General features: G+C 45.1%; 1 protein-coding gene across 4 annotated transcripts; it reads left to right on the forward strand.

Moving 5' to 3' along the window:
- The first annotated feature begins 8,050 nt into the window (after nt 1–8,050).
- MOCOS (molybdenum cofactor sulfurase) lies at nt 8,051–54,657 on the forward strand. 4 transcript variants are annotated; one of them, XR_006722035.2, is made up of 15 exons: nt 8,051–8,249; nt 14,695–14,784; nt 18,457–18,523; nt 19,309–19,953; nt 23,642–23,718; nt 25,726–25,925; nt 31,019–31,135; nt 31,497–31,958; nt 34,818–34,980; nt 41,944–42,022; nt 42,739–42,863; nt 46,768–46,873; nt 49,633–49,774; nt 51,049–51,296; nt 52,681–52,785. XR_006722035.2 is itself a non-coding variant. In XM_045510836.2 (15 exons), the coding sequence occupies exons 1-15, from the start codon at nt 8,108–8,110 to the stop codon at nt 54,611–54,613; spliced, it is 2,673 nt and encodes an 890-aa protein (XP_045366792.2). In that variant the 5' UTR covers nt 8,054–8,107; the 3' UTR covers nt 54,614–54,657. The 4 variants fall into 4 exon arrangements, 3 of the variants coding, with proteins under 3 accessions (XP_045366793.2, XP_045366792.2, XP_010945508.2); XM_045510836.2 differs by lacking the exon at nt 51,049–51,296 and adding an exon at nt 54,461–54,657 and having other exon boundaries at nt 8,054–8,249; XM_010947206.3 differs by lacking the exon at nt 51,049–51,296 and adding an exon at nt 54,461–54,657 and having other exon boundaries at nt 8,054–8,249; nt 49,636–49,774.
- The last annotated feature ends 2,166 nt before the right edge of the window (nt 54,658–56,823 follow it).

Consider the following 56,823-nt stretch of genomic DNA (forward strand, 5'->3'; position numbering starts at 1 on the left):
GGCACGCAGCCATTCAGCTCCCTGTGGGATTCCAGGGCAGATTCAGTGCACTGATGGTCCTTCAGAGCCTTTGTCAGGACAGAACTCAACCCTCTAAGGGCTCCTGAAAGCAGGCCCAGCCTTGGAAAGATCAAGTTCGTGGTTGGTTATTGTTTTGCCCGTTGTAAATAGTTTTCCCACGTTGTCCTGAAGCATCTCCCTCAGTAATCACCTGTGTAATTCCATTCAGTAAGCGTTCCCATGACCTGCTGTACCTTTGGGCAGTATATTGTACTTCACACACATACATTGTGATTTTACCAGGATGGTCTTAATCTGCTAAAGGAGAGCACTCTGAACCGTACTGCAGTCATTCATAACATCTAAAACAAACAGGCAGTCTTGGAACTTTGCCCCAGAGGAGCTGAAGAGTCTATCAGAATCCCCATCCTGCCCTTCCCTGCTTTCCTTGATAATTTCATTTCTCTGCCCGATTCACAGCATTAACGTTCAGACTGATGCCAAGAGCCAGCGTAAGCAGTTGCTGTCTTCTGACCTGTAGGACTTTCCTAGGTGGAGGAGGGGGGATGGGGTTGTGTTCCCAGGACATGTTTACCTTGGACATCAAGGAGCCTAATCACTGTCTTCCCAGCAGCCTCAGAGGAAGCAGAGGTGGTTACCGATTCCAGAGAGAGACTGTGGGAATTGGAGGGAGGCTGTGCCTATTAAGGAATAAAATGAAGGGACAGAATTGTTCTCTGTCTTAGAGATTGTGGCCACCATAGAAGATCCTGGGTTGTCTGTAAGAAGAATGCAAGGTCTTCTACCCACTTTTGTGCAAATTTTATGCTTCTCAAGGCAGTCTGGGTGAGGGTTGGAACCTGGATGTAAGGAATAAGAAGTGTGTTTGGACCCTGGCTCACAGTAGCTGTAACTGTGGGTAAGTTTTCCCCCTCATCTCTGTAAGTAGAGATAATATTAATGGGACCAGTCCGACCTCGATTCTGCTCTGAAAGAAAACAAAATTTTTTTCTGGCTTATTGCAAGATAGAAGTTCTCTGTCTCAAAAGGAGTCAAGGTAGGCAGACCAGGTTGAGCTGGGGGACTTCTCCGTGTGACCAGGGGACCTGGGCTCTCTGCCCCCACCCTCAGTGTGTGGTGTCCTCACTATCCTGGCTGGCTGCTTGGCCTCCTGCTGTAATCTTTGCATTCCAGCCAGCGGGAAGGAGGAAAGCATAAGAAAAGGCTTGCCTCTAACTTTAAGAAAGCTTGGAAGTTCATAGGGTTCTACTTAATCTCTGTGGCCAGTTTGATCTTGTAGCCATACCTCAAAAGAGGCTGGGAAATGAAATCTTTTCTTGCAGGTCGTCATGTGCTTAGCTGAGAACTGAGATTGCTTTATTCTGGAAGAAAGAACAAATGTCAGTTTCATGTCATAAAAAGTGTCATTTCATAAAACCTCAAGGGTTGTTTGGAGGATTGAGTGAGCCAATGCATGAAAAACACTCACCCAAGGCCTGGATGTGGTAAGACACTAGTGATTGGTAACTGTTACTATTGGGGTGAAGTGAAGCTCAGCTCATCTCAGCTGCATAGGGCCTTTATTAATCCCCCTCATTTCAAGTATTCTTTCTCTGAATTCATAGTATTTTATTCTCATTTTCTTTTGTTACTTCCTGTCTTTTATTAGTGTATGTCTTAAGCTGTATCAGTTAGATGCTTTCTTCAGTAAGAAAGTTTGTCTCAAGAAGATACAGGGAATTATTAGCTCACATAACTGAAAAATGTTCAGTGGTAGGACAAAGCCCAAAGCCCAGGTGTAGTGTGTCTGGGGCAGTTTCCTTTTCTCGAATTCTCTCAGCTCTGCCCTCTCCACGGGTCAGTCTTCCTCTAAGACTGCCCCCTTGTGGCTACGAGATGGAGGAAAGGAGCCCTCGAGGCTACAGATCCTCTTGCTCATTCATATCAAAAAGAATAACCCTTTAAACATGAGGTCCCTAGCTTTCCTCTGACTGGGCCATCCTGAACTAACCACAGTGGGCAGAGGAAACCAGCATTGAGTGGCTGGGGCCTGCCCATCTGATGTAGCAAGAGCGTGAGGTTACCTCGCCTGGAGGTGGAGGGAGGTGGGTCCCATTAGGACCGCATGGTTGCTGTACATGGGGGAGATTTTCCGAAGCAAAATCAGAGGGGCAGTGGGTCCTGGGTAGGTAACCAGTGAAAGCCAGGTATACAGGCCTACCAACGCCCGAGCATCAGGGCATCAGATTTGTTTTCTTCAGCACGTGACACAGTGTGTCCAGCACAATGTGCTGTCAGGTATTCGCTGCATTCAGGAATAAGTTTGATAACTCTGGCTGGAGGAGGAAACATCCTGTAGTGTAATCTGCTGGTCAGTGAATAGAATGATTGGTATCAGATCCTTCCCCTGTCTTTGGTGGCATAAAGAGGGAGGGGACAAAGAGCAGGAAGGAGATGTTAACACAGAAGCAACAAGAAAAGGGGATCTTGGCTCAGCCTGCCCTTGAATGAACAGAGAGAAGCTGGGCCCCCAGGAAGATCCCTGCTCTGGGCCCACCCACCCTCTCACTGCCTAGTGCTGGCGGGATTGTGTTGTTGTGAATATAATGGAGACTTGTTCCCAAATCTACCATGATTTGGATCTGCCCTTTAGCTTATATTTGCAGAAAATGTCTCCTGTCTCTACAGGGGAGGGAGCTTCCTGGGGTTTTCTGATCTTTCTTTCCACTGCTCTCAAGTTGTTTCCACCAGAGCTTCCACCCTGCCAGGCTTTGGGGAGGTACCTGCTCCCCTGCTGACTGTCTTCCTGCTTCCTGCTGTGCTAGCCCTCTTCTGATTCCCCAGTTCCGGACAGTAGGCTCTGGGTCAGTAGGCTCTCATGGTTAGGGAGGTATGCATTTCACAGCAGGAAACACTGATTTCACTGTCCAAACCAGGTTCAGCCTCCTCTGAAATACCCACCTCCATTCCAACTACTTGGCAGGAAATGTGTTTTTCACTGGAGGTACTGGGGGTTGAACTCAGGACCTTTGTGCATGCTAAGATAACCAAGATGCTCGCTTAGGTCGCTGCCTGCCATCTAACCAGCAAGTTCAATAACCTGATTATTCCTTGTTCTAACTGACTGTTCAGCCTTAGTTACCTCCTCTGCCTCTCCTCCCATCTCTGACGGTACCTTCTCATTAGTCAGTGGCATGGAGGCAGATGATGCTTAAATGTCACTGTCCCCAGGGCTCTGACTTCTTTCCCTGAACACTCCAGAGCTCCTGGGGTGACCTCTCCACGAGGCCCTCCCGTGAGTTTTGTCTCCAACCAACTGTCCCTTCCAGAGCACTGGGCCCAAATTTCCACTTAGACATCCTGAACTGAGCTCCGTTTTGGCTCCCTGTGCCCCGTCCTCCCTGCATCCACCCAATCTCCCGAGCCAGTCCTCCCTCAGGCCCCATTTGTCCCCGAATTCCATCACTTCTGCACCATCTCGGCCTCAGATCAGGACCTCATGGCTCCTCATCAGGACGCCTGCCCTCCCTCTGGCTGCATTGCTGCCTGTACCCTCCCCACACCTGAGCTTTTCCTCAGTGCTGCCTGGGTCTCAGACACACTTCTTCCTGTCCCTTCGGGACCCCATCCAGGCTCCTTTCCGTTGCGGGGTCTGACCCACTCTCTTGCCTCACTCCCCATCTCCACTCCTCATCCCCACACCATAGCCTGTGCTCCAGCCTCATTGAAGGTCCTGCCTTTGGAGTTTTTTGAGCCTTTCTGCACCTCCAGGCCATTGCATTGGGAATGCTGCCCTCCCTCCCCCACCTTCTCCTCCAGGATCCTCTGAAGTCCTAGGCAGGGGAGGCTCAACAGCTTGAAGGAAGGGCCTTCTCCAGCACTGCAGCATGGAGGGGCGATCTGACTGCAGGCCCATCTTTTGCATTGTCCTGGGGGCCTCTTAGCCCAGAGGCTGCCTCATGGACTGTTGTCTTCCCAGCACCTACCACGTTCCTAGCAGGGAGCAGCACCCCAGTGAACACTGAATGAGTGTCCCTGCTGAAGCCCGTTTTCATCTTCAGTAATTCAGCCTGGACGGTTGCAAAAGGTTGTAGCTGGTTTCCCTGCCCCCAGTTCCACCACCCCAATCAGACTAGTCATGGCCATTGGACAGTTTGGCCATTTAAATCCCCTCCTGGGGCACTTTCTTGCTCAAAAATCTTCAGAATGAAATTCCAGTCCCCTAGTCTGACTTAAAGCCTTTCAAAACCTGCCCCCAAACCTGCCCCACCTCCTTCCTCAACCACCACAGACTCTTAGAGGCACTCACCGAACTGTTACCAAGTGAGTGAATGAACGAATAATACATGAATGAATGTCTTATGTGCAGTGGAGATCTTGAGAATGGAGCCCATTGCCAGGAAACACATCATCCCGAGGACAGAACCAGGCTCCGCGAGCTGGACCAGGGGCAAAGCCTCACCAAGGGGATGGGTTTTAAGTACAAAATCAGGGCTCTATCCTGGTTACCTAGGCTGCTCTAGGCACATATTGTTCATGGTTCTTGGTGAGAAAGGGGTCGGGAGGGGCCAGTGAAGAGTTGTTTCACTACAAAGCTGTAAACTTTGGGTACGAAGGCTGGCTGCCTGGGGCCTCAGCATAGGCCACCAGCCCAGGCTCTTCCGAGGCTCTAGGGCCAGCAGCTGGACCAGGAAGGAGTGGCAGGCCTGTAGCACCGGACCGGGAGTTCCTTGAGTGATGAACACGTGTAAGACATTCGCTGATGGGGGCTGGAGGGTCTGTTTCAGGCAGGGGAAGAGCAAGCACTCTTGATTTCTGGCAGGAGAGGCCCAGGGAATCTTGGTGAAATGCCCCTGGAAGTGCCAGTTAGAGACAGACGCTCCCTCCCTCATCCTCCCTTCTTCCCTGTGGCCCAGGTCACAGCTGTTGTCCTTTGGACTCCTGGTTGGAAGCAGCTCCTGTCTCTCTTCTCTGGGGCACTCAGCCCCATTGTCTGTGTCATTTCCCTACGTGGCTGTAGGCTCAGGATCTTCACAACCTCCTGAGCGTAACAAAGCCCTGGGCAGAGCCAGGGGCTTAAAGATACTTCTTGATTAAATGGTAGTTCAGTGGTTTTTTAATGACCTTAATAGTTCTACACTGTACATCAAAGGACACAGTCAACAGAGTGGAAAGTCATCCTACAGAATGGGAGAAAATACTGCAAATCGTATATATCTGATGACGGGTTAACATCCAGACTGTATAAAGAACTCCTCCGACTCAGCAACAGCAGCAGCAACAATTTTTGTTACAAAAAAAAAAAAGGGGCAAATGACTTGAATAGGCAGTTCTCCATAGAGGATGTACAGATGGCCAACAAGCACATGAAAACATGCTCAATCCTTAGGGAAACTCAAATCACCACCACAGTGAGAGGCCACTTCACATCCAGGAGGATGGCTAGCATAAGAACAAAAGCCAAATCAAACCAAACAAAACCAGAAGATAAGTACTGGTGAGAATATGGAGAAATTGGAGCCCTTGTGCGCTGTTGGTGAGAATGTAAAATGGTGCAGCCACTGTGGAAAACAATATGGCAATTCCTCAGAAATTAAGCATAGAAGTGCCATATGATCCAGCAATCCCACTTCTGGCTACATGTCCAAAAGAACTGGAAGCAGAGTCTCAAAGAGATACTCATACACCCATGTTCATAGCATTATGTACGATAGCCAAGAGGTAGAATATTCCAAGTGTCCATCGACAGGTGAATGGGTCAACAAAATGTGGTGTATACATATGATGGAGCAGCCTTTCTTAAAAAGGAAGGAAAGTCTGAACACATGCTGCCACGTGGACATTATGCTAAGTGAAATAAGCTAGTCACAAAAAGACATACTGTATGATTCCTCTTACATGAGGTTCCTGAAGTAGCCAAATTCCTAGATGCAGAAAATAAAACAGTGGTTGCCAGGGCCTGGGGGCAGGGGGAGGGAGTTGTTATTTAATGGGTATAGAGTTTCAGTTTTGCAAGAAAAAAGAGTTCTGGAGATTGTTTGCACAACAAGGTGAATATACTTGACACTACTGAACTGTGCACTTAAAGATCTCTACGACGGTAAATTTTATGTATATTTTAACAATTAAAAAAATTTTTTTTAATTTCTGACTTGGCCCATTCAGATTGCTCCCTAGGCAAGTTTGTCCTAATGTAGCAGCAACCCCCACCACTCTCCCAAATTAGAGATGGGGAAACAGAGGTGCTGAGGACCACAGTGGTTTGCACCAGAGAGATGACTGAACAGCTTTAACTGGAGACTGACTTCCCAGGTGCTGGCTTGTCCATCTTCTAGCTGTGTGCCCTTGAGCAAGCCACTCTGCTGCTCTCTGCCTCAGCTTCCCCACCTATAAAGGCCACCTCATAGATCTGTTTATTTGTTGAATAATTAGTACAGGTAAGAGGATAACACCTGCCCAGTGCAGTGCCTGCTCCTGTTAGTATTGTTACCAGAAGTCACATTTAGAGGAGGGAGTGTAGTGGAGCAGGGCCAAGATGCCCAAGGTTCCTGCTCCAAGTATGGACATGCAGCAGGGAGGTGGGATGGATGGTGATGCTGAGGATGAAATCCATTCATCAATACATTCATTTCTTCCAGAACAAGTATGCATCCTTGTAAGTGCCTGGGGATTCTGCAGGGAGTTAGATGAGACAGGGCAGTCTTCGGGCAGAGGCCACCCGAACAAGGGGGAGCTGGGGTAGCGGCTCTATCCGCTGTATCGCTGCAGCCCCAGTACCGTGCAGCTCCAGGACCGACGCCTCTGGGCAGGGCCACACCAAGCTCCCCAGGAGCGTCTTTGTTGGATCTGGTGTTGGGGGCTGGGCCAGGAGGGGCAGGGCTGTGCGCGGCCCTCCCGTGGCTCTCACGGTGGGCCACCAGGGATGCGGAAACCCCGGGGTGCTTTTTATACAGGCAAAGGCTGGGCAAGGGGAGGGAGGGCAGTGCTGCACCCATCCTCATGCATCCTAAGGAGCCTGCAGCCCACACACTGGGCGACTGTGGGCCTGGTGAGCTTGTGGCTTGGGTGCCCTTCCCAGCTTCTTCCACCGCGGCATGCTTGGAGAGCCAGTGGTTCATTCCTGGGCCCCCACATTTGGGTACCCAACCTGACACGCATCTGGGTCCTCACCTAAGCCCCCAGCTCAGAGGGTTCCACACAACTTCCCCCTCCCCTCAACTGGGTTCCACCCCTGCACTTTTCCTGAGCTTCCAGTGCCTGGTCCCTTTTCACTCCATCCGTGAAGCGGGCCCGCACCTGCCCGCCCGCTTCCGAGCTCGCACTCACTCCGCACTTCCCGCACATGAGTTGGGCCCAGTGCCTGAGACAATGGTGCCCCGGGACAGAACCGCTCTACCCCCAGCACCCTAGAGGCAAGCCGGAGGGGAGCAAAGAAGATGCTTTTGCCGGGGTCCCACGCTAGATACCCGAGCCCGACGGTGCGTACCTGCCGAGAACTTATTAACCAACCTCATAGATCCCGTCTTTTCCCTCTTCCACCTTTTGCTTAGCAGCATTCCCAGAAGCGCCGGGCACACGCCCTACTAAGGACTGGCAACACGGGGAGTGTCCTTGCAAACTCTTCATCCCCCACACTAGGGTCCCTCCACGGAAAATGAGGGTCTCGGGCGCTGCACTGGGCTCGGGCTAGGGAGAGTCCAGCGTGGGGGGGAACGCCAGGTTCCAGGATGCCCAGCAGGAAAAAGGGATTCGTTACTTCTTCCACAAGCTTCTCCCTGAGACTGAAGATAACTGAGAACTTGGTATTCCGAGTGTCTGGGGGCATCTCAGTGGACTGCGTGGGAAAGCAATTAAGAGACAACCACCACGGGCACCCCTCCCCACACCCCTAGGTGGGAGAAGGGTAGGAAGAAGTGGAATTCCGCCAGTCAGCGCTCCCGGGGCAAGCCGAGCCCGCCGGGAAAGGCGCCCCCCCCGGCAGGGACCCGGAGACACTGGCCGGCTGGGAGGCGCGGCCGGGGCGTGGTGGGGGCGGAGCCGCGGCGGGCTGGCCTCGGCGTTTCCCCCGCGCGACCGGCCTGGACGGCGCCGCGGGCGGGCCTGGGTCATGGCCGGCGGGGCCGCGCAGCCAGGGGCCGAGCTGCTCGCCTTCGCGGGGTTCCTGGACTCGAGCCCGCAGCCTCTCGCGTATGGGTACGGCCGACGGAGCCTGAGGGAGCTGCGGGCGCGCGAATTCAGCCGCCTGGCAGGTGAGACCGGCGGGGGCATCTGCGCGGACCTGGCCGGGCGGCTGTCGGGGCACACGGTTTCTAGAACCGACGTGAAAGGAGCTTTTGCTCCAGGTGGGAGCGGCGTAACCTCACTGGGGATGTATTTTGAATCGAAAGACCTGCAGGGAATGCGTCCACGCGCCGCCTTGGTGGACGCGGCCCCCCGAGGTCCCACCTGGAGCCCCTGCGGCCCCAAGATTTCTTGCTCCTTAGACTTCCCAGTGGTGGTCCTTCTCCACCAGTCTCCGCCCTCCGCGAATAGAGCTTGAGATTCTTCTTGCCTTCGTTTGCCACGAGACTCCCGACTCTAAAGGTCCAACTGTAGCCGGGGTTGCAAAATGCAGGAATGCCCGGCGGCCTTGACTGCTCGGGTGCTCGCTCGGGGACAGGAGCTTTGCAAGGCGGCCAGCGCGCGGGGTTGGGACCGCGACTTGCGGGCGCGCGGGGTGGAGAGCGAGGGACTGCGGCCACTGGGCCGGGACCTCCCAAGGCTGAGCTCCAGACTGCTCTGGGATCGCTCCCAGTGGCTTTTATTTTCGAAGTCTGCTTTTCCTCACTCGTGCGGTCGGACTTCCAAGACTATGTTGAATAGGAGTGGTGATAGTGGGCAGCCTTGTCTTGTCCCAGATTTTAGTCGGAAGCTTTCGAGTTTTTCACCGTTGAGTACTATGCTGGCTGTAGGTTTGTCATATATAGCTTTTATTATGTTGAGATATGTTCCCTCTATCACTCGTGCAGTCGGAACACCACCTCAGAACTCCTGCTCGCTGGGGGACCTGAAGAATTAGCAAACCGTACAGTTTGAACTCTAAGTACAGGGCGAACCTGTAAATTGGAATTGGTGAGGACCGGGATCACATTGTGCCTTCGAGTTCCGCAAGGCGGAACAGGCAGGTTCAACTGGAAATCAAGTTCCAGGTGGCCTGTGGTCCTCCCAGCCCGTGGCAAACTCGTGGCCCCGCATGGGATCGGGCTGAGACTCACCCTTCTGCCAGGCATTACTGTGAGGGGCTTCGTCAAGCCTTAGAGAGGCGTGCTGGTTGAAACGGGCGGGGCCCGGGGTAAGTGGGCAGCTCGTGCGCCCCCAGGCACTGAGATTTGAGGTGTATTTATTCTGTCTTGGTGAACAGCTGGTGCTGATTCCCTGCTTGTGGCAGAACAGCAACCATGATTTGCCTTTGAGGAATCAGGTAGCTGATTTCATCTCTTTGGGTCATTTCCTCATGTTTTGGAATGTTACTGTTTTTTCTCTTTGGGGGCTTAAAGAGCTCTGGCCTCCTCCTTCAGTGCCCCTCCCCTTCAGTGTCCCCTGTCTGTACTTAAGTAAGGAAGCTCAGGGAGGAGGCAGGAGCCCTTCTGGCGGCCTCTTTTTACTCCCTCCTTGTTTTTCAGAGCCACCCATTCACCTGCTGGAGACAGCGACTCCTTCTTCTGCTCCCACATCCTTTCTCTTTCTGTCTCTGTCTCTCCCCATCTCTCCTTCTCTCTCTAAAACTTTTTAGTTATGGAAATTTCCTACCCACAGAAATAGAGACAATGATAGAATGAGCACCTACAGGTGCAGCGGCATGAGAAAGCTGCCCCATTCTTTTGAAGCAAATCCCAGGGGCTTTTATTGTTCAGTAGGTAATTATTTCAGCATCACGCCTCCTTAATCCACTAGTCCCTTCCAGCTCTGATCCGTCACACCCTTCATCCTTCACACCCTTCATCCCTCAACCCTGGGAAAGTTCTAGATCCTTCTTTGTTTCATTCTTGTCTCTCAGAGAACAGCGCCCTTTCTATCAAATGTAGAGTTTAGATGTGATAGCCAGGATCCCAGGCTGGCTTTCAGTGCCTGTTTAACATCTGCTGAATTTGTGGTAATGTTTTTGTGCATTGACTGTCTGTCTGTCTGTCTGTCTGTCTGTGTGTGTGTGTATGTATGTATGTATGTATGTATGTATCTATCTATCTATCTATCTATCTATCTATCTATCAACTATCTGGTACAATTTCCCAGCATTTTGTCTACATTATGGTTGAAGTAGACTTTTGTGGACTAAACTTACCCTTCCCACCACAGGAAGTCTTAGAACACATCCCCCTTTTTTTTTTCACATAGAAACAAATGAACCAGAGAGAGGGCAGGGAAAAACAACTAAACCAAACCAAAATAACAGAAGCTTCACCTCTATTTCCTTCTCCTGACCCCACCCCCCTCCACCCCATAGTTTTCCTGCAGATTTGAGAATTTGGTTAATTAAATGCTTAACCTGTAAGTGCTGAAATATCTTGCCTAACCAACTGGGTGGGAATGTCCTTGTTTTGGTGGAGGGAGCCTATTGATTACACAGATGTGGTTCAAGTGGGTCTTGAAGCCTCACGGTGCTGATTGATGGCCACTCGCTCACGTGGAACCAAGAACTGAAGATGTGTGAATCAGAAGAGACCCTGGAATTTCCTTTCTTGAAGACCTAATGCCAGTTGGTTTGGGGTTGTTTGCCTGCTTCTTCTAATAATAACTAAGCCTTGTGGAGTGTTTACTGTGCACCAGGCACTGGACCAGGCACTGTCATATACCAACTCATTTAGCCCTTACCCTGCTTGCAGAGCAGTGGAGCAGGATTCAGCCCAGGTTGGTTGACTTGGGTTCTGCACTGTTAACCACTATGCTGGCTGACCTTCTAATAAGATCAGGTCTCTAGCTGACCTAACATGGCTGCCTTGTTTTACAAAGTTAACTACTGGATCAAAGGTCGAAGCAGCCTTCTCCGAAATGGCTTCCTGCAGAGGACTGGTGCTCCCCAGCAGCAGGTTTCACATGGACACTGTGGCTCCCCAGGAGCACATCCCTGATGCATGGGTGTACAAAAGCCTTTCTTTTGCCGTGGTTCCTTTGTATTTTGGAATCTTCAGTAAATGAGAATATTATTTTAAAACTAATTTTTTGGACTAGGTGATATATTTACCTGGTACCAAATTCAAAAGGTGCCAAAGGAGGACAAAAAATGGCCGAGGAGCCCCTCTCTCACTCCAAGCTGCAGCCATGGTGGCCACCCCAGTGTCAGCTGCTGCCTTTCGTGTCTTGTGTGCCTTCCTAGTGGATGTCTATATTTATGTGTGTGTATATGGGTTTTTTTTTAAAACAAAATTAAGCCACAACATTTCTTTTATTTAACTTTTTGAGGGGTAGGTAAATTTATTTATTTATTTATTTAAGTGGTGGTACTGAGGATTGAACCCAGGACCTCATGCATGCTAAGTGTGCACTCTGCCACTGAGCTATACCCTCCCCTGCCTTTAATTTTATTTTGTTATTGAAATGTAGTTGATTTACAGTGTTACTTTCAGGTGTACAGCAAAGTGATTCAGTTATACATGTACATACAAATAGATATGTATTTTTCAGATTCTTTTCCATTATATCTTATTATAAGAAATTGCATATAATTCCCTGTGCTGTACAGTAGGTCCTTGTTGGAGCCATGACATTTCTCATCACCTGGAGTAGTTTATATTTATTTTATTTTTGTCACTATCATACCAGCTTCTATTTTGTCTGCTATTACGTCCCAAACACTTAGAACAGTGCCTGGAACGTAGTAAGTGCTCAATAAATATTTCTTGAATATAAAAACACTCAAAAAGTAGGAATAAAGAGAAATTTAATTAACCTGATAAAGGCCATCTACAAAAGGCTACAGCTAACATCCTACTTAATGGGGAAAGAATGAAAACTTTACTGTTAAGATCAGGACCAAACCAAGGATGTCTGTCCTCACCACTTCTATTCAATATTGTGCTAGAGGTTCTAGCCAGTATAACTGTGCAAGAAAATGAAACAAAAGGCATCCAGATTAGAAAAGAAGAAGTAAAACATCTCTACTTGCTGAGAGCATGATCTTATATATAGAAAATCCTAAAAAAAAATCTATACACAAAACTATTAGAATTAAAAAATGAGTTTGGTGGGAGGGAAATAGCTCAGTGGTAGAGCTGCATGCTTAGCATGCATGAGGTCCTGGGTTCAATCCCCAGTACCTCCATTAAAAAAGAAAAAAGAAAAAAACAAGTTCAGCAAAATTGTAGGATACAAGATCAGTATACAAACATCAATTCAATTTCTATACAGTATCAACAAACACTATGAAAGTGAAATAGAGGAAATAAATCCCAAAGCATCAAGAATAAGATACACAGGAATAAATTTATCAAAAGAAGTGCAAGACTTACGTGCTGAAAACTACAAAACATCACTGAAAGAAATAAAAGAAGACCTAAATAAATGGAAAGACATCCTGTATTCATGGATTGAAAGACTTAATATACGTTAAGAAGGCAATACTTCCCAAACTGACCTACAGATTCAATGCAATTCCTGTCAAAATCCCAGGTACTTTTTTGACAAGTTAATTCTAAAATTCATATAGAAATGCAAGGAACCCAGAATACCCAAAGCAACCTTGAAAAAGAATGAAGTTGAAGGACTCAACACTTTCCATAAAAGTAAGATTTACATAAAGTTGCAGTAATCAAGACCATTTGTTATTGGCAGAAGGATAGAAACCTAGATCAGTGGAGTAGAATTGTAAGTCCAGAAATAGACCCATACATCTATAGTCAATTTACTTTCAACAGGATGCCAAGACTACTCAATAAGAAATAGTCTCTTAAATGGTGTATCCACACACAAAAGACTGACATTCGACCCCTACCTCAACAATGTATTCAAAAATTAACTCAAAATGAGTCAAAGACATAAACATAAGAGCTAAAAGTATAAAAGTCTTAGAAGAAAGCATACATATAAATTGCCAGGACATTGGATTAGGCAGTGGTTTCTTATGACACCAAAAATACAAACAACAATAAAACAAAAATAGACAAATGGGACTTTATCAAAATTTCAAAAAATTATTTTTTAATGGATAACCAACCAAACGGGAGAAAACATATGTCCACACAAAAACTAGTACACAAATATTCATAGCAGTATTACTTATAATAGGCAAAAATGGAAACAACCCAAATATTCATCAGCAGATGACTAGATAAACGAAATGTGGCACATCCATATAATGGAATATTATTCAGTCATAAAAAAGAATGAAGTTCTGATACATGCTACAAAATGGATGCACCTTGGAATTATTATGGTAAGTGAAAGAAAGCAGACACAAAAGACCACATATTATATGATTCCCTTTATATGCAATATCCAGAATAGGCAGATCTATAGAGACAGAAAGTAGATTAGTGATTGCCAGGGTCTAGGGCTGGGTGGATTGGGGAATTGAGTGGCAATGGGAATGGAGTCTCTTTTGGGGATGAATGAAATGTTCTAAAATTAGATACTGGTAATGGTTGCACAACTTTGTGAATATACTAAAACCACAAAATTGTACATTTTAAAAGGGTGAAGTTTATGATAATGTGAATTAATCTCAATAAAGATGTTATAAAACAAATGAAAAAGCCATCCTGCACAAAACAAAACAAAAATATTTGTTAAGTGCATGCATGAAAGAACAAATGAATCTATTCACATTGTATGTCTGTGAGATGTATCTGAGTTTGTTCCATGTTAGTACTTACAAAGTGCTAGATGGGTGTACATAAATTCTTTGTTCTAAATACATATTGATGGATATTTAAGACATTTCCAAACTTTTGCTGTTGCAGACAGTGCTGCACTGAATAGCTTGGTTGACAGGCCATTTCACAATATATAGGATAGATTCCTAGAAGATGAATTTCTAGGTCAAAGAATTTGCATTTTAAAGCATGAGCTATTGCTAAACTGTTGTCCATAAAGAAGTTGTACCAATTTACCCTCCTACCAGCGGGCCTGTGTCTCCATGCCCTCACCTGCACGGTGAGTTACCCAACCTTTTGATCTGGGGCGATCGGATTAATAAGGCTTGGTAGCACACTGTCATCTCAATTTGTCTTTCTCTGTTTATGAGACTGGAAAGATTGTTTTCATTCCTAGTAATCTCCGAAGCTGTCAAAGCTGTGCTAGGATCGAAGACTGTGGAACTCACTATGGGAAAGTAGAATCAGGGCTGGACAGTCAGGGAGTCTTCACAGAAACTCCAAAATAGGGTGTGAGTCATAACATGAAATAGCTTTGCTGTCATTAATCATGAGCATCTGTTGGGCCCCTCCTCTGTGAGGGCTGCTTTTCCTGGTTCCGAAGATTAATCAGGAAGGCTCTCAGGGATTGAAAGGTCATTAACAGTTGGAAGTGCAGTCCTTCATGGTTTATGCCTACACTTGGATGAAGAGGTGCATAGCAAGAGGCTGCAAGAAATCAGTGGCCTGGTATTATGCCTAAACGCAACAAATGGACTCTGGTCAGGCTCACACAAACCAGATGTAGGTAAAATGAGTGGAATAGCGCTGAAAAATAACCACAGCTTTCTTTTGTGTTTTCTTTTAGGAACTGTCTACCTTGACCATGCAGGAGCCACGTTATTCCCCCAGAGCCAGCTTACAAACTTCACTAAAGATCTCATGGAAAATGTTTATGGTAACGAAAAACACTAACTGATTTTTGCATTGGACATTAGGCAGCTACCTTCAGCTGATACTTCTATGCTTAATAAATGTCAGGTTAAGACAGGGATTGTGCTGAACACACAAAGTTAAGTGAGCCCCAGGAGAGAGGGGGTCAGGCAAGGACCCGGAGTGACTCCCTGTAGCACATATGCTGCTGGGATGGGAGGAACTGTTCAGGGACACACAGGTTACTTCCAGAAGAAGGGGTCAGTGTCAGGAAGGGCACAGGGGTACAAAGGTGCTGTGTTTGGTGGTGCGGTGACCCTCTGGGGCTGGCATCGTGCAGAGGGTGGGGCGGCAGGAGGAACATTCACTCACTCATTCATTCACTCTCTCTCTATTTGTTTGTTTATTTATTTATTTATTTATTTATTTATAAATTGAAGTATAGTCAGTTACAATGTGTTGACTTCTGGTGTATAGCATAATGTTTCAATCATACATATATATACATATATTTGTTTTCATATTCTTTTTCATTGTAGGTTACTACAAGATATTGAATATAGTTCCCTGTGCTGTACAGAAGAAATTTGTTTCTTTTATCTATTTTATATATAGTAGTTAATCTCTGCAAATCTTGAACTCCCTGTTTATCCCTTCTGGCCCTCTTTCCCCCTGTAACCATAAGTTTGTTTACTATGTTTGTGAGTCTGTTTCTGTGTTGTAGCTGCATTCATTAGTGTCTTCTTTTTTCTTTTCTTTTCTATTTTAGATTCCACATATATGGTATTTTTCTTTCTCTTTCTGGTTTACTTCACTTAGAATGATGATCTCCAGATCCATCTATGTTGCTGCAAATGGCATTACTTTATTCTTTTTTATGGCTGAGTAGTATTCCATTGTATAAATATACCACAACTTTATCCAGTCCTTTGTTGATGGACATTTAGGTTGCTTCCATGTCTTGGCTATTGAATATAGTGCTGCAGTGAACATTGGGGTGCAGGTATCTATTTATTTATTTTTATTTATTTATTTTATTTTGTCTTTTTTTGGACAGGGGAGGTAATTAGGTTTAAATGGAGGTACTGGGTATTGAACCCAGGACCTTGTGCATGCTAAGCACACAGTCTACCACTGAGCTATATTCTCCCTGCCCTGCTGAGTCCATATATTTTTATTAAGTCACTCTGGTGTCAGGAGCATGGCACTGCAATGGGAACAAAGTAAAACATAGTCCCTGCCTTCATGGATTATGGTCTAGTCAAGACAAGACCTTAATCAAGTGATCTCCAAACAAATGTGTAAAAATGTAAAGTAGGGTAAGATGTAAAAGTAAAATGTAAAAAAAGTAAATTATCATCTGAGCAAAAGTCTGTGACCAAAAGGCCCTGGGCACCGTGGGGATCTGTATCAAAAGAGGATTGGTGATTGGCAGTGTGAGTGTCAGGGAAACTTCTTCAGCAAGGGGTTGGATGCTGGAGGATGAGCAGGAATTCACTTGGGAAAAAGGAGGAGACGGCATTTCGGGCAGATGGAACAGCATGAGCCAACACCCTGCAGTGGTTCCAGGAAGCAGCCCTGGAACACAGGGAGGGGAGGAGAGCGGTGGAGGTATGGATGGAGAGCCAGGTAGGGGCATTGGAGATGCTCCAGAGAGTTTGATCTTTATTCTAGCAACAATGGGCAGTCACCGAGGGCATCAGTCAGCATAGTGTGATCAGGAGATAACCTTGGAAAGGGAGTTTGGAATAATAGTAGCAGCAGCTGTAGCCGTGCTAATGAGACTAGCGATACCTAACGCGTCCTGGGCCCTCCCGCACTTTAGGTGCTGCTCCAGGTGCTTTACCTGTATCCTCTCCATCCTGGTGACAAGCTAAGATACAGCTTCTGTCATCTCATAAGCTATGGTACAGGTTCTGTTATCACTTGTGCTTTATGGGTCCCAGAAAGGGTATGTGACTAACCAGACGTCACACAGTCAGGAAGCGCTGAAGTTGGGGAGCCAGGGGTGGGGGGCAGTCTCCAGGCAGTGTGGCTCCAGAGCACAATCCCTTAGCCCCCACCAGACTGCTTTGCTTCACAATGGTCCTGCAATGCCACACTAAGTTTCCTGTAGCCAGCAGAGATTTAAATCTGGGGCACAGTCTCCAGGGAGAGACTTTATCTTGATTTTAATCCGTGATTTGCAAAGAGACCTGCCATTCTTCTTTAACCTGTAAGAGTCCTAACCGTGGGGAAGGTGCTGGCCTGAGAGGTGACGGAATCGAGACTGCAGGTGGTCCTAACGATGCGGGACTAAAAGCCAAGGTGATGAAAGGCAGTGGGGATAAGTATCCAATCCCACAGGTTACTAGCTGCGACGGGAAAGAAAGGTTGGTAGCTTCAATGGCCAGATCTCCAGTGTGACCCTATGGTGTGGTGCGAGAAGAAAAAACAAACAAACAAAAAACCCTAAAATAGAAAAGCCCAAGACTGCCTTAAATGTGCACGTGTGGTCCTGCACCTGATCGGACCCTGCAGGCCAGGCCCTTGGAAAACTCCATATACACGCCTGGGTGTGTATTTTGAGGGAGATAATGATGCTCTGGGACACATACAGGGGGGACACCAGGAGGGGAGAAACACTCAAAATTGACAAAGGGTGAAATTGGGTGAGTCTTTGGCCTTGAGAATGGGGGCCTAGGGGGAGACATGATGGCCCCCTGCACGTGTTTTGAGAAGGAGGCAGGAGTGGTGCCAGTAGCAGGGGTGGGAACGCAGGCAACAGATAGGGACTTAAACTAAGTGACATTCATGGCTGGGTCTCATGGGTAGGGGAAAGGGCAGCCTCCTGAGGTTGTGTGCTTGGCCCCCGGGAATCAGTGAACAGGGCTGGGCAGGCCACCTAGTGGGAAACTTGTAGGAAAGGTTCTTGCAATGGCCTGGCTGCCTCCGAGCTGATTTCCATCTCCAAAATGCACCTCCCAGATTCCCTCTTGTGAGGCAACGCTTTTACTTTAACAGCTTTATAAAGTTATATTGTACATATAAAACTCACCTATTTCAAGTGTACAATTAAGTGATTCTGAGTAACATTACCAAGTGGTACCATCACCACTATAAATCATTCAGAACACGCTCATTCTCCAAGTCAGTTTTCTGATGCCCACCTCCCTACTCCCACAACCCCTCCCCACCGGGCACTGAACCCCCGAACCCCCGGCAACCACTAATCCACTACTTTCTGTATCCCTGCACAATTGCTTTTGCTGGACATTTCATATAAATGGACTCATACAATAGATGACCTCTTGTGTCTGGTGTCTTTTACTTAATTTTTGGGGGGTTCAATTGTGACATGGCCAGTAGTTTGCCCCTTTTTATAGCCACATAATTTTCGGTTGTTTTGTCTATCTGTTTGTTTCCCTGTTTTGTGTTTCCGTATTTTTATATCTGTTCACCAGCTGATGGACATTTATGCCGTTCCCAGAATTTGGCTTTACAAATAAAGCTAATGTGAACATGCATGTACATGAATCTTTGTGTGGGCATATGTTTTCATTTCTCAAGAGTATATAGGAGTGAAACTGCTGGGTCGTATGATTTTTTTTTTTTTTTTGGCTTACATTTTGAGAAACTGAAGGAGAGGGATTTGGAGGAATACAAAAGGAGAGACCGCAAGTAGTGACTCAACGGCTCTGTCTTTGTAACCTGCCAGGTAATCCTCACAGCCAGAACATCAGCAGCAAGCTCACCCACGACACGGTGGAGCAGGTGCGCTACAGGTGAGCAGCAGGGGCGCCAGCCTGGGAGGGCGCCTGTGGGTGGATGGACTTCCTGCCTCCTGCCTGCATCCCACAGAAGTTTTGAATTATTTTCAGGAAGACCCAGAACCATGACAGTGAGGGACAGCTGTTGTGTGTGGCTCTGGGCTGGTGCCAGAGTTCCTGGGGCCAGAATGACGAGGAGTGACCCAGGTTCCTAAATCTTGTTTTCAGGGAGAAGAAAAACAATTTCTCTGTTTTTTTTTCCCCCTTTCATGTTTCATGTTTAGACATCTTGTTTTTTCAGTTTCCCCCCCTTTAACTAATATTTGCATATAACAAATTTGTTAGTTTTTGGCCAATAATTTCTAGGCGGTACCTAAAGGTGCTTGAATCAATACAATTTCAAATTATTTCCAATCTGAAAGTGATACTCTCTTGCTATAGGGTTGCCGATGTTAAAGGCAACATGGAACAAGTCGATGACTTAAAACTTACTATGATAGAGCCAGACAGTGGACCAAGAAGGGAGTATTTTCAACTGAGTTTAAGGTAGCTGTGGATTTTAGTCTTATCCACTTGAGATGGAGATTTGGGAGGCTGGGTGATTTTGCCAGTGTGAACCTGTTTGCCTCCTCTTCCCACAACTTCCGCTGCCCCTGCCGGAACCTCACAATTGTGGCAAAGCCTATCCGGTTTTTCCCTAGGTATTAAGGTAGAGCGACGTCGTAGTGGAAAACCAGCTACCTCCAAGCATTGACACTGGAGGGAGACCAAGGAGTTGCCTAATGCTGTGCTTCTTCCAGGATCCTGGCGCACTTCCACACCTCCCCGGAGGACTACACTGTGATTTTCACAGCCGGGAGCACGGCTGCTCTTAAACTGGTGGCAGAAGCTTTCCCGTGGGTGTCCCCAGGCCCAGAGAGCAGCGGGAGTTGGTTCTGTTACCTCACCGACAGTCACACCTCCGTGGTGGGCATGAGGAAGATCACTGCGGCCATGAATGTCACTTCCATCCCAATCAGGCCTGAGGACATGTGGTCGGTGGAGAAACAGGATGCTGCTGCCGCTGGCAACCAGGACTGCCAGCCTCCGCATCTTTTCTGCTACCCGGCTCAGAGTAACTTTTCCGGAACTAGATACCCCCTGTCCTGGATAGAAGAGGTCAAGTCCGGGCACACACGCCCCATGAGCGTGCCTGGGAAGTGGTTCGTGCTGCTGGATGCGGCTGCCTACGTGGGCACCTCGCCTCTAGACCTGTCGGTTCACCAGGCCGACTTTGTCCCCATCTCCTTCTACAAGATCTTTGGGTTCCCCACTGGCCTGGGAGCTCTGCTGGTGAATAATCGTTCGGCTCCTCTGCTGAGGAAAACCTACTTTGGAGGAGGCACGGCCGCTGCGTACCTTGCAGGAGACGATTTCTATATCCCAAGAGAGTCGGTGGCTGAAAGGTAACCTGGGGATGTGAGTGGCGGCCAGAAGTCAGCAAGGCTGGGGTCTGGCTTGTGCCACCTGTAAGACTGTGTAAGGGGCCAGAACCGCGCTGGCTGGCAGGGCTCGGATCTGGGAGGCAGAGGTGGTCTGGAGCTGCCATAGGTGACTGTGGTCTCTGCCCTACATGTGGGCGTCACAGCTGTGGGAGGACAGGGGCCTGCAGATAAGGGCTGCGGGCAAAATAGGGGAAGGCCTTCCAGGGAGTCAGGAGGGTGGGCACCACCCTTTGCTCAGAGCACTGGCAAGAGGGGGGCATCAATTAAAGCAGTGATTTTAAAAAGACAGCACCCTTAGTAGAAAGAAACAAATAGCAATAAATAACAACAACAAAAACCACAATATTAACAGGGGTGCCTTGAAAACAACAACCAGCAGCCTGTGTCCTCTCGGTAGCAGCAGCGTTTCCAGAAGGAAGCCACTCAAAATTCCGAGTAACGAGACAGCAAGATAGGGTTTACCAGAAAATTCATTAAACAGGCACATGTCACTTCCCACAAATTGCAGCTAAGCAGTGCTATATCTTGAGACTATAGAGAGCCGCCTCGGACTTGTGGGCAAGTACAGTTCCTTAAAAAAAAAACACAACTTTGCAAACTTGTTCAAGGGAAAAATCATAGCAACTAAACTAACTGGAAATGTAAGGCCATTTCCAAAAAGAGACCAGAATCCTCAGTGTGCAGCTGGGGCAGACGTGCCCGGTGTGCCTGGTTTTTTGCTAAATCACAGGCTTATTCAATGATCAGGTTTCAAGCGTCAGTGCAGCAATCGACTCCAAGAATTATTTCACCTACAAAAGCGGAAAGAGTGGAAGGAACTTGATCGAGGTACTGAGAATTGCAATGAAAGAGAGGCATGAAACTTGATCTGTTTCTCCTTTTAATCTGTTTGAATAATATATAAACAAGAAAACTTGAAGTAAAGTTTCATATTCATGGGGAAAAAAAAGACGGCACCATTTGGGACAAGTGTGCACGCGCGTTGACAGCATAGCTGGTTTTCAGCAGCTGGAATCAGCTCAGCTTGGTGTTTAGTCAGCGAGAATAATCGTTTAAACCAGAGGCTACCAGGCTTGCAGGGCACTGCTAACAGCGGCTGCTGTGAGCCCCCCTGGGAGTTAACAGAGAAAGTTTGTGGGCAGGCAGCTCCTTGCCTGGGTTTCTTGGTACCTTTGTCTTCCTCAGGGTGCAGGGGCGGGCGGTGTGGCTCAAGCCCGGAATCTCCCGGATGGCGGTGGCTGGGACCCGTGTGCTTGAATGTATGAGGGTGAGAGTGGCAGCTGACCAGGGTTCCGCTGGGTCCACCAGCAGGGGCACTGCGGTGTTGGGACGGAGCTAGTCACCCAGCTGGTGCCTGAGAAGGCCCCGGAGCCTGGATGAGGAGGTGGGTCAGATCCCCTAGAGACCAGGGGCCTGCAGTGGGGGGGCATGGCCTCGGAAGTAGAGGCCTAGGTCCAGAGTGTAGAGCCCAGAGCCAGACCCCTGGGGAGCGAATCCTGGCCCCGGGGCACACTGGCTGTGGGAACAGGGCCGTGTGACTTGACCTCTGCTCCTCATGTTTTTCCTCTCAAGTGAGCCTCTAAAAGGCTACAGCTCTTCAGAGCTAATATAGGTGAAGCACCAAGACCGAGCTGGCATCAGCACACGATGTGGCTACCTGATATCTCTTTTATTTAGGGCTTCTCCGTAGCTGGGGGATTCTAAAACAGGAATGCCATGTAAAACCTTTGGAATCAAAGTGTGATAAAGCAGCACGTAGTATAACCAAGTGAGAAAAGAATGACAGGTGCATCGTACACATTAAAGGCAGCGCCAAACGACAACCCAAACTTTTTTTAGCCAATAGGGACTCCTGAACACCCAGAGCAGTGCAGCTCACTGCAGGCGGGGCGTGGGTGGGCTGGGCTGGACCAGACCTCTTTCCTTCAATTTGGGTGAATTGCCTTATAGCAGATACTGCACCAAGATTCCCAGAAAGCTGAATGTATTTATTTACCATTAGAAGCCTCGTTTTTTTTTTTTTTTCTTATGAACCGAGACCTAGAACTCAGACTAGAGATTTAATACCCAACCAAATGTTTCTCGAACATGTACCTGGACCACATTCTTAATGTTTTCTATTTTATAACCCAATGAGAGACAACACTTGATGGAAACAAAAACACCTCCCTTTTCTCCTAAGAGTTTATTAATTATTGATCAATAAATATTTATTATTGATCAATTAATAACCTAAGCTGTTAATGGCTAATAATGTTTAACTTATTAAAGAGTAATTATTTACTTGTTTACTAGCAATCAATTAATGATGAATTGATTCATTATCGATTCATGATTAATTCTGTATGTCTATTAATTACCATTAGTTTTATAAGGAAATTAACATTGCAGTAGTGATTTTTTGAGCAACTCTTATCCCTAGAGTATTAAGATGCAAAACGTGATATTTCCACTGAAAGCTTCAGCTGTCCTCAGGCTGCTGTGTGTCACCATCCTTTATCCAGATGCTTGCTGGAATCTTCTCACTGTCACCCAGCCTTCCTCCTCGCTAGTGCAGCAGCCAGAGGTGTCTTATCAAAACCTAGGCCCCATCCTGTCCCTCCTCTCTGCACAGAGCCCTCTGGCCACTTGTCCCACCCAGGGGGCATTCTCTGACTTGCTCTCCTACACTCTCCGCCCTGCTCACTTGCTCTCGGCCCCTCTGACCTCTCTGCTGTTCCCCCTCCACCTGTACCCTCTCCCTGGAATGCAGTTTCCCCCGGAAACTGTGAGCTTAGCTGTTTCAAAACTGAGCGGTTTCCCTCGCCCCCTTACGTCCACTCCATCTCTGCTCGAATGATCTCCCTCGGAGAGGACGTCCCCCGACCTCTCCTCTAAAGCAGCCGCCAGCCCTCCTGCTTGGGCAGCTTCCTTGCAGTTGTCACCACCTGGCTCGCTGCTTAATTGGCTTCTCTGCATGTTTGCTGTTTGTTGCTCCTTGTATCTGTGCCCACAGGAGGATGGAAGCCCCGTGAAGGCGCAGGGCTTCTACCTGTCATGTTCGCTGCTGTATTCTTAGCACCCAGCACAGTGCCCGGCATGCGGTGCACAGACAATAAAGATTTGATGAATATTTTGCCTACATGAATTATAAAATGCAAACATAATGAACACCTTGATAACCAGGAAGGTACACCTCTGCTGTACTGACAGCCTTGTAATTTTTACCAAAGCCTGTGGTTCTGTAGACTTTGGAATCATAGACTCTTGTTAAGAACTTCATGGCTGCCCGACTGGTCTCACTGAATTGATGCCCTGTCAGAGGTGTTCTCTTGGGGTCAAGGGCAGCATTTCAATGGCCCACAGCGCTTGCGGTTTATTGGCAAGTCCAGAGTCTTCCAATGTGGTGACTGTCTTTTATCGCCACTGCCAGCTGATCCTGAGAAACCTGCAGAGCAGGTCAGGGCCAGAGGCAGCCCGCATGTGTCTTGGGGTGCACAGCCCTCTGTCCCGAGGGGAGGAGGCGAGGGCAGTGTCGTCTAAGGCAGCAGAGGGAAGGTCTTCGTAGATGACGGCTAAGCCTAGAGGCAAAGCCTCATCATTACACGCGCAAAATGCTCATGGAGGCGTCGACCACCCCGTGACCTCGTCTCCCTCACCATTGTTACAGGTTTGAAGATGGCACAATCTCGTTCCTTGACATCATAGCACTAAAACATGGATTTGATGCCCTCGAGCACCTCACAGGTCAGTGGACAGCGGTATCATGTGGATTTGCTCCTGTTGCTTGTGACCTTGAGGGAGCCCTGGCATGGGGGGGGCCCGGATGTAGGAGGGACGGTGCAACAGACTGGCACGTGGAAGCTCTACACTGAATGCAGGTGAAGCTGGTTTGAAAGAACTTCCAAAAATGACTTCTGAGGCAAGAGCAAGAGACTGGGGCTTTTGTGTGTGTGTGTGTTGGTTAAAAGAACATTTTAACAAGCGAGAGACATTCCCAACCCAGAGATTAATAACCTCGCAGAAGCAGAGGAGCCATCCTTGGTCCTTGCCCTGGGAATGCTTACAGACGTGAGACCTTACTGGGCTGTCACCTTGCTGGGTCTCCCCATGGGGGAGCATTATGATGAGCCCGCTTTGCCCTCAGAGGGGCTTATGCTCGGAGAGGCTAAATGCCTTCCTCGGGGTCAGGGAGCTGAGACCTGGGAGGGCTGGGATTTAAACTCAGGCAACACTAATGCTTAACCCTGAGCTCCCAACCACTGTCTCTGCTGCTGGCCTTTGCGATGACACATGTGTTCTTTCCTGACAAGTGCTTGGGGTGTGTGAGCAGGGGGGGGACCCTCCTCAGAGGCTGACACCCAGATGGATGCCACTTCCCATCTAAGGGAGGTTGACACAAGGTACAAGGCTGGAAGAACCCCTGTCTGGTGAGCTAGGTCTCACCCCTCTGCTGTGCTCTGGGCGCTCCTTCCAGAGGCTGAGCTTGTAGAACGGGGTGGCACTGCTTGTCCCGTCCACATGCAGATGGGGCTGTGGTGAACCAGGGGCAGCCTCAGCCCAACACTGGGGGCAGACACGATTCATGGGAAGGGAGGGTCACCCTGACAGTGATGCAGGGAGGTGATTGGGCATCATCCAGACAAAGAGGAGATAATCAAGACAGACATTGAGAAATGAGCACTTTCACAGGGAAAGATACTAACAGGGAATCCAAACCACAAGGGCAGGGCATCTCTGCAGATTGACAGTAACAGTCCCACAGTGAGGTAAACCCTAATTTTTCCTACTTAACTCTTTTTCGGAAAAATTTGTGTTGAACTCTGTAGAACAAACTCTGTGCACCATGTTTAAGTGTAAAATTCCGTGGCGTTAAGTATAGTCACATCATTGAGCAATCATCACCACTGTCCATCTCCAAAACTGTTCCATCCTCCCAAACTGAGAATCTACCCACTAAACTCCCTGTTTCCCCTCCCCCTTTCTGTTCTATGAATTCTGTTTCTATGAATTCACCTATTCGAGACACCTTATATAAGAGGAATAATACTATATTTGTACTTTTGTGTCTGACTTAATTCATGTAGCATAATATTTCCAGAGTTCATCCATGTTGTAGGAAGTATACTTAATTGCTTTGTATAATATTAAAATGGTTTAAACACCAACAAAAACAAACAGCAAAAAATTATACATTTAAAGACAAAATTGGACATTTTTGTGATCTGTTACGAAAGGATCTAAATTATCTGCGTGCTTAAGTAACATTAATTACAAAAAAAAAGGAAGATGACAACAATTCCAAAGGAAAAATTCTACAGAAACAGCAACAGAAAACTGTTGTTTGGTGCCAACGACCTAAACATTTATAGTGTGGGCTTACCGTACACTATTTACAAGTATTTAAAATCATTACTCTAAGATCCAGGTTTGCCAGTTATAATGACTTCATCTTCATATAGCACAGGGAACTATATTCAATATGTTGTAGTAACCTATAATGAAAAGAATATGAAAAGGAATTCATGTATGTACATGTATGACTGAAACATGATGCTGTACACCAGAAATTGACACATTGTAAGCTGATTATACTACAATTTAAAAAATTTTTTTAAAATAAAGTAAAAAGAATCATTTTCTTAAAAATGAGATAGTGTAACACAACATTGTTAACTGAGTCTAACACAACTCGACTGTAGCGAATTTTCTATGATGTTCATGATTCCCTTTCGTGTCTGTGACTATCCTGAGGTGGAATGGAGAACGTCAGGCAGCACACCTTTACCCTGGCTCGGTACACCTACGCTGCCCTGTCTGCCCTCCGCTACCCCAATGGAGCCCCAGTTGTGCGGATTTACAGCGACTCTGAATTCAGCAGCCCGGAGGTTCAGGGTCCGGTCATCAGCTTCAACGTGCTCGACGACCACGGGAGGATCATTGGTTACTCTCAGGTGGGCTTTCTTTCCATCTCGCTGACCCTGTTTATCACAGGGTCGCTCTTGTCTGGACCTCTGCAGCTGTTCTGAGCCCTGAAATGTGCAGTCCAGGCCTCTGGACCCTTGCAGGAGCCAAGACAAATCCCATGCCCTGTTGGAGAGATCACTGGCCCTTCCTTAGAAGCTCTTTCCTCTCATTTACACGCAGTTCTAACAAGCTTGGCTATTTAGATCTTCATCTCTCTTTCTTCAGCCACAGGTGGTCAGTTTCAAGTGGGAAGAGAGAAGGTGAGTCTCTGATAACAGGAAGGGGGCGGCTGACAGCTTGCCAGCAAGGGAAGATGCCCTGAAATAGTGCAGACGGAACAGCCTGCCTGAGGTCATTTCACGTAGACATCTTGGTAGCCCTGGCGATACATCAGACCATAATATAGTGCCACACAAAACCATGGCCTTTCATCATTTGTTTGCATGTTGCTTGGAACTCATAACTCATAACATAAGTGATGTCCTGAGTAGCACAAAAGCCCTGATTTCTGCTGTGGTTCATGCATATTATGAGTTCAAAGGATTTGGGAAGTTGGTTATAAAATAGTTCCTGCAGATATACCCTTTGTTTGAATTTTCCCATGGAAACACGGCAAGTAGTGGTTTTCAGCTTGGGAACTGCCAGGATCCTTGCCACAGCTGAGCAAGCTGGTCACTGCCCATTACATCATAAAGTCTAGAGTCGCACGGAGCACCCATGGCAGGAGGAGGTCACCAGGTCAGGGTGTCACAGTCTTTCTTCCCTTCCCTGAGCCCAGGTTTCTAGAGCGGCTGTGAGGAGCAGACTGGATCATCAGGGAAGTTTGGAAGATGGTGCTCATCTTTCCTTGAAAGCCACCATCCCTGTCCACCTCGGTTAAACCCAGAATTTCTCAAAGTCATTTCTCAAGGAATCATGTCCACTTTTCCGAGGAACAAAGTTGAGAAATATTCTTCTGGGGGAAATGTCAGTTCTTACTGGTGTCTGGGGGCTGACACTCTGCAACCACAGGCTGTCTCTTGGGTGGGTTTACTGTGCAGACCCCCTACTGCAGCAGAAGCAGCCCGACACCAGTCAAAAGCAGGCAATTTATTCCCCAGTGTTTAAATTGATTGATTGATTGATTGATTGAGGTATAGTTGATACATAATATTATATGTTACAGGTATACAATATAGTGATTCACAATTTTTAAAGGTTATGCTCCATTTATAGTTATAAAATATTGGCTACATTCCCTGTGTTTTACAGTATACCCTTGTGGCTTATTTTATACTTAAGAGTTTATACCTCTTAATCCCCTACCCTTAAATTGCCCTTCCCCACTCCCTTCTCCCCACTCATAACCACCAATTTGTTCTCTGTATCTGTGAGGCTGTTTCTTTTTTGTCATATTTACTAGTTTGTTGTATGTTTTAGATTCCACATATAAGTGATATTATATAGTATTTCTCTTTCTCTGTCTGACTTATTTCACTTAGCATAATGTCCTCCAAGTCCATCTATATTGCTGCAAATGGCAAAGTTGCATTCTTTTTTATGGCTGAGTAGTATTCCACTGATTATAAATATAATATATAGTATATATAATATTGTATATCAGCTATATATAATATATATTATATATATATAAAACATATATATATATCACATCTTCTTTATCCATTCATCTGTTAATGGACACTTAGATTGAGAAGTAGACCATTTTAAATGCTTTTGGTGGGGGGCAAGTGGAAAAATACACTGGGACCAAAGGTTTGCCTTCTTAAATGTGTTATTCTAGGTAATTGGTATGGTAAGCTTCATTCTTGAACCTAAAATGTTTGTATTTCCTGAGGGGTATGGAGGTAGTTGGATAGGTGACCATGAAGTGTGTTATGGCTGGCAGAAGGGTGAAAGAATCCCCCATTGGCCCAGAGAGGCCTCAAAGCGGCTTGTCCAATATTTTATAATAACTATAAATGGAATATAACCTTTCAAAATTGTGAATCACTATGTTGCATACCTGTAACTTATATGATATTGTACATCAACTGTACCTCACAAAAAAATAAAACTAAAAAAGAAAGAGGTCTTTCCAAGTGTCTCTCTGACTTCACCAGGACTCTCATTCCCTGAGCCCGCACACAGGATGGGTTTCTCCCCACGTGTGTTTGCAGAGGAAGCTCATGCTATGAATGGAGGCAGTGGCTGAGGCACGGCCACCTCTGCCGGCTCAGGAAAGTCCAGCTTTGGTTTCCTTGGGCTACTTTACGTGCGGGAATCCCACAGGGACTTGAGGAATTTTTAGAAAGATCAGATGGTGTCATGGCTGGTTCTGGCTGTCTCTTTTTCAGGGGATGTGTAAAAGCATGAGAAGCCTTTGGGTTCTGGTTTTTGATATCCTGGCCTCTGACTGTCACTCTCCGCTCTGGTAGAAATCACTCTACCCAGTGGTTAGGAGGATGGGTTCAGATTCGGACTGCCTCTCGCTGGCTCTGCAAGTTTGCGTGAGTTAATATAAACTCCCCAAGACTCCATGAAATGGAGGTAACAGTGTACCCCGCTGATGGGTTTAAATGAGATACAATATACAGCCCCTCCACAGCAGGCTGGTATGAGCAACTGCTCCATTGCACTGTGGTCAGGCTGGTTTCTCACCCTCCCTGGATGCAGCACTCATCCAGCAGCAGCAAACACCTCCTTCATCTGGCTGGGCACGGCCGTGGCTGTGTGGGATTCCACAGGGCTCACAGGGTGAGAGGAGATGGAGTCATGATGCCACCAAGTTTGGGTTGCTTGTTTTGTGGCCATGGTAGCTGGAACAGTGAATACATAGCGGGCATGGGAGACTTCTAATTCAGCTTGGCAGGAGATGGGGTCCGGGAGTGAAGGGCTTTCCAAGAGGTTACCCCTTAATTGGAGACCACCTGACTCTGGAGGTGGAGTTGGCCAGATCCAGTGGTGCCACCAAGTCTCACTTCCAAGAGCAGACGACTCCTGGATTTCGTTAGCAGAGTTGGCTTCTTCTCATTCTGACAGTCCAGGGGAGGTGGCTAAAGTGAAGACCGCTGTGGCCTTGACAGGGGGTGGGGGGTGGATCACTGCTGTGCACTGCCCAGCAAGGAGGCCGGGCTGACCGCCTGGTGACCTGTGTCTGCAGGAGGTGTCATGTTCCTAGTGCTTCTGGCCACCCCACACATACTTCCCAGGGAGAAAAGTTTCAAAGGCTTATCCAGCCGGGAAAGATGTGTTTCTTTGCTTGAATGTAATTAGAGGACTCCTCCAAGCTTAGCCTGAGTCACCAAGGCTGGGGGCCCTCACTGGGTTCCTAGGCCCGTGGAGGAATAGAGCCCTTTGAGCCACAAACAGAGGAGCTGGAATAAACATCCCTCGTGCCGGCTCACCTTTGAGCCTTGAGCGAATACGAATCACCTGTCCAGCTGCCAGGGGGCAGGAAAGAGCCTTGGAACTTCTGGATTGAGTAACAGTTCTGTGATTCAACTCGAAGTCTGGGACATTATGAAATGCAGTCAATAACACACAATGTCAACACAGGGATGTTTACAGCTGGGCTGGGAGCCGAGGCAGGGCTGCTGAGTGGTGACTCAGTAAAACTGCTGTGGGTTCAGCCCTGTGGGAGAGGACGCCAAGGAGCCGCTCCACATCCCAGCTGCACTCAGATTTTAGTCTTGAGAATCTCACTTGAAACATGTGGGCTCTTTTTTTCAAAAATTAATTTATTAAATTTTTTAAAAACAATTGTGATATAATTGATTAACTCTATATTAGTTTTGGGTGTATGATGTAATGATCTGATATATGTTTATGTTGTGAAATGATTACTACACATTTAGTTAACATCCATCACCACACAGAGTTACAATTTTTTTTCTTGTGATGACAACTTTCAAGATTTACTCTCTTAGCAACTTTCAAATGCACAATATAGTATTTGTATATTTTGTTGTTAATGTTATGTGACTGTTGTTAACGATGGTCACCATGCTGTACATTGCATCCCCAGGGCTTATTTATCTTATAACTGGAAGTTTGTGTCTTTTGACCACCTTCACCCACCCTCCATCCCCTGCCTCTGACAACCCCCAGTCTGTTCTCAGTATCTGTGAATTTTGATTTGATTCCACGTATGAGTGAGATCATACAGTATTTGTCTTTGACTTAATTATTCGCTCTTTTCATTATGACTTAGCATGATACCCTCAAGGCCCATCCATGTTGCCACAAATGGCAGGATTTCTTTTTTTTTTTTATAGCTGAGTAGTATTTCATTGTATATTTATATGCATCACATTTTCTTTATCCATTCATGCTTTGATGGATACTTGGGTCGTTTCCATGTTTTGGCTGTTGTAAATGCCGCAGTGACCATGGGGGTGCAGATATCTTTCCGAGATAGTGATTTTATTTCCTTTGGCTAAATACCCAGAAGTGAAATTGCTGGATCATGGTTCCAGCAATTAGTTCTGTTTTTAATGTTTTGAGTAAGCGCCATACTGTTTTCCATAGTGGCCGCACCAATTTACATTCCCATCATCTGTGCGCGAGGGCTCCCTTCTCTCCACATTCTCTCCAACTCTTGTTATTTTTGTCTTTCTGACAATGGCCATTCTAACAGGTGTGATGTTAGATGCTAGATATTAGCCATTTGAGAGATGATATCTCATTGTGGTTTTGACCTACATTCCCCTAATGATTACGGATCTTGAACACATTTTCATGTACCTGTATGTCTTCTTTGGAAATATTTCTATACAGATTTTCTGCTCATTTGAAAAATCAGATTGTTTGTTTTACATGTGAGATCTTGGAATTTGGTGTGAATTTGATATTTTCACTTTTCTCAAGCATATGTCTATAACCTAACTGGATAAACTTGAATTATTGGTAACATTTTATAAAATGTGTTTCATAAACCCATGATAGGTCATGAAATTTTAGAGTAAAATTTCAAGCTCATATTTTCATCTTACTGTTGGGAAAGAGAGGCCCAAATATTGATTTGTAACTCTTTCCTGGGCAATCAGAGTGAAACTGGACATTCCTAACACTGGTTCCACGTCATATGTTAAACCCACAGGTAGACAAAATGGCCAGTCTCTACAACATCCACGTGCGAACCGGCTGCTTCTGTAACACTGGGGCCTGCCAGAGGCACCTGGGGATAAGTGACGAGATGGTCAAGAAGCACCTTCAGGTTGGTACTGGACCCTGTGGCCAGCGAGACCCAATGGCAGTGCCTCCAACTGCCCTGGAGGCTGGTCGTGTGTCTGGGGTTGAGCCTGGATCTGCAAGCTTATTTCTCTGAGCCCACCTGTGACTGTGCAAAGGAAAAGGGGTCAACAAAAATAGAAAATGCTGCAAGATAGTATCTCCATGGCAGTCATTTTTCACTTTGAGGGTGGAAATTGTAAAGCAGAAGAGGGTTTTTAACAGGGGGCAAGCTAATGTGAAAGTGCGCTCGGACATGAAATTGACAAAAATTGTTTCACGGGAAGGTTTCCACTTTATCCGTGAGGACTGAGTCACTCTAGCTGGCTTATTTCGTTTCATTCTAGGCTGGTCATGTCTGCGGAGACGACGTGGACCTCATTGATGGGCAGCCGACGGGATCCGTGAGGATTTCATTCGGATACATGTCCACGCTGGAGGATGCCCAGGCCTTTCTCAGATTCATCATAGCAACCCATCTGTGCCCGCCTCATGGCCAACAGCTCCCTCTGGCCACCCCCGGGGAGGCTGGAGCCCCACCAACAGGGAGCGAGGCTCAGGACGCTGTGCCTGCCATCGTGGCCACACGTAGTCCCTCACCTCAGGAAGATGCTCCCCCAGACGCCAGGGTTTGGAACAACTCACTCACCACTGTGCATGCTGTGGGTCTGTGCCCACCTCTGCTGGAGGCCACTGGAACCCAGCTGACCCCTTCAGAGAAAGCTGCAGGTGTCCCAGATGGGGACCTTGGGTCACGTGTCATCACCAACCTTTACATCTACCCGATCAAATCCTGTGCTGCATTTGAGGTAAGGGTTTTACTGGCAGCTAAAGAGACTGCTTCTTTTTTGTTTACTTTATAATGTTTTTTGATAAAGCAAAGGTAAAAGTGCAGAAAGTGCAGAAAAGCATGCAGAAAATCAAAGTCATATTAGCCACTCTCATTCTGCCTTTTTCAGTTTGGGCTGACTTTTGAACATGACCCTGCTGATGGGGAGCCCTGAGAGGACTCGGTTTCTGAGTGTGAACACCTAGTCACCGTTTATAGCTGTGGATGTAACTTTCACTGAATGTGTGTGCTGGCTCCCTGCTGAAGCATTGTACCTACCTACTTTGTTTCATTTGATCCTGAAAACAATAATATGAGGTGTGTGGTAATATATCACCCCCATTTTATAGACATGGAGCCTGGGGGCTACTGAGGTTGAGCACTTTGCCCAGTTCATGACCCCCTAGTAAATGACAGAGTAAGGATTTGAACCCGGGTCTGCTGACTCCTTGGGTCCATGCTCTCACGAGACGGTTCTGCTCTGCTCTCCCTGTGGAAGTGAGCTATGTCGTGTCTGGAAACACGCTGGCCTGGCAGTCACATGAGCCGGGAGACTGGAGTGCCTGCCCTGGGTGGCCAGTTGGCCCTGAGCCCTCTGCTGTGGCCAAGCTTCCTCTGAGCCTGTCTTTCTATGATCTGTATGTGTCCCGCGTCCCTGGCAAAGGTCCCAGACTTCTGAGCCTTTGCGATGACAGGCTCTCTGGCTCCTGGACACACATACCACGGTCAAGGCTGTTTGTTGCCTGCATTTCGGGGGTGTTCACACAGGAGCCCATCCTCCAATCTGAGACTATAAACGAGCAAGTCCTCCTCCACTCCAGAATGGAGGCAAGTGAGGCGTATCAAGATTTTACTTTCACAGATGAGTCATGTTTCATAGAGGAGCCACGTTGCCCAGATAGCAGGGCAAGAATTAGTGTCCCATTTTACACTGAGACTCAGTGAGGTTTCACATTTTAGCCATCCATCTGCTCATTCAGAAAGTATACACTGAGCACCTGCTACCTGCCGGGCCCTGGGCCTGCACCTGCTGTCCAGTGATGGGCAAAATGGAAATGGTTCCTTCCCTCAAGGAGTGCGATGTCTCAGAAAGGAAACACTCTACACTGTGTGTGCACACACATGATCTGTCTATCCATCCATCCATCTACCTAAAGCCATGATTTCACACTAATACCTCTAATTCCAATCCAGCACCACAGGGCTTATTTAGCTGTTCCCCTTTCCGCATTTGTAACTCCTGTGAGAAACCAGGCTCGCACTGTCCTCAATGAATACTTATTTGCTCAACTCCTTTTGTAACCAAAATCCGCACTGCACCAGCTGAAACCTCACCCCTCTCATGGCAGTTTCCCTCACCCCCAACACAGACACGCTGGCTGACAACTTGGCTCAGACAAAGAGGAAGAAGGAAGGAGGAAACCAGTAATTTACTCGTTTAGGTGACAAATCAAAGGATAAAAAATTATAGATGTGTTCCAACAAACGGGTGTGAAGAACTGTGCAGGGCCTGAGATTTTGCCCTCCTTGTGAGCTCACAAACTAGCCTGCCATAGGTTCATGGATGCTGACGAAAGACATGAGATCCCTGGGTCAGAGATAAAGGACTTTATTGCTTACAGCCCAGCAGGCATCATGAGCTTCATGTTTGTGTTGCTTCCCTTTGCCCTGCCAAGTCCCAAGAGAGGGTCCAGAGCAGCCCAGATGGAAGCTGCAGCTGCTCATGTTAAGGTGCCCCTAACTCAGGAAACCTGCCTCCTTCACAATAGGACGCAAGCCAACCTGTGTAGTCTTCGATCAGGAAGGAGCCGTTATCTTTACAATACTGGACTATGAGCAAACCTGCCCTCTACTCCAGGGGGTTGTATGGCTGTTCACTCTTCAAACATCTTCGAAAAGACAGCCTGGAACAAAAGAGCAGATGGTGCTTCTGCTCCTTAAGACAGATGTGCGGAAATCAGAGATCCGTGGAGAACTGCCTCCCAGTGATAGATGGTCTTCTAAAAGTTTGTAATTCAAAACATGTTTTCCCATAGAAATAATCATTTAATGGTGGTTTCCTTTGGAAGGAAGTCACTAAGTGTAGCCCATACTTAAGGGGTGAGGAGTTATGCTCCACCTTCTTGAGGGGGTAACATCTACGTCAATTATTCAGGATTCTTCTATGTCAGAGATTTGACTTTTCCTACTTATTTATTTAATCCATCATTTATTTATGTCGGTATGGATTTATGGGTAAGTATTTCATACTTTGGGCTATAATCCATACTACATTATTATTATTACTATTTTATTATTATGTTATGTTATTATTATTATCCAGTTTTGGCCATTGTAGAAACATGAGGAATTGAGGAAAACTTCCACACTTAAAGTGGGTCAACTTAGCAGCCATTCCAGTGTAGCCACAATTGTGCAAGAAATCTGTCTGTAGCACCAGGATATGCCTGTTCAGGCATCCACCACTGTGGAAGGACACAGAGAAAGCAGGAGCAGGGGAGACCTGTGGGGAGGGGAGCGGGACGTAGGGCTGGGGGGAGACCTGCTCTCATGCTCCCAGAATGTTGTACTGTGCACACGCATTACCTACCTAAAAAACAGGTTGAAGTGGAGAAGGGTGGATACTGGGTCTGGAGGGTGAATGGAAGGTATCTCGATCCTGCATAGTCTCCTTTGCATGGTCTTCTTTGTTTTACTTCCTTCTCTTCCTAGCTTTCTTCCTTCAAGAGTCTGCACTTAATTCCTGAAGTCCATCTCCATTTGTCCAGCCACTGTGTGATAAATGTGAAGATCATTTTTGAGGAGCCCTGGCTTAGAATACATTTACCTTTTTGTGTAGGTGACCAGGTGGCCTCTAGGAAATCAAGGGCTGCTGTACGACCGGAGCTGGATGGTTGTGAATCACAATGGCATTTGCCTGAGTCAGAAGCAGGAGCCCCGGCTCTGCCTGATCCAGCCCTTCATTGACCTGCAGCGAAGGATCATGGTCATCCAAGCCCGAGGTGTGAAAACTGGGTTCATTTTCACAAAGCAGCTGTCAAGAGTAGCTCTTACTCTCTTATGAAAGTAAAATCATGGCTTTTCCTCTACTAAATATTAAAATAATCCCAAAGTAAGGGAAATGATGTCTAGAAGAGACAACAGAAAGTTTGTTCCTCTTGTGCTATTTGGGGAAATTTCTGGGAAGAGGCAAAGATCTAACAGTTCAAAGTAAAGTAAAGAGAAAGTAAAGAGGTGTAAATTTTGAAATTACATGTTGTCTCCTCACTTACCTTCCTTTTATTTCCTTCACTCATCATATGTACTGCAAGCTTTGATTCTTCCTAGTAGATTCTTATTATGAACTATCTAACACACCTACATGATATAGACCGTCTCTGTCCAGTGGACCCTTTGGTGATGATGGAAGTGTTCAGCATCTACATTATCCAGCTTGGTAGCCACCAATCAGATGTGGCTACTGAGTATATGAAATATGCCTAATGTGACACTAAAATGGAATTTTAAATTTTATTTAATTTGAATTAATTTAAATCACTACATGTGGCTAGTGGCTACAGTGTTGGACAGCACAAATGTCAAGAATAAGATAATACATACTTAGCATCCAATTTTAACAAACCTTAACATTTGGCCACATTTGCTTCAATTTCTCCTCCTCTCTTTCTTCCTCTCCCCTCCATCCTCCCTTCTCCACTTTCTCTTTCTCCTCCTTTTAAGAAATAAAAGCATTACAGACATAGCTGAGATTCCCTACCTACGTCTCCTTGGTTTCACTCTTCCTTCCCCACCCCACCTACCATTTATGAAATATTCCAATTTCCCTCCTAACTTGTAGCTGAATTTTTCTGATGTATCACTTTCTTCTCTCTCCGTATAGTCATGAGCGTGTTTCTTGGCTGTAGGTATTCCATTCTGTTCCAGTGGTTTACCTTCTTCTTGACCCAATAAGCCAATTTTATTACTAGAATTATAGAATGAATCTTGACATCTGGTAGGGCATATCCTTCTTCCTCATGCTTCCAAACCATCTTGGCTCTTCTTGGCCTTTTGTTCTCTGTATGAATTTTAACACATGCACGCATTTGTGTAGTCACTCCCATAATCAAGATGAAAACAGTTCCATCACCCAAGGAAACTCCCTTGTGCTATCTGTGTGTAGTCTCTCTTCTTCCCACGCTTAACACCTGGCAATCAGAAATCTGTTCTTTATCTCTACCTGTTTTTTTTGAGAATGTGATATAATTAGCATCATACAATATGTGACCTTTAATATTGGCTTCTTTCACTCAGCGTGATGCCTTTAAGATCTATCTATGTTATTGCATGAATCAGTATTTCATTCTTTTTTGTTGTTGAGTAGTATTCCATTGTATGGGTGTACCAGGGTCTGTTCATCCTTTCATCTGCTGAAGGACATTTGGGTTTTTTCCAGTTTTGAGCAATTAGGAATAGAGCTGCTCTAAACATTCATGTGCAGGTTTTTGGGTGACCAGAAGTTTTCATTTCTCTAGAATTAACGCATGGAAGTTGATTCCTGGGTCACATGGTAAAGGTATGCTTACCTTTAAAAGAAACTGCCAAACCATTTTCTAGAATGACTGAATCATTCCCACCAGCAATGTATGAGGGTTCCAGTTGCCCAGCCTTCAGTATTGTCAGTATTTTTATTTTATTTTATTTTATTCATTTCAGTAGGCGTCTAGTGGCATCTCTTCATGATTTTACTATGCATTTCTCTAACGGATAATGACATGAAGCATATTTTCATGTTCTTTCTTGTTCTCTTTACATTCATTTTGACCTATGGATTACTTAGAAGTGTGTTGTTTAACTTCTATATATTTGGAGATGTTCTTGTTTTCATTGTGCCACTGATTTTTAGTTTAATTTCAATAAACTCTCCAAAAGAGAGAACATACTTCATATGATTTTAAATTCATTAACATTTATTAAGGTTTGGTTTATGACCAAGGATATAATTTAGTGCCACGAGTGTTCCATATGTGCTTGAAAAAAAAGTGTATTCTGTTGTTGGGTTAAGTGTTCTATAGATGTCATTTCTATTCAGTTGGTTGATGATTCTGCTGTTTTTCTACATTACTTGTTGATACTGAAAGAGGAGTGTTGAAGTCCCCAACTGTAATTGTGGATTTATCTATTTTTCCCCTAGTTCTGTTAGTTTTTGCTTCCCTTAGTATTATTATGTCTTCTTGGTGAATTGTTTCTTCTTTAAGTAATGTTCCTCTTTACACATGGTAATTTTCTTTGTTCCAAAGTGTAAAGTATGAAATTCTTTGTCCAATATTAATATAGCCACTCAGCTCTCTTTTGCTTAGTGTTTGTGTGGTGCATCATTTTCTACCTTTTTCTTTGTTTCTTCTAGCTTTATTGATATTTATTTAACATTCCATAAAATGTGTTCATTTAAAGTGTACCATTCAGTGATTTTTTTTGGTATATTCACAAGGTTGTACAACCATCATCAAATCAATTTTAGAACATTTTCATCACCCTAAAAGTGAAACCCCATACCCATGAACAGTCACTCCCCATTCCTAACCTCATCCCCAGCCCCTGGCAACCACTAACCTATATTCTGTTTCGATGGATTTGCCTCTTCTGGATGTTTCGTATAAATGGAATCATGCAATAATATGACTGGCTTCTTTCACTTAGCGTAATGTTTTTATGGGTAATCCATATTGTTGAGTATTTCATTGTATAGATATACCATATTTTTAATCCATTCATCAGTTGATGGATATTTAGATTGTTTCCAGTTTGGTTTTTATGTATAATGCTGCTGTGAACATTTACGTATAAATTTACATATAAATGTGTCGGACATGTGTTTTCAGTTCTGTTGGGCATATACCTAGACGTGGAATTGCTGAGTCATATGGTAACTCTGTGTTTAGCATTTCCAAAGTGGCTCCATCACCATTTTACATTCCCACCAGCAACATATGAAGCTTCTAATTTCTCCATGTCCTCCCCAACACTTGTTATTTTGTTGTTGTTCTTTTAATGGCCATCCTAGTGGATGTGTAGTGGTACCTCACGTAGTTTTGACTTGCATTTCCGTGATAATTAATGATGTTGACCATCTTTTCATGTGTTTATTGGCTATTTGTGTATCTTCTTCAGGAAAAAAATTCTATTTAAATTCTTTGCTTACTTATTTTTTAATTATTGAGTTGTAAGAGTTCTTTATATATTCTCAATACAAGTCCCTTTTCAGATATGATTTGCAAATATTTTCTCCCATTGTGTAAATTCCCTTTTCACCATCTTTATGGCTCCATTTTACTTTTAATCTGCCTATATCATATTTGAAGAGGTTTCTTGTCTCCAGCATACAGTTGGCTCATGCTTTTTTTTATCCATTTTGACAATCTCTTTATTTTCATTGGTGTGTCATGTTGGAATTTTGATTGCAAAATCACATATTTTGTAATCATATATTTGTTTTTTTAAGAATTAGGTTTATTTATTATCTTTTTAATGTAGGTACTGGGGACCCAGTACTCAGGACCTTGTGCATGCTAAGCATGCACTCTACCACTGAGCTATATCCTCCCCCTAGAATCATATATTTGAAATCATATTTTGATTGTAATGTCATAAATTAATTTCAGGAGAATTTATATCATATAATATTGAGTCCTCTCTATATAACTAGTATTTTTTTCCATTGACTTCTTTACTTCACAATTTTAATAATATTTTCCAGAAAAATTTTGCACATTTTTTGTTATATAATAGTTTATTGGAGTATTTTGAGTACTATCTTTTTTGTATTAAATGTTTTTAATTGGTTATTTTTATAATATAAACATTCCCCATTTTTGTGTATCAGTGTTTTACCCAATACTTTTTCTGAATTCCTGTTAGTTTCATTAGTTGGTCTGAAGATTTTCTTGCATGTTCTATGTAAATAGGCATATCGACTTTAAGGATGATCGTTTCATATCTTCCTTTCCAAGTATTATTTCTCTCTCTCTCTTTTTTTCTCTTCTTACTGCATGGAGCAATGATGGAGGATATCCTTTTTTTGTTACTGATTTGAATAGGATGCTCCTAAAGTTTCAATAATAAGAATGATATTTACTAAAGGTTTTTTATTTGTTTTACCAGGCTAAAGCAGTTCTTTTCTTACTTAGCCAAAAGGTTTATCGTGACTAATAGTTCTCACTAAGTGCTTTTTCTGTATCTTTTAGCTGTGTTTTCCCCCTTTAATCTACCAGGGTAATGTCTTACATCAGTAGATTGTCTGGTACTGAGCTATCCTTGCTTTCTTGGGGAAAAGAAAAATGGTATTTGGCAATTTTTGGATACATTGATGGATTTAGTCTGCTAATTTCTATTAGTATTTTTATACCTATTTATATTAGTGAGATTGAGATGCTACCTTCTTTCATTGTACTTTTCTTAAGTTTGGATACCCAGGCTATTAACATACAAAAAGAGTTGAATGGATTACTCCTCTTTCTATTCTCTGAAGCATAAAAATATATATCATGACTAAATAGGGTTTATCCCAGAACATAAGGAATGAGAGAGAGAAAGAAAGCAAATAGCCAAATATCTTACACTTCAGATTAGCAGCATGTTGTGAGGTGGTGTGGGGACCCCCACATGTGTCAGATGTTCTGCTCACTTGTAGGGACATCCAGCACCGTGGGTAGACTAAGAGCATCCTTTGGCAATGTATGGCAGGACAAATTTTTGGCCCTAAATAATAAACATTAAAACAAGACTTTATAATTGTTTCATGTATGTGACGTGTCGCTCCCAAAGTTTTCAGGTATCTTGAGTCCAGAGATCGGAGTCTTTTATTTTTCTGTATCTCTGAGCTGAGCACAGGGCTTAGAACATATGGAATGAACTCAGTCCCCGTGAACTTTGTTGGGGGCCCCTTGAGTTCAATCCATATGGGGCCCCAGATTTTGTTGCCTTAACAAGAGGCCTGGGATGAACTTTATAAGCCATCTGAGGGCCATATTTATGATTTTGTGTGATTTATGCCAGAGGCTGGCTGCCCAGGGGTGGCTTTCCATCAGGCACTTGTCCACGTGCGGTGCTCCCCCCACCCTGCTGTGGTTACTTCCTCGTACCTGATGCCCCAGGACTCGCCTTACTGTTCCCCCCTGCGGGTGCGCACCTGGTGCAGTCCCATTCTTCCACACACAGCCTCTTGACATGGCAGCATCTATAATCACTCAGCACGGCACATCCCCTCTGTAAACTTCTGGAGCATTCTGGATTCACACCTCTTCTGGCCTTCCCCACACAGGGGCAGGAGTGTGGAACTGGCCGTGCTTGTGTAAGACGTGGACAAGCAGGGGACTGAGTTGATGAAATACCTGTCACACCAGTTGTGGCTTCTCTGTCTTTGCAGCTTGTCGTGACTGGGTGGGTCCGGGTAGCAATCATGGCCTGAAGCTCGTGAGTGGGAATGGCTGCACCGGCCTGCTGAGCTCTGCTGTGCTGTGTGGTGCAGCAGGACCAGGGGGAGCAGGGACACGGGTGTGCACGACGTGTGCTTGCTGAGGGACAGGTTGGGTCACGCTGGTGACGGTGAGAGGGCTGGAGGACACGGGGGGGCCACACAGGAGGAGTCCACAGAGTAGGGGCCTCCACAGATTCTACTCAGCTGTCGTGGCTTCATGCCTTTCCCTCTACTTTTAATGACTCATGCAGGATGAGAAGGAGTGCAGGGGGCAGAGGCTTCAGCAGCGCCAGCCTTTATCAGTGGTCTTCCCCTCTTCAGTGGCCTTGGATAGGTTGCCTTCAGCTTCTGCTGCATATCTTATTCTGTTTTATTTAAAGAATGAATACCGCTCTGGCTGAGTACTGGGTACATGAGTGTTTATTATTCTTTAGACCATTATGTACATACATTATACACTACTTTGCATGTTGTTACTGCAAAATAACAATTTTTTAGAAAAGGATAGCTTCCCAACCCTGCTGAGATAGTAACAGATTTTTGTTGTTGTTGTTGTTGTTTTGGGTTGGTTTTTTTTAGTGATAATGATGATTGATGCAGGAGTCCAATTTGATGTTGGTGCCTAGGGGCTACTGAGAACTGACACTCTGCTGACCTCTTTACAGAGCGAGCCTTCATGCTTGCCTGTTTCTAAAGGCTTAAGGTAGCGTAGGCTGCAATGAGGTCAGGCTGTGGAGCCATCAGAGGTAGAGAAATCTTTCAAAGGAATTTAGCCTCCCAGGGATTATGGTTGTGACCGCCCCAGTGCAGGGTCCTCCACAAGAAGGCTACTCAGTGCACACGCTGTTGGTGGTACCAATAATGAGGAAGAGAGGAATTTATTGATATTGAATGGAAACATCATTCATTTTATTGTATCCTCTTTTGGACAAAGTCTATGGACAGGAGGGTGGTCAGCTCAGAAGACAGCAAAGAGAAATCCAAAGAATGGGGACTTGGGCTGCCAGCCTGTTGGGCAAGGGACATTTGTAATTTGTCTGTTTCCTGAGGCAGCCATGTCCTTATGATGGAGATGGATGTATGAGATTAGCTTACTCTGATGTCATTAAATATTTGAGTCTTAACATTATTTCCCCATGTTCTGTCTCTTGTTTACCCTACCACCTTCTCTACCTATGAGAGAAAATTTACTCATCTTATGGAAATTCTAGTCTGCTAGACATTTGTACTTCTGATTATGAAGAAATAAATTGTCAAAATAGTCAACAAATTGAAAAAAACCCCACATGCATACATGTATGTATTTATGTTTCTGTGAGTTTGGAAAAAAAAAATTATGATAAAGAGAATCTCTGTGTTATCAAGAGAGTTCCCAGACCTGGCCACTTATTTGATTTAACCAATTTCCAGGGTCATTAAAATTCTTGTATATTTCAAGATAATGGACTTTTTTGGACATACTCCTTCTCTTTGCACTATGGTAATTTTGTCTCTAAACTTCGTTCATCAGGGATGGAGCCTATAGAGGTGCCTCTTGAGGAAAACAGCGAACGGGCTCAGATTTGCCAAAGCAAGGTCTGTGCGGACAGGTGAGGCTGCAGCGGGTGAAATCCTCGGGTCCGCCTGCAGGGTGGCTCAGAGCCGGGAAGGAGCAACGCCCTGTGCGGCTGACCAGTCCTCCGCTGCTCCCTCTGTCCAGCCTGCTGCCGCTTCCCCCCTCGCACACCCACCATGGGGCTCTTTGCCATTCTTCAAACCTCCCAAGCTCCACCTCAGGACTTTGCCCTTGCTGGGCCCTCTCCCTAGAATGCTCTTCCCCTGTCTTACCGCAGCAGGGCTCATCCGGCACCTCCATCAGGTCTCTGCTGAAAAGCCTCCTTCTCAGAGCCGCCGCCTAACTTCCCGCAGAAACCAGCTCCTCCCTCTCTGCTTGCTTTGCTGTATTCGTCTCATTAATGTTTCCCCCAGCGTTTATCTTCAGTCTCTCCTACTAGAATGCTGACCTCCAGAGACCAGGACTCTGTCTGTGTTGCTCCCTGCAGAGCCTGGAACAGTGTGGTGTGGAGCGGGGTGGGGTGAGGCGGGGGACAGCTTGCACAAGCCCCAGATCTCAGGCCTTCCCGTGTCATGGAAATCTCTCTGCAGCTTCCTGAGCACACCTGTCATGTTAGGTTTCCATCTTGCTCGGGGCTTGATGTTTTACATTATATTTATTATATTGTAGTATCTAACTTTTTGCTATTTTGATTATTTAAAGAAATACTATATAACATTCACCCTCCTTCCTTTTTTTTTTTTCAACCAGGGTGAATACTTACGATTGTGGAGAAAAAATTTCAAGCTGGTTGTCTAAGTTTTTTGGCCGTCCATGTCACTTGATCAAGCAAAGTTCAGACTTTCAAAGAAGCGCGAGGAGGAAACATGGCAAAGGTATCGCATTTTGAATTGCTTCTTAGGGGACGGGAACTTGGGCTGACATCTTGCAGACATCAAAACCAGCCCACAAAATGGACTGACAGGGCAGCTTGCTCACGCACAGAAAGTGGGGGTGGTCTGCCTTTGGCAGAAAGGTGCTGCAGTGGCCCCCAGGCCAGCAGGACCCACGTGGGGTCTCCAGGATGACCCCGTGGAGGCCGAAGTGAGCTTGCAGCCAGTGGCTTTGCCTCTGCTCAGGCTCTCTGCCTCCGCCCTGCCTGTTTAGAAGCGCAGTTTAGTTTTGTTACTTAAAAACACCGGTAGCTTGCTATGTCCTAAGAAAACCTGGGTTTCTAGTCTTGGCTCCAACACCACGGGGTTGTGAGACTTTGGCAAGTCCTTGGGCCTTGTGGTTCTTAACTTCTGTAGACCTTGACTACGTAGACTTAAGAGTCTTGATGGTTTTTCCCTCCCTAAGCTGTTGTTAGGATGAAACGAGACAGCCGGGAAGGAAGCACTGTGAGCTAACAGTGCCATATGGGAAGAAGAGTGTGTTTTCAGGTGTCTGCTCAAAGGTCGCCTTTTTGGGGGAGCGTTGCTTGAATGCCCTCCTTAGAACCAGACCCCTCCCTGAGCCTCCCCAGCTCACTCCCTCTTTTATTTTTTCCTGGGGCACTTGTCACATCCTATAGACATGCATTTAACTCAGTTGTTCTGCTTATGTTCTGCTTGACCATAAGCTCTGTGCGGGGTTTTTCTCTGCTTCATTCAGTGCTGCATCCCCAGTGCTTGGAACAGATCTGGCACATAGTAGTTGCTCAATAAATACTACATGACTAAGTGAACGACTGGATAGTTGCTACGCTACTGGTTTGTGCAGGAATGACCTGGCTTAGTGATTGGCTCCCAGAGAGACTGGCTTGTAAATCTGTACCTGGAGTGAGCCATGGAGGGCTTCAGGGAAGAGGTGAGTTTGGAGTTGCCTCTTAACAGGAAAGCAGGAGTTTTCCAGTCAGAGAGACGTAAGAGGCTTTCTCAGGAGCAGCATGGCAGGGCTTGGCATTTCCTGGGCTCAGAGACGGGTTTAGGAGGGTCAGATGTGGGTGGGGGAGTTGGGGGGCAGAGCTAGGGAGAAAGGAGGTGCTACTGTGGAGTCAGTAAGCATTTTCTGGTAGTTGTGGGGGCTCATTCTATGCTGGGGAGTTTCATGACGCTGCTTGCATTAGGAAGACACCCCTGGCAAGGTGTGGAGGCTGGATAGAGAGGGAGACGAAGGATGCCAAGGGGCCAGGAGGCGGCGGCAGTGACTGTCCTGGTGGGAGGTGGGGGCCTGGGTAGGCAAAGGTGGGAGCAGAGCGAATCTGTCGCCTGCTCGATGCAGGATCAGGGAGTGCCAGCTTGTGAATGTTTTACATGAGGATACCATTTATGTTGGCGAGGTCTCTTATGGAACTGTTACCAGTCTTTGAATGTTTTTTGTTGGTACACCTTGGAATAATTTTTTTGAAGCTACACTACCTCGTACATTTCTACACCATCATCTATATTTTTAAAAAACAGTTAAAATAGTTGCAAAGGATGTGATTTCCAGTATATTGTAAACATACAGGCTTACCTTGGAGATATTGTGGGTTCGGTTCCAGACCACTGCAATAAAGCAAGTCACACGAATTTTTTGGCTTCCCAGGGCATATAAAAGTTATGTTTACACTTTTACTATTAAGCGTGCTGTAGCGTTATGTCTACAAATCAGTGTATATGAGCAAATTATTTTTTAATGCACAGAAATATTTCTTTCCTTTTCTTTCTTTAACTTGTACTTCCATTCCACTTCCTTGATGGAATTTTATCTTTGTGTTATATATTTTATGCTTGAAAAATCTTTCCTTGACCACCCTATTATATTTACCGGAAACTAAAATGATACGTAAGATGAAATGTATAACATTTTTTAAAGTTTACTGGGATCGTTGAGTCTTGGTGTTAGGAAGTTTTTTCTATGTTGAGGTCTTATAATTTTGAACAATATACAATGGATCAAAGCAAGAAAATTTATAAATTCTGAAAAATAGTTATTAAACATAAAGAGAAAAGTTGTTGAAAATGAATCTCTTAATAAGATGGTTAGCCTCCCGCTGTTAATTCCCGTGTCCGTAAATGACTGTCACCTAAGTCAGAATAGCTGGTGTTCAGCACTGGCTTTCTTCTGAAAAATTTTTAGTCAGTTAAAGAGCTGGGGCTGAAGGGGTTTGGTTAACACACTGCCACTCAAACCTTTCTTCTGAGGCACAGAGATCTAACATTAAGATGACTTTAATCATCTGTCACTTGACAACTTAATTAGTTCCGGCATTTTTGTGAACAGCAGAGAATTGTAACCCACCTGACCTACAGGAGAATGATTCATCCACGCTTTAGAGACTTCCATTTTCTCAGCACAGGCCCCAGGGTTTTGAATGGGGCTTTTGTTTTCCACCCTGGAGATTTTCAGTCCCCGGGGGCCCCGTGCCCTAGGAGAGGTGCAGCCTTTGCCCTGTGAAGGGTGAGCAAGGGCCTTTGTGAGGGGCCTGGGATTGTACCTCCTTCTCCGACAGGGCCGTGTTAGCAAAGAAGACATGGAAGTGGAGGATCCAGAAAGCGATTCTCCTGGAAGTCTCCAGTCTCAGGTACTCCCACGTCCACAGACCTGCTCTGGAGCCAGCTCACTTGGTTGGGGTCCAGACAACCCTTTTTATCAATGTCTTGTGGCGTGCACAACAAATGGAAGATGGAACCTGGATGACAGGCCGCCCTGGTTCTGGACGGCCTGGATATTTTTTTACTCTTTTTTCCCCCCTCCTTTCAGTAGTTTAAAAACTTGTATTATTTATTTCCAAAGTCAACATTACACACTCGCCCAATGGCAAAACCCAGATTTTCTCTGACTAGATTCCCTGACCAGATTCAGCAGATCTTCCTGGGCCCATGACCTTCTAAGTGTTGCTTCCAGCTCTCCTTTGCTGGAACAATTTAACTTCAGCATTTTATTATTTCTTTCCAGATTATTAACAGAATATTCTAGGAGCTCATTTTCTTTCTGTTTTTGAGAAGCTTGAGCCATGCTGAGAACAGTTTTATTATTACCAGGGCACCATTTTTTTCCCTTATAAAAATAGTCTCTACTTTTAAAAAATGCAAGACAATGGAAGCACAATTCATTTGCATTCCAAGCAAGCAACTCTTCTTTTCAAGTTTATTTTATTTTAATTTTTAAATTTAGGGATAATTGATGTGCAACATTATATTAATTTCAGGCATGCAACATACAAATTTGATATTTGTATATATCACAAAATTATCATCACAATCAATCTAGTTAATATCCGTCATCACACAGTTACAGATTTTTTTTTTCTTATGATGAGAACTTTCAAGATTTACTCTCTTAGCAACTTTCACATTTGCAGTACAGTATTATTAACTATAGTCACCACACTATACATTACATCCCCCAAACTTATTTATTTTATAACTGGAAGTTTGTACCTTTTGACCCCCGTCACCCGTTTCGCTCTCCCCCACCCCCTGCATCAGGCAAACACCAACCTGTTCTCTGTATCTATGAGCTTGTTTTGTTTTGTTATGTTTTACTTTGTTTGTTTGCTTTGGCTTTTTTTAGTTTCCACATGTAAGTGAGATCATACAATATTTGTCTTTCTCTGACTTTTCACTTAGCATAATGCCCTCAAGATTTATCCATGTTACTGCAAATGGTCAGATTTCATTTTTATGGCTGAATAATATTCCATTGTGTGGTGTGTATGTGTGTGTGTGTGTGTGTGTGTGTAACCATGTTTTCCTTATCCATTCATCCGCCAATGGGCACTTAGGTTGTTTCCTTATCTGGCAACTCTTATTTTGACTGCTCCATCACTTTTAGATCAACCTGCTTGTACAACAGCCGCCCTTTCTCTGGTGAATGAGGCCCAGTATCTGCTGGTAAACAGATCCAGTGTTTTGGAACTTCAGCAGCAATTAAGCACCAGGTAAGATCCCTTTACTATTTGCTGTTTACCTTGGGAAGAGCAGACAGGTGTAACCGCTTGCCCCTGGCAGTGAGCTGGTCACTTGTCTGGGGAGGAAAGCTCTGAGAATCGTGAGTCCAGACCCTTCATTGAGAAACTGAGGCCCAGAGATGTCCCCAGACTTTTTAGACGTTTCCCTTACTCTTTTAGAGGGTTCTCCTTTATCTTTCAGTGTCCTTCTTCATGCCCTCAAGATGTTTAATGGAGAATCCCAATCCTCATTTTTTAATCATTCTAATTCTTAACACTTACTTTAGTAGAACTGCCATCAATTTGACCCAGTTGCATTGCCCAGCCTCCCACTGTCCCCTGCCCCTAGGACCTTTGCCTTACTTCCACAGTCACTGAGGGAAGAGTGGCTATGAAAGCTGTTAAAAGTTGTAATTGTAGATATTATTTGTCTGTATCATCAGACAGAGCTAGCACCCTGCCTGCTCACTCCCACCAGTTCTTTCTCAAGGGCTCTGGAAGGGTCAGCGCTAAGAGTCTTTGTTGGTCTAAGTCTCCTCATTGTTCTTCAGAGGAAGTTGAAGTCCCAAGGTCATCAGACAATTGGGGAGAAAGATCACCCAGCTCTTGAGTAAGGGTTGGGACCAGCCGATCACTCGTGGTCCACACCTGTCAGCACCGTGACTGTGACTCCCGTGACACTCACATGCCTTGTGGTCCTGGGCACGTGTGTGCACACACACAGACGTACAAATATAGTTCAATAAAAACAACAAAGATGGACCATTTGTAGTAATTCCTGTCTACAGTCATCGGCAAAAACATACAACAGTGTTCTCTTGCTGAGGTCCAGCTGCCCTCTCTGGGAGCAGAAGTGTGATGCAGCTGCCCGGTCCTTGGGGGTTCACTGAGTTTTCCCGGCACTGAGTGACCCTCTCCCTGGGGAGATCAAGTCTGCCGTTTTCTGGGATTCTTGGTGTGGAAAGACAGGAGGTGGGGACAGGCTTGCTGCAACCTGGTTCCTATCAGTTGGTTTAGCGTAGGGTTGACAAGCAGTGGGTAGGAAGAACAGGTGGTCAAGCGTAAGAGAAACAGCCTTGGCTGGCCCATGGTTCTATTTTCAGTTTGATGATGCGATCGTGTACATCTGACCACGAAAACTTTGGGACGTAAAACTCTCCCTTGTACAAAGCATAGAGGGAGGGTTTTAAACCTGGAGGGTAAATCGAGAATCAAAGGATCTCAGGACTGGAAAGTGCTAACCCTCTCATTTCCGGTGTGGACCCTGCAGCCATTATGGATCATGGGAGTTGCACATAATTAGTAGCAAAGCTAGACTTTGTTACCCTGGTCCCTGGCTTTTCATACTCTGTTCACAGTTTGGAAGGGGATTGGGATATGGCCATGGGACCCTTTACTCTCCCCTAGAGCCTTTTTCTGCAGGGCAAATTCCAGTCATGCTCGAGGATTCCCCCCAATTTAACATTTTTTTACTTACAGTATAACAAAGTGCAAAAATCATGAGTACAGAGTTCAGCAAATGTTTACAGATGTGCACACCCATGTAACCCCCACCTGGTTGGAGCAGAGAGCGTTTCCGGTCCCCACAGCCCTTCCTCATAGCCCCTCCTAGTCAGCCGCTCTGAAGGTCACCACTGTCACGGCCTCTCACCATTGACAGTTTCACCTTTCCGTAAACTAAATTTAATGGGGTCATACCGGGTGCTCTTCTCTTGAAGTCTTCAGATGCTTTTTCAGTGTTGTTTTTTTTTAACCTCAGAGGAAGGAGTACATGGAGGTGCAGGGAGCCATTTCATGGTACCTCATGGTAGTAAACAAAAATGTCAACCAAGAATTACCAAAATAGCACATGCTTAGTTAAAGCTGCAAAGAAGATGGAAGTTAGAGAATACAATATTTTTTTATCAAGGTATAATTGACATGCAATGTTGTATTCTTTTCAGGTGTTCAGTGTGATTCCATATTTGTATATACTGAGAAGTGATCACAGAAATTCGGCTAACGTCTGTCACCATACATAACCACAGCATTTTTTTCTTGTGATGAGAAATTTAAGATGATTTATTTTCTTATTATTTATTATTTATCATTTATTTTCTTTTAAATATGCAATACAGTATAGTCACCATGCTGTACATTACATCCCCATGACTTGTTTATTTTATAACTGGAAGTGTGTACCTTTTGACCCCGTTTTCACCCATTTTGCCCCCCCCCCCCCCCCCCCCCCGCTGGCAACACGGATCTGTTCTCTGTAGTAAATAAATTCTCAAACCTCCCATGTATACTCTGGGTTGCTTTGTGATGTTCTAATATCCAAAAGAGTGTGAGCTCTTGGTGTTTTTTAGGTCCTTGCTAATGAAGCCTGTTTGACACTCTTTAAGCACCTTGTCCTGATTCGCCCTGTGAAGTTGGAATTTTCTCATAAGTTTATTCATAAACTCAACCCCTGTTGAAGGGTTTCCAGAGTCCTTCATCTCCTCAGCAAAGATCTGCTTCCCTTTTGCACTGCCTCTTTTGGGCCTCTCTGTGGAGGTGGGACCATATTCCAGGGGAGACCATGGAGGTCTGTCTAACAGATGTGTATCTCTTGGCCTTGCACTCATGGTGAAAGCTTGTTCTGATCATCTAGGCCTCAGGCCAGAGTACAGTTGATGAATTCAGGCATTTTGAGGGGTGGAAATGTCGAATTATTATAATAGTGTGGTTGTCCACCCCTCTCCCCTTTTCTCTTTTTGGTGTGTCTTTAGCAGTGATGAGAATGGAAAGGAAGAATTATTCCCAATGAAAGATCTCATCTCACGTTTCCGTGCCAATATTATTACCAATGGGACAAGGGCTTTCGAAGAAGAGAATTGGGATGAGGTTTCAATTGGTTCCTTGCGTTTCCAAGTAAGTTCCAGGAAGTTCTATTATCCTTCCTCAAGGGTTACCCATGGAGACTGACCTCAGTCCTAGGCTGGGATGGTTGCAGGTAGCAGGGAATCCCACCACTGCCCTTGACTCTCGGCAGGAGGGTATTGGACGTCTGCATTCTGGGTGCCCCTTGGAATGACCCATCCCTCATTCCTCCGAGGGGGGCAGCAGTTTCCCGGGAGGAAGAGAGAACGTGCCCCGCACAGGTGATGGAGGGCTCGGTGCTGCCTCCACCTGACTGCTGTGTCTCGGCTTAAACTCTGTGCCTGGAACATGTGTGCCTCTGAGATCTTCATCCTCCTGAAGCCTGTTGGCCTTTCCCGCTCCTGGAGGAAGAGCCAAAATGCCTCATGGTCCTTTAGTGCCCTTGGCTACACCTCTTCCCCACACTCTTGCTTCCGGCCTCCTGGCAGCTGAAGGGCAGCTGGCCGTCAGAGGCAAGGCCACCAGGCTTTGGGCCCCCAAACCTGAAGTCTACAGCTGACTTCCTCACGAGGGTGGAAAAGGCCCTGCGACCTGGCCCCTGTGGCCCCTCCTATCTCCCTGGACTCATCACCCCTCTCCCTCTGCCTCTGCCTGTCACATGGACCTTCTCTCTCCATTCCCTACCCAAGCCACGCTTCCTGCCTCAGCACCTGTGCCCTGGCGTCCCGTCTGCCTGGCACACTCTTCCTACGGCTCCTTCAGGGCCTCAGCTCAGAATTTACCTCCTTGTAAAGGATGCTCCTGACCGAGCACACGGTCATGCTCTGCATGGCGCCTACTTATTTCTTCAGAGCAAACCAGGGTGAGGACCAAGTCTGCTCTGTTCCCTGCTGTTCCTCTAGAGCCTGGAACAGTCCTGACCCAGAGTCAGTGCTCCACAGCCGTGGACAGAACGAATGGACAGGAAAGCTAAGGAATGGCTGGGGAATGGAAGGACGGGTCATCTGCACAGAATGTGCCCAGCTCTCCAGCGGGCGATGAAATGATTGTAATAATAGCAGTTATTAGCCGTTTGTACCAACCAGCGATAATGGGGCTACAGCACTCAAAAGGGACACCACTCACTCTAACATCCAGAAAAACAGTAAACAATAATTTCATATTTAATGAAGGATTTCAGAGGTCTGGGGTTGCGGGTAGGGATAAATTGCGTGGCACACATACAAAATGTCCCAAAGATCTTTTGTATCCACCGAGCTCTCCAAACTTCCTCTTATCCTGGAAGCTGTTCTGCCTTGCAAAACAATGTCTCTTCTCTCCCACAGACCTCTCTCTGGCAGAAGCCTTCCTCCTCCCTCCATCCTGACCTACTCTTCTCTTCTTCATCTTCTATTCCTGTGTCCATGCCCTGCTTTAAAAGCACTTGCTTACATCTCCTGCCTGGTACAGAGTAGGCACTAAATACATGACAGATGGAGAGAGAGGAGGGGAGAAATAAAGGAAGAAAAAAAGGAAAAGGAGAGAAAAACTGCAAATAAACTAGCATCACTGTTGAAAAGTTACTTTGCAACAGGTAAGTTGTCCTGTACCTGGGGACATGGATACAAGAAAGACTGTTTTAAAAACCTTTCTGAGATGCTTTGCTTTCTTTGGATCATAATTCTTAATAAACATCAATTAATGAAAGTTAAAATATGCATGTCTTCTGACCCAATAATTCCACTGGTACAAAACTATCCCATTAAAAAACACCCTTACAAGTTATGCGAGGGCATATTACAAAATTACTTACTACAATACTTTATAAATATGAAAATTTGGAAAACATGCTGAATGTCCATAAAAGGGAGGTTAATTAAATAAATCATACTCCAATGTTGTCCTGTGCAGGCATTAAAAAGTATAAGCTGTAGTTAACATTATGCCTTTCAAAAAGTAAATGCTTAAGAGATATTTGTTCAGGGGAGGGTAGAGCTCAGTGGTAGATTGTGTCCTTAGCATGCACAAGGTCCTGGGTTCAATCCCCAGTACCTCCATTAAAAAATAAATAAATAAATAAACAAACAAACAAACAAACAAACAAACCTAGCTACCCCTCCACCCCCCCAAAAAAAGAGAAAAAACAAGGATAAAATACTGGACTTAAAAAAAAAAGAGCTGTTTGTTGATAATAATACTCAGTGCTGAAGCAGTTGCAGTGCACAAAGATCTAGCACATGTCTTTGGGAAAGCACTTTTTCACTGGGTATTCTCAAGTCATAAAAGCATTTATGTTGGCTTTATAATCTCATCATGGGAGATTTAGCCTAAGACATTGTTCAAGCAGGAGAGTTATGTGAATTAAGATCTTTATAACAGCAAAGCATTAGAAACTGTGCACATGGCTCCAGTCAGAAGAGCTAAGTGCATCAACCCACGGGAATGCCAGGCCATGGTGAAACCTGCAAAATTCCGGGATGAGGTAGCTCTCCGAGAACGAACATGGAAGGATGTCCACTATGTACTGTGATATCAGATCTCAGCCCCCGTGTGTTAGCATGTGCGGTTGTGTGAGTTACGTGCCATAGTCTGGAGTGATCTGTGACCACCACAGCAGCACACGGTCTGTGGCTGTTCATCTCTTCCCAGCGTGTCCTCCCATCAGTTCCTTCCTTCCCTGGAGGATGCCCAACCTTCCCTGATAACCACCTGAGTGTCACAACCACCCTCCTTTGTCTACAGAGCCCTGATGCAGTAGCCTTTCAGCTGATAAACAAATGCAGGTGATTCCCTAGCAGGCCCTGTGAAGAGGCGCCCCTTCCTGGCTCCTTGCAGTTTGAGCATTTCTCTGTGAGTCTGAAATGGACCAGGGGACGGCCGTTTACAACAGCTCCTCCTGGAGCCAGATTCCTCCCTGCAGAGTGTGGCAGGCTGGTCACTTTCATGACAATGCTGTCTTTTCCCTTCTCTCCTCCCAGGTTTTGGGGCCTTGTCACAGATGCCAGATGATATGCATCGATCAGCAAACGGGGCAACGAAACAAAGATATTTTCCAAAAGCTTTCTGAGAGGCAGGAGAGACAGGTAAGCGTAATTGTGAAATACAACACTCCATTTTAAGATCCCGATGTGTGATCCACACCAGAACTAATCCTTAATAGTACTGAGTCATTTTTAGAAGTGGGAGACCATTCTAAGGCTGATGGGCCACCATCAAGGTTCAGACCTCGTCCACGGCACTGCCTTATTTTTCCTTTCCATTCATTTCCTCACTTTAAAGAATTCCATGTATTTTTGATACTTTCAAATCTTGTTGAAGAGATAAGGACTATAAATAAGAAATAAGTAAAGAATTAAAGTAATTCTATTGTCTTGATCATTATTTTCTTTGCCACAGAAATCTCATGAAGAGTAAAAAAACTCCTTATGGTGAATAGGTTAATCGCATAGAAAGATTCAATAAATTTCACTGTACTAAGTGTGTCAGTCATCTTCTCGCAGGTTAAAATGACCCAGTGTTGCTCTCGTGGATTCCAAGTGATAAAAGTTGAACCAGGAAGATTCTTTAATTTCTGGGCTTGCACTTTCTGTCAGGACTTTTTGTTTGCAAAGAATTCCAGTAAAGCCAAGTAAGCAGTCCGACTGCATGGAACAATTCTTGAACATTAACTGAAATGATGCAAGCATTTCACCTCTTTCCAGTAATAAACCAGCAAGTTAACTCACGGGGAAACGTTCTGCATTGTACCCTGTGTTTCTCCAAAACCACAGTTTTGTTTCACAGTATTTGATTGACACAACTCTCCTTACAGATAGAGGACAGGGGGTCTGCAGAGCTGTTGCACTTGAGTGTTATACTAACATATCTGTCTGCTCAGCGGCAGCAGGCAGCTATGTCAACTGGGGGTATGGGGACCTTGAGCCTGCCCCTTGCAGGTTGCCAGGAAGGGGATGGGTGGACACAAATATTATAGTACATGGATGTGGTATTTCTCAACATCACTATAATTTTTGTGCACAGATCTTTTTTTAAAATTTGGAAACAACTTAAGATTTACAGCAAAATTGCAAAGAGAGTACAGAGAGTTCCTGTGTAGTCTTCACCTACATGTGCACAAATCTTAAGGAATTAATTTGGCCCCAGCCCCCAGCCTGGGGGCTGGAACACGGTGGTGACCAACCCATGCTAGCACAGGAATGAACAGATCTGGGAACATGTCACATCCTCCAAAGTCTTCCTGCTGGCTCACTTGCATTGATGACAAACCTTGAGTAGACTCAGACAGTTCTTCACTTTGGACCTTCCATCTTTATTGTGGAGAACTTGGAGAGCTTAGTTCACATTACACATGCTCACAGGAAATGCTGAATGTCCCCCGTATTTTCACAAAATGGCTTTTACATCAGGGACCAGAGCAGACATCAGCCCGGCAGTGGTTGGAGGCCCAGAGCAGGAAGAAGGCCTCCTGTGGGAAACTCGGGGTGTCCAGGAAGGGGGAAAAAGAAAAGGTCCAGCAGTAAAGAGGTGGGGGGTGACTACGGGGAGGAGCATCTTGGGAGGAGAATCTAATGGCGTCTAGGATATCACGATGCTCCCTGTTTCCCAGTACCTTCTTCGACACGACAGGTAGGACTTACCAACTCCCAGTACATATTGTTAAAGAGCTGACTTAATTGTAGTGGAACAGTATTATTTACAAAATTATTGGAACTCCTAAAATATTCTAACTTTTTGTTGTTGCTGCTGTTTTGTTCACAGGTGAACTTTGGAGTGTACCTGATGCACACGGCTTTGGATTCGTCTTCTCCGTGTTACCTGTCTGTAGGATCTCAGGTGCTCCCTATGTTGAAAGAAAACACAGAACACGATGATTTATCTGCTTCTGAGAAACATCAGGATGTTATCTCCTAAAATTTGTTTTCAACATAGATTAAAATTTCTCTTTTACAACCATCTCCACTCTTTTCTTCCCTCCAGTTTTATTGAGATATAATTGACACACAGCACCGTGTAAGTTTAAGATGTACCGCTTAAAGATTTGACTTACATATGTCACAAAATGACGACCACAGTAAATTCAGGGAACATTCATCATCTCATATAGACACAACATTAACGAAACAGAAAAAAAATGTTTTCCTTGTGATGAGTACACTTAGGATTTACTCTCTTGACAACTTTCATATATAATGTTCAGCAGTATGAATTATATATTTCATGTTGTATGTTATATCTCTAGTACTAATTTATCTTATAAATAGAAATGTGTACCTTTTTTTTTACACTTGGTCTTAGCGAAAAGGTCGAGAAGCGATTGAAATTTGTACCTTTTTTAATTGAAGTATACCTGATTTACCACCTTGTGTTAGATTCAGATGCACAGCAAAGTGATTCAATTATACATGTATAATATGTATAATTATACTATTTCATTATATGAAAAATATATATATATATTCAGATTCTTTTCCATTGTAGGTTATTACAAGATATTGAATATAGTTCATGTTCAATATTTTGAATATAGTTCCCTGTGCCATAGACAGGTCCCTGTTGTTTATTTTATACATAGTAATGTGTATCTGTTAATCCCAAACTCCTAATTTATCCCTCCCTCTCTTTCCCCTTTGGTAACCATAGGTTTGTTTTTTATGTCTGTGTGTTTATTTCTGTTTTGTAAATAAGTTCATTTGTATCATTTTTCTAGATTCCACATATAAATAGTATCATATGATATTTGTTTTTCTCTGACTTAACTTCACTTAGCCTGATTATCTCTAAGTCCATCCAGGTTGCTGCAAATGGCAATATTTCATTCTTTTTTTATGGCTGAGTAATATTCCATTATACCATAGGTTCTTTATCCATTCATCTGTTGATGGACATTTAGTACATGTGTTTTTTTCTGGGCTTTCTATCCTGTTCCATTGATCTATGTGTCTGTTTTTGTACCAGCACCATACTGTTTTGATTACTGAAGCTTTGTAGTATAGTGTGAAGTCAGGGTGTGTGATTCCTCCAGCTCTGTTCTTCTTTCTCAAGATTGTTTTGGTTATTCAGGGCCTTTTGTGTTTCCATACAAATTTTAAAATTACTTGTTCTAGTTCTGTGAAAAATGTCATTAGTATTTTGATAGAAAGTGAATTTAATCTGTAGATTGCCTTGGGCAGTATGGTTATTTGACATTATTGATTCTTCCAGTCCAAGAACATGGTATCTCTTTCCATCTGTTGGTGTCGACTTCAGTTTCCTTCATCAGCATCTTATGGTTTTCAGAATACACGTCTTTTGCCTCCTTAGGTAGGTGTACTATTAGGTATTTTATTCTTTTTGATGCAATAGTAAGTGGGATTGTTTCCTTAATTTCTCTTTCTGATAGTTCATTGTTAGTGTATAGAAATGGAACAGATTTCTGTATATTAGTTTTGTATCCTGCAACTTTTCCAAATTCATTGATGAACTCTAGTAGTTTTCTAGTAGTGTCTTTAAGATTTTCTATGGATAGAGTCATGTCATCTGCAAACAGTGATGGTTTACTTCTTCCTTTCCAATCTGGATTCCTGATAAGCACTTCTGCAGACTCCAGTTGAATATGCCCAGTGATGGAAGGCTCACTCTCTACTGAAATGACCCATCCCACTGAGTTGCTCAGAAGTTCCTCCTTGTATTAAGTTTGTTTCTATCTCCGGTGATTTCCAGCCATGGGTCTTTCCCTGTTGTCTGGAGTAACCCGGAGTGAGTATGTACCATCATGCATCCACCCTGCTGAGTCCTTCTGAAACCTAGGGTCCGCGTGTGAACCTCAGGTCATTGGTCAGGACTTTAGTACCTTCCACCTAGATTGTCCAATCACTTCTCTTCCCTAAGACCCTGCCCACCACTGCCCACAGCATCTTCCTAAATCCAGTGTTAGCACATCTCTCTATGGCTCAGGTGTTTAATGCAGCAGGGTCAGGCTTCCCTGCCTGATCTATTCAGAGCCCTTGGGACTAAGGATCAATCTGTTCCCTTGCCTTATTTGTAGAACTTTGTGTGGTTCCCAGCATAACGTGGGATGTGAAAGATGAGGAATGCCCCTTCTGAGGCTGCTGAGACAGAACCTTGTGCTTACACTCTCATCT

Source organism: Camelus bactrianus, chromosome 24, assembly GCF_048773025.1.
Source record: "Camelus bactrianus isolate YW-2024 breed Bactrian camel chromosome 24, ASM4877302v1, whole genome shotgun sequence".
Lineage (NCBI taxonomy): Eukaryota > Metazoa > Chordata > Mammalia > Artiodactyla > Camelidae > Camelus > Camelus bactrianus.

What these genes read in the sequence shown, in the direction of transcription:
- MOCOS (XM_045510836.2), top strand. Translation starts at nt 8,108, where the DNA reads ATGGCCGGCGGGGCCGCGCAGCCAGGGGCCGAGCTGCTCGCCTTCGCG. An exon ending in AGAGAGTCGGTGGCTGAAAG is followed by an intron (nt 19,954 to 23,641) that starts GTAACCTGGGGA and finishes CCATTGTTACAG; the next exon opens with GTTTGAAGATGGCACAATCT. An exon ending in TGCCCTCGAGCACCTCACAG is followed by an intron (nt 23,719 to 25,725) that starts GTCAGTGGACAG and finishes GACTATCCTGAG; the next exon opens with GTGGAATGGAGAACGTCAGG.